General features: G+C 39.7%; 4 protein-coding genes across 4 annotated transcripts; all 4 read left to right on the top strand.

The window, feature by feature from the left end:
- Positions 1-8121: 8121 nt before the first annotated feature.
- LOC124290801 lies at positions 8122-11007 on the top strand. Its single transcript, XM_046727626.1, has 3 exons — positions 8122-8134; positions 8474-8579; positions 9928-11007. The coding sequence occupies exons 1-3, from the start codon at positions 8122-8124 to the stop codon at positions 10490-10492; spliced, it is 684 nt and encodes a 227-aa protein (XP_046583582.1). The 3' UTR covers positions 10493-11007.
- Positions 11008-41328: 30321 nt separating this feature from the next.
- Positions 41329-48676, top strand: LOC124290800. Its single transcript, XM_046727625.1, has 7 exons — positions 41329-41429; positions 43394-43582; positions 44703-44842; positions 45414-45543; positions 47358-47483; positions 47605-47830; positions 48658-48676. The coding sequence occupies exons 1-7, from the start codon at positions 41363-41365 to the stop codon at positions 48674-48676; spliced, it is 897 nt and encodes a 298-aa protein (XP_046583581.1). The 5' UTR covers positions 41329-41362.
- On the top strand, positions 48664-54069 carry LOC124290809. The gene is made up of 4 exons (XM_046727636.1): positions 48664-48810; positions 49227-49268; positions 49915-49987; positions 52762-54069. The coding sequence occupies exons 1-4, from the start codon at positions 48756-48758 to the stop codon at positions 53426-53428; spliced, it is 837 nt and encodes a 278-aa protein (XP_046583592.1). The 5' UTR covers positions 48664-48755; the 3' UTR covers positions 53429-54069.
- Positions 54070-56366: 2297 nt separating this feature from the next.
- LOC124290826 (acetylcholine receptor subunit beta-type lev-1-like) lies at positions 56367-64544 on the top strand (the record flags this gene model as incomplete). Its single annotated transcript, XM_046727655.1, has 2 exons — positions 56367-56787; positions 63559-64544. Coding segments are annotated over exons 1-2 (1407 nt in total), but the record flags the coding sequence as incomplete, so codon positions are not given.
- Between the last annotated feature and the right edge of the window lie 7545 nt (positions 64545-72089).

The following is a 72089-nucleotide window of genomic DNA, read 5'->3' as shown; positions in this document are numbered from 1 at the left end:
TGAAAATGCGTGTTATACATTTTCAAACTACATCATTTTCATCCAAATCTTAATGGTATTTCGTTGCATTAATCGGGTAATCAGGTTGTTCATTCACCAGTATTCCAAAGTATCCTTATATGGTTGTAAGATTTGTACCAGACATATTCGTTGTCCAAATTCAAATAGAAATATAAAATAGAATAAAATAAAATATTTAATAATATATACGTAACCTTTTCCCTACTGTTTATGCGGGCACATATCTATCCAACCATATATACGTTATGACATAATTACACACATGTTAAATTCTACATTGTTCCTTGTTGAGAGGACCCGTTCCGATTGATCTTCAGTAACCCATACTTGTCGTAAGAGGCGGCTAACAGGATCGGATGGTCAGGCCCCTGACTTGGTTGACACATGTCATAGTATCCCAATTAATGTGTTGATCGATGGATTGTCTGGTGTTGATCATTGGATTGTCTCCATTAAATCGACAGACCAATTCTGATCATTTGTCTCAATAATTATCTCACCTTCTCAAGGATCGGAATTTTGTTTTACAAATCGATCGTTTGACTTCATTTGAGACCGATTTGTCACTTACACAAATCTAATAATTTGTTTGCACGATGGGGGCCATCATTTGTCTGGCAGAACAGATCGTTATTTTGTTGTCAACCAGTTACGATGTGTGGTAGAAGCCAGGTTTCAACCAGCGTGTGTAGTGAACTCACACGTGCAAATCGCACACCTGGCTGTTCTTCCAACAAGTGGTCCTCCCTCGTAATAAACACATAAAAGTGACAACAAAATAATAATCGTTTGTTAAACAACTTTTTTATTCGGGTGTCAAAAATTATGAGTCAAGCCATTAAAGCCCATTACTGGTGTCTCCTTCTATGACACTGATGGAATGTTGTTAAAAGCGGAATAAAACTAAATACACCTCGCTGCCTGTACACCCTTGGCCTGCCATCTTAGCTGTCGAGATAATATTCAGGATCGTCAGTGAAAAAACAACATCCCAATCTTGTCTCCTGTACCGTAGACGTGCCTGTTGGTGACGTTGGAGCAAACCTGGACGTTTTGCAGGCGGTTGGGACTGGATGTTGTGCTCCCTCAGTCGTTTTCCATTTTGGTCTCCAGCATACCCCCGCGGTAGAGACCCTGACTTTCTGTAAGCCGTGGCATAGCGTAGGCGCAGTTTAGGTTGAACGTGCAGAGGCTAGCGAATAATCAACCGTTCTTCAAATTTTTATATCAGGTGTGTGAAGTGTTCAAATAACGTGAGTATTTATTGTATGAAATTTTATGTCATGCACGTATTTACGTCATTTGTTGTTAAATAACATTTTATAAATTTTATGTCATGTTCGAGTTTTCTCGTGTCCAATCGATTTCAGAATTACGTTGCACCGTCACGTTTACCTGTTTTATAGAATATTATACTCTTCAAAACAGACCGCCTCTGTGGTCTAGTGGTTAGAGCGTCCGCCCGGAGAGCGGAAGGTCGCGGGTTCGATCCCCGACCGCGTCATACCAAAACACGTTAAAATATGGTACTTGTTGGTCCCTGCCTGGCGCTCGGCATTAATGGGTACAACAAGGACTGGTCGGCTCGGAGTCAGTATAATGTGTCTGAGTGGGGTATTGATGCTTCACTGCGGCGTGGTATCTCAGTGGGCTAGCACTATAAATCCAGCTTAAGTCTGGGCTAGTACAAGCAGCCGCACATACACATACACACGCATGCACGTCGTCCTATGAGCGAAATATTCTATCACGACGTTAATCCCAATACCTGACCTCACCTTCTCACCTCACCTCACCTCTTCAAAACAACCTCACCTCACCTCACCTCACCTCAGGGGAACTTCATTTTTAATTTACGACTGAAAAACTAGGGAGATATATGGGAGTTATTCAATGTTGATATGATGATAATGAATGTTTTGAGAGTGCATCACTACTTGCACTTCCTTATGACCTTAGGTGTTTGTACAGTAATCGCTCTTGAAAGATCATTGGTGTATGACGAGCTATTTGCATGTGTACGATTTCGATTTTCAAACAAAATAAAAGGCTTGAAACAAACACTAACAACTGTGTGAAGCAAGAGGATTGTAAAAATTAATGGTCTACAGAGATTTATCGACCTTCTTGAAAACCGTCAAAATCAAGAATGACACCCCATGCACGTGTATGGGGTTACTGCTTTGTGCACGTGCATCCCATGAGTTGTGTTTAGGGGTGGTTATAAAGAGACATGGCTGTGGGTTTATAAGATGTCAGTCTTTGAAAAGTTTGTAAACGCTTATATTTCCCTTTCCAGATTGAATGTTCAGGTTCCCCTAATTTGTTTAAGAATATAATTGAGGAAAACCTTGAACGTCTTCTTCTGTCATTACTTAGCCTTTGTGGTTGACCATATTAATGAACTAAACCATAATTGACGGCATCAGGACATTTGTTTGTTTGTTTGTTTGTTGTTTGACACCGCACTGAGCAATATTCCTACAATATGTAATTCATCGAGTATAGGCACCCGTGAAGAGCCACCTCCTCGTGGTGGGTGCTGGGTAACGCTAAGAGCTCTTCAAATCCCCGTGTAGACCCGGGGGTATATTTGGTCCACCAACCTGTTTGCTGTGGGTTCGCCCCTGTGTCGGTGGAGGACGGGAGTGTGGTGGTTGAGGGCACTGGTTCCAGAAACAGTTTTCCTTTGCCCAACACATCATTTCGCCCCTTACTTCACCTAGACGGGTGGTTGAATGGGCCCGGTTCAATCAATCGGCTGGTCATGCCAAGCCCTGTGCATGATTTTGTATTTGCACAAATTCTGTTCTAAATTGACTGTTTACTCTAGGTCTTGGCCCAGTTTGTATATCAAACTGTTCTTGTTTTGGACATATGCTTATTATATATTTGCATATTGTCTCAATATGCCCATAAGGTGATGGCTCATGGGCCAGTCTTGTAGTACATTATATTCAATGTTACTGCTTGAGTCTACCCTCTTGGTATCTTTGGTGATTCCTATCGGAGGCCCACAGGAAGTTGGCATCGTCCTTGCTGACACTCCTTGGTGGGTGGGGAGCCAGGAGGGTGAACCACTAACTATACAATCATGGCTTCACAAAAAACAAAAACAAACAAACCCGTTAACGGGCAGATGATACTGATGATGAGGAAGATACAATTACCAGACTATGCTATTCGGAAATGAAACATGGCCCCGATTCATAGTTGCAGAGTTTAGTGAGTGAGTGAGTGAGTTAAAATTTAAAGTCACATCGGCAATATTTCAGCCATATCGTGACTAAAACTAGTTCTAAATTCATAATACATACATATAATATATAAAACCCTGTCAACGAAGGACAGTAAAATTACTAGATTATGTGGAGTTAAAACTAGCTAGCATATATCTTTAAAAGTAGAAAAAATATTTTTGGACAATACAATGTAAAAATGGGCTATACATCGCCAACAACTGAAGGTAGATCACCATACTAGGGACCATGGGGACTTACAGTGCCTTTGTTACCTGCATGGACCCTATCTGGATTTACACCATCCCTTCAGCCATTGGCGTTTATGCTGAGATTTAGCCATACATTACAATGACAAAAATACTACGATTAAAAACCTGGTAGACTTAATTTACTTGAAATGTTTTGGGACTTACGTACCATCTCAGGAGGACAAACTTTTTAGGCTACGTCAACCCCCTTTGAAGGTACAGCCACTCACAAATTCAGTTTCTCATTTAAATCACCAATACTAAAAATGCATGTATGTACAAAACAGATGAATCAATATTCATTTCTATTTCTTTTCAAAATTCGATAATAAAATGATAATTGACATTAATCAAAAGATACTTAACAGTTTTCACTTTGAAATATTTATCCCTTATGATGGAAAAAGAGTCTAGTGAGAAAAAGTTCTAGTTCTCCTTTTCTGTTAGAAAAAGCAATTCAAGGTATTGCTGAAACTGTTAAAAATGTAACCTAATTAGATCTGGTTCAATTCTAATAGAAAGTGTCAAGAGAGAACAAGCAGCAAATCTCATGGAAACAAAATCCTTTGCAAACATTCCTGTAAAATATTATCCACACAAGTCTCTGAACTTCAGAAAGGGATTATCCGAGACAGAGATAGGAGTATAGCTGATCCCTCCACGGATGAAATCGTAAGTCAATTAAGAATGCAGGATGTAGTTGAGGCGAAGCGTTTCACATTCAAGAAAGACTGTGTCTATTCGCCTTCCAATACTTATCTACTTACACTTGATGTTCAAAGTTGCCACAATCTCCTAAGGTCGAATGCTTCTCTATGAAAATATTCCTAATCCTCTCAGACGCTTTCACTGCCAGAAATTCGGCCATGGACAAACCAAATGTAAAAATCATGCTGCTTGTTTTCGTTGCAGTGACAAAGATCACGATAGTGGTACATGTACGTCAGAACCCAAATGTGTGAACTGTTGCAGTATTCGGATGCCTGAGTGCAGTATTCTATTGCTTGTGTGCAGTAGTCTGTTGCTTGCGTGCAGTATTCAGATGCCTGTGTGCAGTATTCGGTTGCTTGTGTGCAGTATTCGGTTGCTTGCGTGCAGTATCCGGATGCTTGATGTATTCGGTTGTGTGCAGTATTCGGTTGCCTGTGTGCAGTATTCGGATGTCTGTGTGCAGTATTCGGATGTCTGTGTGCAGTATTCGGTTGCTTGTGTGCAGTATTCGGATGTCTGAGTGCAGTATTCGGTTGTTTGTGTGCTTTATTCGGTTGCTTGTGTGCAGTATTCGGTTGCTTGTGTGCAGTATTCGGTTGCTTGTGTGCAGTATTCGGTTGCTTGTGTGCAGTATTCGGATGCCTGTGTGCAGTATTCGGATGTCTGTGTGCAGTATTCGGTTGCTTGCGTGCAGTATTCGGTTGCCTGTGTGCAGTATTCGGATGCCTGTGTGCAGTATTCGGATGCCTGTGTGCAGTAATCGGATGCCTGTGTGCAGTCTTTGTATCCTTGTCTACGTGTTTGGTTCTCTGTGTCAGTATTCCGCTGATTCCAGCGTTACTGGACAAAACACATGATCGGTTCATGCTTTGCCGGCATTTGCTCACTGCACTATTGTTTGTGAATTATACTTCCTTGTAGGCGACAGAGTCCTGTATGCAGTCACTCCATTTACTTAGATAGGATATGTTGTTTACATGGCTGTTGGTGTGTTGGGGAGCTCTCTGGTGTCAGGGCAAAGGTAAGTTTGGTAATATGTTTTCAGTCTTGTCACGCGTATTTTCACGTACACGTCCACAGTCCATTTAGTCGCTTCTTACGACAAGCATGGGTTACTGAAGATCAATGTTCTAACACGGACCTTGACGGGTTCACTGTTTAATGTGTACATTTATATATATTTAATGTGTCGCAAGATCAATCACTAATCATTTTACAGATTCATGCTGAATAAAAGAGACAGATACACATGAAAAGTTCATATGTTGTACAAAATATGTTTTCACTCTTGTGACGTGAATGTCACGCGTGTTTTCCTTACCATGTGTTTATCTCATACAATGTAGTCATGAGCCATCAGCCGCCCCCAGGAACATATGTATTTCTAGGTGCCCTTAAGTAAAGCCACTTCTCCAGCGTTACAATTATATATCTCCGTAGGTATGAATACAGACAACTGTTTTATGTAAGTATGGCGTCATGAATGTGATAGTATACTGAGCTTCAGAAAACAATATTTGTCCCGGGTGGTTTCACATTTCATAATGGGGACAGTCCCTAGTATGGTGATCTCCTTTCAGTTGTTGGCGATCTCTAGCCACTTTTTTATATTGTATTGTCCAAAGAGTGCTATTTGTTTTAACTTTCTATGCTAGTTTTACTTCAAATTGTGATATTCTAGTTGTTTTACTGTCCTTCGTCGGCAGGTTTTTATAATATCTATACATATTCTATTTCCATGTCAAATGTTCTCGTCACGATATGGCTGCAATATTGCCGATGTGACGTTAAATAGTAACTCACTCACTCACTCATAATGGGGACATTACTGACTAAATCTAGATATGATTGATTATTTATTCATTTGGAAACACAGAACAGCCTAATCAGCTGCTGAAGTGGGTTTGTAGAAACTTCCCAGATACACATTATCGATGAACGACGCAATTGGTGGGAGGCTCAAAGCCTGTGTAAAGTCAACGGAAGCAAGTTGTACACACCTGGCACTGACATCCCAGCATGGCTGTGGAAAAGTCTACAGATCCACACCTTCTACTGGATAGATGCCATGGACTACGCAGCCTGGCTACGGTCAGGTACAGTGAGAGCAGCATTATGTCTACTGGCCACACTTCATACTTTGAAAAATAGTTTAACCGTTTAAAGTCAATCATTAACTTTCCTGGTCAATTTCTTTCTTACTCTACTTTAAAAACATAATCGTTTCACATGGAATACAATACGTAGATATCGTTTTTTGAAATAAGTTACATGTGACATCTGTTCACCTAAAGCTGGGGTGAAGCTATTTGCCACATTGTTACCTTCAATTGTCAAATTACAGTAGATTATTTTAATACGTTAGTCCTGGCACATGGTAATGTGTCTTCATGTCAATTAGGAACAAAGGCAAAGGGTCTCTATTGAATGGAAAATGCTGAAGTACTTGATATTTCAAGAACTTTTCGTTACAAAAGGGCACACTAACAGTACGATGCTATACATTTTCATCAGAGACACTAACTTAACAGAAAGTCAACTTTAGCTGAACGGCTATGCTTTAACATGTATGGACACCGTATTCGGTATTATTTTTCAGTGGGCAGAGCAGCTGTGACATACCACGGGTACCGCAGTGCTTCGTCTTCAGTGTGTCACAGTGCATACAAGCAGTGGAATGGGCGCACACATTTATACCGGAGGCCATGTTCAGAAAACAGCAAGTTTATTTGTGAAGATGGTACTGTTCTTTGTTCACTTCCTCACTTCAGTCATCCTGTCGCTGAAACCAGACAAGCGCATGGTAGTTTGTGGTTGTGAAACCACTTGAACTAAGAATGCCATTTAGAAAATTGGTCAAATGTAACATATGTTATATTTGGGATTACACTTTATCAGTCAAGTACAGATTCGAACCCACACCCTCAGAGGCAGGCACCTAATCGCCACCACACAAAGTCGCCTAACCCACTCAGCCACCGGGCTGCACATAAAAATGGAAGTCGGACAACTGGTAGGCCAGACCATGGACTTTGTGTACCCCTCTGATAAAGTAATAGAATATGTACTTTACTAAGAAAGTGTAAACCCAAATATAACATATGTTACAGCTGAACTAATCTGTACCACATTTTAAATCGCAATTGAAAGAAGTTCATCTTTAGACCTTTAACAACTATTCTCATAAAGCTAACAAATGTAAACCAGGTCCGACAAGTAGAGCGCTTGTGTGACCAAGTCATCTTAGGCATCACATTCGCTGAGCAGAAAAAATCTCATGATGTGATACAAGATTCACCCTGATTTGTAGACCCGGTTTGCCAAATCCATTAACGTGCCCTTTGGTTGCATCCTAACATGGACGATCCCATCTTAAGCTGATACGCATTATATTTCTGAAATAGTGATAAGAGCAACCTAAAACTCACTCACCCAACGTCAAGCGACATGCCCTTTACGTATACCGATATACGAACTGCGTCATGTATTGAATATATTTAACTAGATATTCAATGTCCAGACATTAAATACAATTCTAGAAGGAACTGTTTTTCTAACAAATTAAAACATTCATACACTACCGGCCCGTGATATCGCAATGTGTTTATGGGCTGGATAACCTTTTAAAGTAACCACGAAGTACTTGTATTTTACATCAGAGGTCAATTTTGCTCTCTAAACAATGTTCGTGACATCCAAACATGTGTATAGTAAAGGTGGATGAAATTTGGTAGACTCCAGGTCATTGAGCAAGAAGTGCATGTCGCTTTCGCTTGAACGGAGCTTGAAGCATAGGACTTAATGTACTTCCCCTCAGTAAACCAATGATATTGACATTCTTACATTCATGTTGCTGGAAACATAAACCTTACTATTAAATATTTAACTTAATTTAGCACATGGTGCATGGAGGTATATAATGATATCAGGGCTTCATTTAAATGTTCTATGTCTCAAACACGTTTCAAGTTTTGGCCAGATATAAACTGTCTAGTATTGGTTAATCAATTGGAATAATTTCTTTTTTTTTAACAATATTGAAACTCTATCATGGCGTCCGAGTTTAGATGATGCCAAAAACCGACAATACACAATTTGTGAAACACTGCATATTATTTTATGCCTCATTATCAACATTTTGAAACATCAGTTTTTATAATTATGTTTTTCATTGAAAAGGGAAATTGTAAAACTGTCATACAATTATACAGTGATGAGTTAAATATTAATTGTTCATTGTGATCACTACAGTATACATACCTACGTCGTCGTCTCCTGAAGGGAGCTTCATTGGACTCGGTGTAGGATGCTTGCTGATTGTTCTGACAGTCCTCATTGTGGTCTATCTCCTGAGAAGGTACGATGTGAGTGAGTTTAGGTTTACGCCGCACTCAGCAATATTCCAGCTATGTGGCGGAGGTCTGTACATAAGCGAGTATGCTTAATTGGTCTGAAATTTGAGGGTTTCAACGCCATTAATGTATAGAGAAACTACACCTATTAGCATGTAAAAGATTTTTAAATTTATCGCAAGCAACACCAACTTGTATTGTTTATGGAGAATGCGGTAGATATCCGATATATATAAATTCACAAATCAGATGTTTAAAATATTGGTTCCAACTTCCTTGGAATGCACGAACAAAGAATCCCCAAACTAGCTTATAACATGCTTGTACATTTAGATGATAGGGGTAAGACAACATGGGCGTCTCATATTAGAAATCTTTTATTTTCTCATGGCTTTGGATTTGTGTGGCTAAATCAAACACTTGGTAATATTAATCTATTTCTTCAGCAATTTCGAGAACAATCTGTTAGCATGTATTATCAAGAATGGCATTCCTGTCTAGACAAGATATCAGTTGTATAGATCACATAAGAGCTTAATTGAACCAGAACTATAACTATCTGTATTGACGTTCTAGAAATATCACATTTGTCATTTTTCGATTGGGCTTGTTAGTCTTATCAGTAAGTAAAGGCAGACGATTTTCAACAGAGAGAAGTTTAAGGATATGTCCATTATGTAACTTGGCTATAGAAGATGAAATTCACTTCGCTTTTGTATGCCCACATTATGCTGATTTAAGAAACAAATATATCCCAAATAATTACCTGTTAAAATATCATTCAACTGCCTTTGTTTCCATTCTATCATCCAAAAATGAAAATGTAATACATAATCTAGCGCTTTTTGTAAAACATGCTGCTATCCTTAGAACCAATATCTTATCTGAACTGTAATTTCCTTTGTGAAATGTCTGTAACATGTGCTGTATATATACATATATTAGTTGTATATGGGCCGAAGGCCTTAAGTACAATAAATATCTTTGACTTTAACCAGACAATCCAGTGATCAAAAGCATGATCATAGATCTCCGCAATTGGGATACAATGACATGTGTCAACCAAGTCAGGGAGCCTGACCACCCGATTTCGTTAGTCGCCTCTTACGACAAGCATGGGTTACTGAGGATCAATTCTAACCCCGTTCTTCACGGGTCGTAAAATATCGAGAACGAAAAAAGACCTGAAGGGAAGCTTTTTAGACTAAAAGCAATCCAAACTGCATTCATTTTAAAGTGCTTGCATGGCATCTTTGGTTCCCCTCAAATGGCTCAACTTTGTTAGTAAAGGAAACAAGAATGCCAATTGCATTTCTTCCATACTTAACTACATGTTGACACATCGGGATTCAGGCAAAAGAAATTGTGTTTTGAAGGAGGAGATGGGAATCGACCAAAACACATTGCTTCAGCCACAGATAACACAATCCATGGTTTAGCCGCCCACGCACAAAACGAAAGTGAAGCATATGCTGTCATAACAATTCCTGACGCAACAGATGGAACACCGGAGTCATCCACGGTTCTAACGGCGATAGCCCGACCCAGTGTTCACAGTGACATCATCTGCATCAACAACGCTCAGATTAATGATGAGAACGAATACAACGTGTTGTCAACATCCAACAACTCCAAGATTCCCGTTCGACATGAAAATCCTTACAACCATCTATCAGGACCTGACGGAAGAAACATGTACAAGGGAGATTACGACACAGCTAACTTTGTTCCACAGACAGAAGAAGTGACCACGGGGCTGCAGAACACTGTCACACATCCACAACTGTCGGACGAATCGAGTGGTCAGGTCTTGGAGGAAGACCAGTACAATGTGCTCGGTCAGCACGACTCTCCCAGAACAGTCGATGCTGTTGCTGGGTTGTATGACCTCGTGGCTACGGATGAGGGGGGACTATGACACTGCACAGTGGGGAAAGAATGCCAGCAAGGTTGATGATTCTTTCAGTCATATACAGAGGACAACTAAACCATGTAAAGAACATACGTATGATGTCGCAAGTGAAAGGCAGCCGGAACGATGTGCCGACGACACCTACAACGATGACGTTAAGGTTGAAGACGGTAGAAACGACACAACCGACTACTACAACACAAGGAGTGTTCTTCGAGACAATGGGAATGTTGAAGGACATGTGGAAGGTGCATCTGATAGAAGGGATCAAGAGAACGTCTATAGTCTTGCCAATGACATTTCTAATGCATGAATATAGGGCGTATATATATTGTTGCAGGATGTATACTTGTTTACTAAGAGTCAGTTCAGCCTAATTGTCTGGTGTCATCTCATCGTACAACCTGTTATGTGTAATTATGTTCCTGTTTCTTTCTGATATTTTTGTTCCTGGTTCTGCATTATGTTCTGATATTTGTTCATCCGTCATGGGATTTGAGTGAGTGAGTATGGTTTTACGCCGCTTTTAGCAGTATTCAAGCAATACCACGGCGGGGGACACCAAAAATGGGCCTCTCACATTGCACCCATGCAGAGAATTGAACCCAGGTCTTCGGCGTGACGAGCGAACGTTTTAACCATTAGGCTACCCCATCGCCCCTATGAGATTTGAGAATTAATTGATGATTTAATATGGATACACATTACATCAATTATCTTCTTTACATTTCTATTTACATTTCATTACATTCAATATATTTTATATTTGTGCATAAATAAACGTATGCTTGGTCTCAGTTTATTACATTGACAACATTCAAGGTTCACCATTTGTAAACTTATATACTAGTATTTGATTGATTTTAATATATTCTCTTCCTAACACTTGCAGGGCAAGATTCGTTTCTACATTTCGTTATATTCAATATATTACATTTTCCAAGTGTACATATAGAAGTCTTTATAAAAGGTAATAATCCCATGCTTTTGTAATGTACAGGGTAATCGATAATAATTACCCTATATAGATATCTTTACTACTTATGACGTATTTTGGGTATACTAATTCCCGCGGTATTAGTTACACTGTCCATGTAGTGTTGTTCCGTGCCAGTGCACTGCAACATATAGTTCACCGTGATCTTTAGATTACGAGAGCTCATACCGTTGGAATTAGTATGTAAAACAGATCCAAGCCTTCTCTTCACCTCGTTCCATCAGTCTACCTGATGTGGCGTAATGTATGTAGCGACTTTGGTGTTGACTTGTGCTGCCTCAGGTAAGCTACTTCTCGACATGGGCGCCGCCATGTTGTGACGTCATAGCGAGGTGTTTTAGAGTGAGTGAGTGAGTGAGTTAATATTTAACGTCACATCGGCAATATTTCAGCCATATCGTGACGAGAACATTTGATATTGAAATGAAATATATGTATATTATAAAAACCTGCCGACGGAGGACAGTAAAACAACTAGAATATCACAGATATGTATGTAAAACTAGTAATTAAATCTAAAACGTTATAACTATAGGGGAAAACAATACAGTATAAATATGGACTATAAATCGCCAATAACTGAAGGTAGATCACCAGACCAGGGACCATGGGGACTTACATTACTTTTGCTACCTGCATGGACCCTAGTTGGATTTACACCATCCCTTCAGCCATTGGCGACAGAAGAGAAATCTAGCCATAAATTAAAAGCACACATATTCTACGATTAAAACCTGGTACACTTAAATTGACTAAATGTTTTGGGACTTACGTACCCTCTCAGGAGGACAATAATTTTACAATACTTCAACCCCCTTTGAGGGTACAGCCACTAACAATCTCAGTTACTAATTTAAATTACCAATAATAAAATATTTATCTATTTACAAATCAGTTAACAAATCTAATTCTTTTAAAAATGCAATAATTAAATGAGAACTAACATTATTAAAAGATCCTTCATAGTCTTTACTTTGAAATAGTTATCCCTTGTGATGGAATATTCGATGCAGTCAAGCAAGACATGCTTGACTGTGATTCTTTCATCACAAGGGATGCAAAACGGAGGATCTTCGCCTTTAAGCAAATATTCATGGGTATACCTTGTATGGCCAATGCGACATCGCCGCATAATGACCTCTTCAAATCTGGACTGACAACCCAAGTAAGTGTAACCGATATAGGGTTTTATTGCATGTAATTTATTGATACCTACTTGGGTGTCCCATTCTTTTGCATCAGATCACGGATGTAAGATCTAATGCAAGCTTTGTAATCAGAGTATGGGAGCAGAAGTGGTGTCACAGATTTGTTGAGTGCTGCCTTAGCAGCAATATCAGCCATCGTGTTCCCAGAAATGCCAACGTGGCTGGGTAACCAACAAAGACGATGTCGCATTGGCCAGTAGCAAGCTCATTATACAATTCAATAATTTCTAATAAAAGTGGATGTTTGCAAGAAAGATTTTTAATAGCCTGAAGACACGAAAGAGAATCTGAAAAGATGATATATTGTTTATATTTACGGTGTTTATTAATATATTTAAGAGCTGTTAGTATTGCGTTTGCTTCTGCTGTGAAAATTGAACTGTCATTGGGTAATCTGGAAGAGATTGTTTTGGACCCAATGACAGTGGCACAAGCAACCGCGCCACCATCCTTGGATCCATCTGTATATAAGGATTTATAGGTATTATATTTATTTCTTAATTGACTAAATTCTTGTTTATATTGTAAATCATTAGTTTCGGATTTTTTAAATGTGGTTAATGTTAAGTCAACGTCTGGCCTCACCAATTGCCAAGGAGGAGAAGAAAAAAGATGAGAAGGAGATATATTCTCCAGCTCAATGCCGGCAGCAGAAAGGAATGGTTTAATTCTGTGCCTAAGAGGCGGAACAAGAGAAGGCTTTTTGTTATACAAATCCTCATAAAAAGGAGTGAAGATGCAGTGAAACGCAGGATTAGACTCGTTAGAATATAGCTTCGTAATATACTGTAATGATAATTTTATACGGCGTTGGGTAAGAGAAGGCTCATCGGCCTCGACGTAGAGACTGTCAACAGGAGATGTTCTGAAGGACCCAAGACAAAGTCTCAGACCTTGATGGTGGACTGAATCTAAGAGTTTTAGGTTGCTTTTGCAGGCTCCACCATAAACGATGGAGCCATAATCAAGCTTCGAGCGGACAAGTGATCTGTAAAGGTGTAGGAGCGTAGCTTGATCCCCTCCCCACCTTGAATTAGACACGACTTTCAATAAATCAAGTGCCTTCAGGCATTTAGTTTTGAGAGATTTGATATGCGGAAGAAAAGTTAAATGGGAGTCGAAAATGAGACCTAAGAACTTGGCCTCTTTTACAACCTTGATGGAAGTGCCATTCAAAAACAGTTCTGGGTCTTTATGTGGTTTATATTTATGGCAGAAGTGTATGCAATTAGTTTTTGATTTAGAAAATTTAAAGCCGTTTTCAAGACACCATTTATGTATTTTATTTAAACACAACTGTAGTTGCCGTTCAATAGTATGCATATTCTTACCGCGACAAGAAATGTTAAAATCATCCACAAAAAGTGATCCATCAATTGAATCGTTTAAAACCTTGGATAAGCTATTAATCTTAATGCTAAATAAAGTGACAGACAAAATACTTCCTTGTGGGACACCCTGATCCTGATTATAATGGTCAGACAGGGTTGAACCCACTCGGACCTGAAATTGCCTGTTGTGTAAAAACTGTGATATAAAAAGAGGTAAACGACCCCTTAAACCAAAATCATGTAAATCCTTTAAAATGCCATGCTTCCAGGTGGTATCGTACGCTTTCTCGAGATCACAGAATATCGATACTGCATGTTGTTTATTGACTATTGCATTTTTGACAAAGGATTCTAATCGTACCAAATGATCAATGGTACTACGATTTTTCCTGAAACCACATTGAATATTTGTTATAAGGTTGTTGGTTTCAAGATACCAGGTTAATCTATTGTTTACCATTCGTTCCATGGTTTTACAGACGCAACTCGTTAAAGAGATTGGTCTGTAATTTGATGGATCAGTATGATCCCGGCCAGGTTTTGGAATAGGGACAACAATGGCATTACGCCACGAAGGTGGGAAATTCCCTGAAGTCCATATTGTGTCAAAAATATTCAAAAGTGTTTCCAAACATGATTCAGGTAAATGTTGCAAGAGCTGATAGTGTATATTATCAGCTCCTGTTGCTGTATCATGAGCTTGCTCAAGGGCGGTATGTAGCTCATGTAGTGAAAACAATTCGTTATAGTCTTCACCATTATCTGATTTAAAGTTAATTCTTTTCTTCTCCTGTTGTTTCTGGTGTTTCTGAAATTCAGGAACATAATTCGATGAAGATGAATGTTTGGCGAGAGTTTCGCCAAGCTTGTTCGCAATATCGGATTTATTAGTTAATATATTGTCACCATCCTTCAGATGGTGAACAGTAGATTTGGAACCTTTGCCCTTAATTCTTTGGATCATGTTCCACACCTTTGAAATCGGTGTGCGTGAATTTATCTTAGAAACATATTTCCTCCAAGACTGACGCTTATTCTGTTTAAATGTACGTCGAGCCTTGGCATTTAAAATTTTGACTTTATTTAAGTTATGAACAGTAGGATGTCGCCGAAAATATTTTTCAGCTTTCTTCCTGTTCTTTCTGGCCTGTTTACATTCATTATCAAACCATGGCTTACGAACATGTGGAACTGCAGAGGACTTTGGTACAGTTTGGTCAGCAATGTCATTGAGCATATCTGAAAACAACTGTATGGGATCTTCACTGTTCGCAAATGCATCATGTTGTAAGTTGTCAGTACACAGTGTCCCATATAATGACCAATCAGCCCTGGCAAAGTTCCTTCTTGATAAAGGTGGATCATCACCAGGGTTGATTGTTTTGAGAATAGTGGGAAAGTGGTCACTCCCACATAGGTCATCATGGACCATCCACTCAAATTCATTATATAAATTGGGGTCAGCAAGTGAGAGATCCAGGGAAGAATATGTTCCCGTAGCTGGATGTAGATACGTGGCTGAATCGGTATTGAAAATACATAAATTATTATCAGAAATGAATTCCTCGATGACTTTACCTTTATTATTTGTGTTGGCACTTCCCCAAAGCGGGTTGTGTCCGTTGAGGTCACCCATGATGAGACATGGCTTTGGAAGTTGATCATATAGATTGTGAAGGTCCGATTGACGAATGTCAGAAGAAGGAGGGATATATAAGCTGCACAGAGTCAAGGCAAAATGCAGCGTCAGACGAACAGCTACAGTTTGCAGATTTGTGTTGAGTGATACATGGCTATGTATGATGCCCTGCCGAACTAAAATAGAAGCACCTCCAGTTGCTCTATCTCCCACAGGAGAAAAGGAATGATAATCGGTGTATTGTCTTAAGTTAAAGGTGTCTGTGTTTTTTAAATAAGTCTCTTGAAGACAAAATGCTGACGGTTGAAGATCTTGAATTAGTAATTGGATTTCACTGAAGTTATTCTTCAGTCCTCTGCAATTCCACTGAATTATGTTGGCCATTTGAGTCATGGTGGCGCCTCAATTGGCGATCGCTCTCGTGAGTGTGAGGAAGAGCTAGTCCCCCTCCTGTCCTGGGAGGACAGGGTAACTTCCATGTCAAGAAGTCCAAATGGGTTCTCTAGGGGAACCTCTGAAGGTGAAGGGACAATAATTGGTACTTTCCTATTTAATTTCTTCCCTTTCTTTTTTGACAACTGAACGGTGTCGGGTTGTTTCTGATAAGGTTGAGATGGCGGCTTAGGAGGATGTTTTGTGTGGGTACCAGGTACTGGCTGAGCTTCTGGGGAAGCTTCTGTCTGGGTGGATGTTCCCGTAGCCTCTTCAGAAATGTTATAAAGAATAGTCTGCTTTTCTGAGACCCAGGAGATGGCCGTCTGGCACTCATGGTCAACCTTCGGACGGGAAGTAGATACTGCAGCAGAGTATGTTTTTTGTTGAGAGAATTGAAAAGTGCTTGGTATCAATTTCTTTGCTTCAGCAAAAGATATATTATTTTTGTGTTTAATTTTCAGAATTTGGGCTTGTCTTTCAAAGGCTGGACATGATCTGGAGGAGGACATATGTTCACCATGACAATTTGCACACTTGATGTCATTTGTGCAGTCGGCATTGTCATGTTTTCCAGTACAGCGAGAACAAATTTGAGTGTTGTTACATGCGGTAGAACCGTGTCCAAACTGCTGACACTTAAAACACCGAAGAGGATTCGGGATGTAGACTTCCACCCCGATGTTAAAATATCCGGCTTTAATTGTTGTTGGTATGGTTGAAAGACAAAATGTAAAAAGATATGTGTTGGTTTTGAGAATCTTCTCCCCATCTTTTCTTGTGAATCTTTTCACAGAGGTGACACCTTGTGACTGAAGTTCTGATGCAATGTCGACTTCTGTCATATCAGACAGACATTGTGCTCTATCGCGGACAATGCCTCGACAAGAATTCAATGTTATATGTGGCGAGACATCAATCCTGGTATTTGCAAAGTGACGTGCTTTGAGCAAATTGAGTGACTGTTGCTTCCTGGCACACTCCACCAGCAAGGCACCTGTTCTGAGACGAGTAACGTTTTTGACATCGCCACATATTCCAGCAATAGCTTTAGATATTGCAAAAGGGTTGAGCTTAAGTGGTTGTCCTTCAATTCCCTGTACAACCAGGAAACGGGGCCAAGAATCCAAACCAGCTGTCTCTGATTCGTCATCAGAAGATGATACAAAGTCTAAATCTATATGTTTTCTCTTTGGTTGAGAACGAGAACCAGAAGATAGTTGGGTAGCCATAATGAATAAATGTAGGTTCAACATCCCCGCTCCCCACCCACCATGGAGTGTCAACAAGGACGGTGTTGAAGTGGAAACCGACTAGAGTACACCAGGGTTACAGGGATGTTATACTCGAGCAAGACAGACACAGGAAGCTAATATTGCCAAACAGAAGAAAAGTCAGGCTGGTCCGCCTCTTGACAGTTTTCTGAAGACGATTAGAACCCGAGGTCAGTAATGCCAGATTGGCCCATGAGCCACCGCCTTCTGGCATAGGACTCTAGGCAATACAATATCATGAATAATTTAAATTTAGAGTAGCCAAGACCAAAATAATATATGAAATATGTGCAATAATACTCACTATGCACAGGGCCTGGCGTGACCAGCCGATTGATAGAACCGGGCCAGTTCTACCACCCGTCTAGGTGAAGTAAGGGTCAAAGTGGTGTGTTGGGCAACAGGAACACGGTTCCAGGCTCCTATTGCCCTCAACCACCAGAATCCCGTCCTCCACCGACACAGGGGCGCAACCCACGGCAAACAGGTTGGTGGACCTAATATCCCCCCGGGTCCACAACGGGGGGTTGAAGGGCTCTTAGTGTTACCCAGCACCCACCACGAGGAGGTGGCCCTTCATGGGTGCCAGGTGTTTTAGAAGGTTTCGTATCTAGGATTTTACGTCACAATAGAAATAACGGAGATGAGAGATTCTTCGATTAACGGTTGAGGGAGACAGACGAATCACCGAGAGTCGGATGGTTGCATCTCCATCGTAGGGAAGAAAACCATGAATAACCTGTAAGTTTACACCCGGCTTGCCGGAGGCACTCTACTCGATGAAGCGCATGTAAAATCTTTCTACTGTTGTAACTATATATAATTCTACTGTACCTTATAACTTGTAGAGTAACGCTTTGGGCGGCGTGATTGCATATTGTCTTTACTGTTAGAAGTTTGCTATTGTTTATAATAAAATTTTGCTGTTGGTAACTTTTATGACTTGTGAAATCATTTACTAGTTAAAACTGTTGTGTTGCCGTGGCTGGAAGAGAGTGATCCACACACCCACATTGTCGTAGTAAATACCTCTCCAGCCACCCCGTCGACCGTTACAGTTTTATGGTGGCAGCGGTGGGATCCATTTTGGATCACCTAGTAAATTGTGACTAGTAAATTAATTTATTATAAATGTCAAGTAATATAGTGAGTAATTTGCAGTTTTATTAAATCATTTGTATAGCACTGAATATATTTGTCATGGCAAGTCCTTTGAGTAGTGCTGATCCTTTGGATGGTCCTGCTGGAAACTTACGTTCTCGTCGGATGCAAATCAATCCAGAGTTGAACTCTGAGTTAAAGGACAAGGTATGAGAAGGGTGGTTTTTGGCCCACATATAGAATTGGCTGAACACATGTTATTTGTTTAGAGACAAGATGGCTTTGCATAAAAAAGCTATTTTTTAAATGATCTGAGGCCATAATTTCAATGCAGAGGGGCCAAAAATGGGTTTTATCAGTTCCCATGAAAAAATAACAAGAAATCTGAAATATCAGTGTGCCATAATGACTTATATACAACTATCAGTTTATTTACATACAAACAGTATCAGTTTTGCAACAGGTATTCATGATGAAGAAACATGTCAACATCAATCACAAGGTTTTAACTTCAAGGGGCCCAATTAGGGTTGCAATACATTGTGGACAGTAATTCAATTACTTGCCAATTGATTACAAAAAGCACATTATTCACAACTTTCTTTGCAAACATAAACTATAGGTCAATTTTACAACATGTACTTATGATAACCAATCATGTCCCAAGAAAAATCACAGGGGGCCCATTTTAGGTCTAATTACATTTTGGGCACAGCTTGATTTTAACAAGTAAGTGTTAAAAGTCAGTATTCACAACCGGTTTTAGCAAATATACAGTAAACATCTTATTCACAACATGTTATTACAATAACCAATCATGTTGCACTAAAAATCACAGGTCTTGACCTCAAAGGGGCCTATTTCAGGTGAAATTACATTCTTGGCACAGCTTGATTTAACACCATGTAAGTGTTAAAAGTCAGTATTTACAACCGGTTTTAGCAAATATACAGTAAACATCTCATTCACAACATGTTATTACAATAACCAACCATGCTTCCCTAAATATCACAGGTCTTGACCTCAAAGGGGCCTATTTCAGGTGAAATTACATTCTTGGCACAGCTTGATTTTGACACCAAGTAAGTGTTAAAAGTCAGTATTCAAAAATCTTCAAAAAGTAATTATTCACAGCTCATTCACTGCAAATATATATAAAACATCCACTTTCACTCTTCATCCACATGGTCATCAATCTCTGAATCAGTTTCTGAATCACTGTCAAGAGTTGCTGGAAACAGGCATATTGTCTTGGTGTCTGCCATACCCAGATCTTCTCTCAACTGAAAAACAGATGACTTTATATCAAAAGAAAATCCTGTTTTAAACTTTGATATTTTAAATCTATTCAAGGGTAACATTACTTATTTATTTTCAAATGTCAGTATTCTGGCCTTGAAGGCTTATGCAGATTTAATCACCACTGAGACATCTGTATTTCTGAAATTCTGTCACATTAAATAAGAAAATTGAAGATAAAAATATTGGTTATTTTTTAGCACTCACATTATTCTTACCTTCCACCTCAAGTTTCAACTTGTCATCTTCATGAAATGACACTCCTGAAATCAGTCCAAGCAAATTTCTCTTATCTGAAAACAAATATTTGAAATCATAAAAGAATTATCATTATGTTCAAGAAATTGGTGCTTTGTAATTTTTCTAATGCTAAACATGTCAATAGGATAGTTATATAGGGAAGGGAATTGACCTCCGAAAGCATAATCAATTGTTGAGGCCACTTTTTGATCAATTATAGATATAAGATAAAAACAACTGTTAGAGCACATGAAAACAAAGGTAATCAGTCCTCAGTTTTAATATGATAATTGAAACCAATAGTCATTGATTCTGTAAACATATTTTTAAGAAGAAATAGTGAACGCTTTAATTGATTATGTGATTTGATTATCGGTAATTGACTGGCAGCCCACAAAATATCCATAAACTAATTATTTGTTTGATCAGTGCACCACTAATTAACAGCTCTGGACAGTTTGTAAATATTTACTTAAAGAAATTACCATACTAACATTTTGAAACAATGCTTACCTTCTACAGGTTCTTTATTGTGTGGGAACAAAGTGGAAAAGTCAGTGTCTTCAGGCTTAAACAAGATTTACATGATGTTAATTCAAGTTTGTTTGAACAGTGTAACTTACATTACCAAACTTAAGAATTTTTTTACAAAATTTGTATTTCATGTGCACAAGTTTTGTCAGCCAATTTACAATGTTTAACTTAACTTTTGAAGAAAAAAAAAGAAGAAAAGAAAAAAACAATTAGGATTTGAACCTGAATGTCTGATAACAGAAAAAAATTGAGAAGCCATCACTGTAACCACTAGGCTACAGATTCTACTATTACTATTTGTCACTTTAAGCGTATATATTACACTTTGCAACAATGTGTCACTTGATGTCTGCTTGCTTTTCATAATCTGCTAGACCTTGATACAATGTTCTTATTCTAACAATATTGAAGGTAGCCTGATATATCCTAGAAAACATCAAGGTACATTATTTTTGGTAAAATGTGTATGTTTATACACTGTTACATCCAGTGGAATGCCAGTGTTATTTGACAGTGACAGGTGACACAGAGGGGTTTGCTAAACAGATGATAGAACAAATATGATAAAATTCTAGCATAATTACAAAGATTCTCACCTTTAGAATGCTGCCTGATCATATTTTGAAAAATCTTCTGATGTCTTCTTATTTTTCCAGCAGTGATCAACAGGGTCTCCAAAAAACTACCCTTGTTTACCTCAAAGTAATCAGCCTTGAGAGTCCCTTACGATATTGAAATTTTTAATAAACATGTTTGATAAGTTCATTTTAGTGCTCTAAAACATTCAAAATAGTAATGAATCATGGTTGAGTTGTGTAAATGTGACGGATTGTTTTCAGAGATATTACTTTACGCCAATGTTTATTTTTGAGATGTTGTATGGGGCAATTTCATACAACAGAAAAATGTACTTTTTAAACATTTTGATATGAGCAAAAGCGTGACCCACCACAATTTTTAGGAGTGCATTCTAATTTACTCTCTTCATGTGTGGTGAAAAAAAATTGGGATGGGTCAAGCTTTTTGCTCACACTATATCACTCTGAAAATCTGAAAATGCAGGTTTTTCGAAGATATTGTAAAATAGGTTAACTTTGAGGTCTTCAAAGAGGGAAAAAACAGCACTAAAACATATAAATAAAACATATGGAGGTAATTTCAACAATTCATTTAGCATTTTTTATGCTAAAATTATTATGTTGTAGAACTTTGAATATCATGAAATTTTGTGGGCCAATAAGGGCCTTTATCATACCTTGTCCTTTGGGAACATTCTCCCCAGGTTACATGAACAATTCTCCTGTTCATAGACAATCTTTTGTTGAACCTGTACCACCACCAAACACACCACCTGCCATGGTGAGCTCAGATTCAAACTTATTGGGTCTTGTGTCACAGCTGTCAAGCTGCATGATAAGTCTATCACAGAGAATTGATTCTCTAGATCGCTCTGCTAAGAATAATTCTGTGGGAAGAATTTCGCTTCAGCTGCCAAAATTTAATGGTACCGGTGATTACCGTGTGTTTGACTCACAGTTCTCAAACCTTGCAGCCCAGTCCGACTGGAGTAATGCTCAAGCCGCCCAGATGATGGGTTGCGCTCTGGAGGGTGTAGCTCAGAAATTCTATTCTGGCTTACCTGAGAGACAAAGATGTGATTTTTTGTGGCTCTCTCAATGTTTGAGAAGAAGATATGCTAGCTCTCTTCCGGATGTGAGGCAAGAAGAATTGCTCACCCGTGTTCGCCAGCCAGGAGAACGAATTGATGATTTGCGTGATGAAATCTGGTGTCTTGCTCAAGGTGCTTACCCGGATTTGTCGTACGAACTACAAGAAAGGTTTGCTTTTGATGCGTTCAAGAGGGCTGTAGGGAAGGAATTACGACTTCGATTCATGGACCGTGGGGTCAGTACACTTCAAGAGGCAGTTGATGTTGCTGAGATGTACGAGTCCATCGTAGGGAAGCCCGGTCAGAACAAACCGGTGAGAGCTCTCAGTCCTCATCCTTCTTCTGGGAGAAGAGCTCACTTCAAGGCGGAGGAGGATTCAGAGGACCAGCGCTTTAAGATGTTGACTGATCAATTGTCGGAGCTTCAGAAGACAGTTGAACGATTGGCCTCTGTACAGCAGCAGCAGTCGTATTCAAGACGTCACCAATCTCAGTCTAGAGGCCGCCCAGGTCACCAAAGATCTGGAGATAAGAATAAACATGTCAATGGTTCAGAATAAACATGTCAATGGTTCAGAGCATCATCCCGAGAGAGAAAAAGATCAGGGGAACGAGGCACTCCTCTCTCTCGTTCACCGAGTACAGGCAGACACTCCAGTACCTGTTATAAATGCAGTGGGACTGGACACTGGGCATCCGAATGTCCAAGTACATGCCACATTACCGAGCAATCGGGAAACGATCACCCACCTTCCCGGGTTTAGGTCGGGATTTGGTGGAGTCTGATAAAAATGGAGCCGCAAATCCTAAAATAACAAAAACAAGAGGTCATATGGAGGGAGAGATTTGTTTGGTTTCTGATCAAGGGGGGACAACTCCTTCCACACTCACTCCATCTGACCCGATTCCTGTCAAGGCCAATTTCCGAGCCTGTCAATCTTAACTTGTCAATCTTAAGATTGGAAAGGCTTACTTCAGCCTGCTAGTGGATACCGGTAGCCAGGTATCTCTAGTGTCCCCTGCCGCGAGTAAACGATTGTCTTCATCTGTAGCTGTCAGTTCTGTGGACTTCATGCTTGAAGCTGTAAATGGAAGTCTGTTTAAAGCCAATGGTCTTTTTCAAGCACCTGTTCATGTGAGTGATGATATTTACCCCACTGTGGAGGAATTCCTGATTGCAGAGGTGGATAATTCCCATGAATGTGATGGTATTCTTGGAGTAGATGTGTTGGAGAGACTTGAGGGTCTGATTGACGTCGCTGGGTCGAGAATCCGGTTGCTTGGCAGTTGGTTGCCAATGGTTGGATCAGAAACCACTGTCAGCATTGCTGATGACGTTCACCTACCACCTCACTCCGTTTCCTACGTCCAAGTTTCCTTGCCGGGAGTTAATCAAAAACAGTCCTCAGTCCTTGTTGAACCCTGTAAAGACATACTTTTTACACAAGGTTTAATGATGAGTAACTCCATAGTTCATAATGAAACTAAAGCAGCCACAGTTAAAGTCATTAATGTTTTAGACAGCGAATACACTTTAACTAAGGGGAGAATTATAGGCCAATGTTATAGGACTAAAGTCATAGAACCTAACATAATCCCAAAGAGAGTTTCTAAGGTTAGGGTTGCAAATCCCGAGGTTCCCGAACACTTAGTAGATTTGTTCGAGAGAAGCCAAGATAATCTTACCCTGAAACAACAGGAAAAACTCAGAGATCTCCTGTATACTTACAGAGATATTTTTGCTAAGAACGATGATGACCTAGGTCGTCCAGGTCAGGTGAAACACCGTATCGATACTGGGGATGCTAGACCCATCAAGCAAGCTCCACGTCGCCAAACTCTTGCTAAGCAAGAAGCAGAGGAGAAAGAGGTTGCCCGAATGTTAGAGCAAGGCGTTATTCGTCAATCGAATAGTCCTTGGTCTTCCCCAACGGTATTAGTGCAACACGCTGATGGTCGTTGGAGATATTGCTGTGATTTTAGGATGCTCAATGGTGTTTCTCGTAAGGACAGCTATCCCCTTCCTCGAATAGACGATTGTATTGACTGTCTAGGAGGGGCAACCATGTTCTGCACGATGGACCTTCAAGCAGGCTACTGGCAAGTGGAGATGGACCCTCGAGATCGAGAGAAAACAGCTTTTGTCACTCGTTCAGGACTCTACGAGTGGAATGTCCTCCCATTCGGACTTTGTAATGCTCCGAGTGTTTGTGAGAGACTAATGAAAACAGTCCTGAGAGGCTTACAGTGGAGTGAATGTCTCTGTTTTCTTGACGATATAATTGTCTTTGCAAATTCCTTTGATGAGGCACTTTTACGACTAAAATCTGTTTGGGACAGGCTGACTGTAGCAGGTTTAAAGTTAAAGCCTAAAAAGTGTCATCTCTTCAGAGAGAAAGTCAACTTTCTCGGCCATGTAATTTCCGCTGACGGAGTTCACACCCAGCCAGAGAAAATAAACTCTGTTAGATTGTGGCCTACTCCTAGATCTTGCAAAGAGATTTTACGATTTTTCGGGCTTGCAAACTATTATCGGAGATTTATCAAAGACTTCTCCAGAATTGCAAGACCCCTTACCTTGCTTACCAGTCCCTCAGTTGATTTTGAGTGGACTGAGTGTACTGACCGAGCATTCATGAATCTGAAAGAGGCTCTCACCTCAGCACCCATACTTGGTTTTCCTGCCCAGGAAGGTGCCATGACCTTGGACACAGATGCCTCCAGTGAGGGAATTGGAGCAGTCCTGTCCCAAGATCAGAATGGCAGGGAAGTGGTTTTAGGTTACTACAGCAAGTGTCTCACCCCGGCAGAGAAAAACTACTGTGTTACACGCCGGGAGCTCCTAGCTGTGGTTACAGCATGTCGGTACTGGCATCCCTATGTCTTTAGTGACTGTGAGAACAGACAACTCTGCGGTAGTCTGGGCCAAGCGAATAAAGCGACCAGTGAACCAAATGGCTCGTTGGCTTCAAGAACTTGGAAATTATGATTTGACCGAGGTTCACCGACCTGGCAGGAAACATTGGAATGCTGATGCCTTGAGCCGTCGTCCCTGTGAGCAATGCCCACAATGCAGGAGAGTGGACGGACCATGCAGTGTAGAGGTTCCTGACATCAAGGCTTTCTGTTCTGCTATCACCAGATCCCAATCTGCAAAACAAAAGGATATGGGTTTCAGTTGTGAAGAGATGAGAGAGTTGCAGCTCCAAGACCCAGATATCAGCCCAATTTTGAAACCTAGACAACAAAACAAGCGCCCCGAGTGGGAGGCAGTTTCTGCACTGTCTGAAGCATGCAAAGCCCTATGGGGTCAGTTCCACCGTTTGTCAGTTAGGCAAGGTGTGTTGCATAGGAGATGGGAGAGCAACGATGGAAAGGAGTGGCGATGGCAAATAGTTATACCATCCATCAGACGTAGAGCAATCCTTGAAGCTTGTCATAACTCACCTTTAGGAGGGCATCTTGGCGTCCTGAAGACATTCGCCAAAGCTGAGCAGTCCTACTACTGGGTAGGGATGAAGATGGCTGTCCGAGATCACTGCCTTCAGTGTGACAAGTGTGTCTCCAGGAAGAGTCCAAGGAAACAAAAAGCTCCTATGAAGGAGTATACCACCGGATCCCCAATGGAGAGACTAACCACTGACATCATGGGTCCAATGGACCGCACATCAGCTGGCAACAAGTATATACTTGTTGTTACTGACTCGTTCACTAAGTGGACAGAATCCTTTGCCATCCCAAATATTGAGGCAAAGACAGTGGCCAAGAAAATTGTTGAGGAGTGGGTGTGTCGTTATGGTACCCCTAAATTCATACATAGTGATCAGGGTAGGCAGTATGAAGCCAATTTGTTCCAGGAACTATGCAAATTGTTGGGAGTGGTGAAAACAAGAACCACTTCTCTCCGACCTCAGGCAAATGGCCAGGTCGAGCGTTTCAATCGTACCCTAGCTGCCATGTTGAGCATTTACACAGACGAGAAACCACGATATTGGGACAAACATCTTCCCTTTGTGATGGCGGCATACAGAAGCTCAAAGCATGAGTCAACTGGCCAAACCCCAAACAAACTCATGTTAGGTAAGCAAGTGCGCATGCCCTTCCACCTGGTTACTGGTGATCCTAATGACCAGCAGCTCACCAGGGATGAGTATGTAGATGAGGTCAAGCAGCAGTTGGAAAAAGCTTTCGAATCGGCACGGAAAGCACTTAAGCGCTCTTCAGAGGTTCGAAAGAAGCGTTATGATGTTGGAACAAGAGAGTCACGACTTAAAGTTGGTCAACCAGTGTGGTTGTATAACCCCCACAGAAGTACCAAGTTAAGTTATAAACTGACTCCAAAATGGTCGAAAGGTTGGGTTGTCACCAAGGTGATTGATGACATCACCTACCGCATTCAAAACGACATCAACAATCCTCCCCACCAAACTGGTTCCATTCCAAGCAGAATGCTTGAGTTCACAGCCTCTATGGTCCATTGTCCTGAAACACTGAGAGATAAAAACATTATACCCATTTGATAATAGTGGGGTGTAAACTTAAGAGAAGATATGAATTGCTGACGTCATGAATGAATTCTGTATATTCAGTTATCTAGATATCTATCAAGATTTAAAATTTAGGCGTGTTGGACGCTGTCTGATAGAAATTAGTTAATTGAGGAAATAGAATGACTGGTTCATAGGCTTAATAGCGAGACTAAATTGTAGATGATGGATCAACCAATAGTACCCTAAAAGCCTAAAAGACATGTTGTTGTTGGAATAACATGGGGAATGGATCTCTCTCTCTTGTTGCCCCGTTCATAACAAACATTTTTTATATTATATCATCCTACCTACTATGTAATATGTAAATTCCAATCTTCAGGACCGAAAAATCTGTCACCTCACCCTCCCCAGGGGAGGAGGTGCTCATCCTGGATGAGAACACAAACATCGACACAAACATGGACCTTCCGGCAGAAGCAGAGCAGGATATACATTTCCAGTCTGGAATGGATTGCCCGGCATGTCCGGAGAGAAGCATATTCACACACTTTCCGGCATTTCAGCGCCACTGGACAATGAGACATAGGCCCCAGTTGACCATCTTCCATTGTCCTGTCCTGGATTGCCGAGCGACCTACCATATATTCCCGGACTTGACCCGGCACTACATGAGGCATCACACCAGCAAGCGGGCCAACCCAAAGAACATGATACAGGCTTGCAGGAAAGCTAGGACAACTGTGGCAACGAACAAGGGGTTCATGGACCCAGGAAAATGGACCTTCCCGGCTCGGAAGTCAAAGAAGGCAGCCAAAGTTACACCGGCACCTTCCCAATCAACACAGAAGGAGTTACCAGCAGAACCAGTAGATGTCCAGTCCGCTCCTGAGCCGACTGAGAAAGAGAGTAGACCAGTTTCCGTTGGGGAGGTTATTCCGAACCAGTGGGAACTGGCCTATGATCGGGCCCAGCTTGAGATACAGGCGCTGAAATGTCAGGTTTCCCAGCTGGAGAGACAGATAGCCAGGTCAGTTCCGAGCTGGCCTACCACCTTCGACATTCCTCTGACCAGACCGACACTGGATGATTTCATCCGGTCTGGCAGAGAAGCTATGGCTGTCCTTCACGAGGCAGAGGATAGACGGTTCAACGAGCAGTTAACTTTGCGCAGACAAGCTGATGCCTACATCCGAATAATGACCAAGTAAGCTGTCGTTATACTTCGCAACTCTGGAACTATCTCCTGATCTCTGGATCTCTCTGGAACTATCTGTTGATCTCTCTGGAGCTATCTCTGGATATCTCTGGAACTATCTGTGGATCTGCTTAACTGGGTGGACCTTACTATTTTGAACTGTATTTAGTCTGGAACTGTGGAAGATATATGTATATTTGTGATGATTGTGAACAATTCTTTGGAATGGTAAGTAGGTAAGTTTTCTTGATTGTATGCTATATGAATTCCACATTATGCCAGTATTATTATCTGTATGAATGAACTGTATATATCATAATTACCATACCTTTGTATATATGTATATCCTCTTATGTCAGTAAATCGAGACGATTTAAGAATAAAAGAGGGGATATTGTAATGTACAGGGTAATCGATAATAATTACCCTATATAGATATCTTTACTACTTATGACGTATTTTGGGTATACTAATTTCCGCGGTATCAGTTACACTGTCCATGTAGTGTTGTTCCGTGCCAGTGCACTGCAACATATAGTTTACCGTGATCTTTAGATTACGAGAGCTCATACCGTTGGAATTAGTATGTAAAACAGATCAAAGCCTTCTCTTCACCTCGTTCCATTAGTCTACCTGATGTGGCGTAATGTATGTAGCGACTTTGGTGTTGACTTGTGCTGCCTCAGGTAAGCTACTTCTCGACATGGGCGCCGCCATGTTGTGACGTCATGTTGTGACGTCATAACGAGGTGTTTTAGAAGGTTTCGTATCTAGGATTTTACGTCACAATAGAAATAACGGAGATGAGAGATTCTTCGATTAACGGTTGAGGGAGACAGACGAATCACCGAGAGTCGGATGGTTGCATCTCCATCGTAGGGAAGAAAACCATGAATAACCTGTAAGTTTACACCCGGCTTGCCGGAGGCACTCTACTCGATGAAGCGCATGTAAAATCTTTCTACTGTTGTAACTATATATAATTCCACTGTACCTTATAACTTGTAGAGTAAAGCTTTGGGCGGCGTGATTGCATATTCTACCATGACATCAGTAAACACTGGATTGTGATTGGTTAATTAAAGTCATTCAGAGGTATATAATCACGTTATACAGGTCTCTGTTTTCCGTGCGCAATCATACATGGTTTACGGTAATGCACTATTTCTGTCTGCCCACTAACATGGCGGACACCAAACAACCTACCGATGCATCGATAGATTACGGCGATTTTACTGTCGGAAATTACACATATGTCTATAAGATGGATTTAGCGATGACGGGCTCAACTCACTACTTGCGTAAATCACAGCAATAGGTGTTTATACATACAAAAGTACTTCGAAAGCATGGAAACAAATATTCAGTCGAACAAGATCAAAACATCGTCTGCTTTCCGAATAAAAATTCAGCAAAAACAAATATGTTTACGTTGATTCTATGTTATGTCAGAATAGATCCAGCAATAGACTGCTACATAATTTCCCATGTTAAATTTATTATCAGCTTTCGTCAACGATATCGCCACTGATCTTGATCCGGTAACGGAGGATGCATTAACATCGAACGCCGAAGAAATTTCAATGCCTTCCGTCGACATAAATAAACAGTTGGGTCATCAATTCAAACAAAATGATAATTTTGAAATTTGTACTGTTTCAAATTTAGCGGTAGTAAAACACAATTACAGTATCTGCAAACCGTTCTGTTTAGCCCAACATATTTTTTTCTAAAAGTATAATATCGTTGAAAAAGTTATTTAGCTTAGTCATGATCCCTCTTATCCATTACGGCACCCATGAAGGGCCACCTCCTCGTGGTGGGTGCTGGGTCACGCTAAGCGCCCTTCAACCCCCCGTTGTGGACCCGGGGGGATATTTGGTCCACCGACCCGTTTGCCGTGGGTTGCGCCCCTGTGTCGGTGGAGGAAGGGAGTCTGGTGGTTGAGGGCACTGGTTCCAGGAACAGTGTTCCTTTGCCCAACACACCACTTCGACCCTTACTTCACCTAGACGGGTGGTTGAATATGCCCAATTCAATCAATCGGCTGGTCACGCCATGCCCTGTGCATAGAAATTTTTGGCACACTTCTATTATTGGGTATTGGTAATTTTGGTAATTTCTAGTTTACAACTTGTTCATAAATTTACTTGCCTTGAGTCCTATGCCAGAAGGCGGTGGCTCATGGGCCAATCTGGTTATATAGACCTCTGAATTCCGTGTTCTTTAGAAATGTGTCACAGGCAGAACCAGCTTGCCACATCTTCTTAAAGACCTCATGGCTTTTCAAGTCTGTATTTTCTGGAGTATAACAACCCTGTAGCTCTGGTACTGCAGTATGGTTTCCACTGCAATACCGTCCTTGTTGACACTCGATGGCGGGTGGAGGGCAGGGTTGCTGAATAACATTTATCTACCATGGCTACACACACTCAATCTGGTTCCATCAAAACAAGCAAACGTCGACATCTGTCTTCTTCGTCCGATGAAGAAATATCTCCTTTCACCAAAGATTCCTGGCCAAGGTTCTTGGTGATAGACAGTGCTGATGGGAGTACTTTAAACATCAACCCTTTGCCGTCTCCAAGGGCATCCAAGGTGTCTGCGGGGAGGTTAAAAATGTCACACGTCTCCGGAATGGTTCTCTCTTGATAGAATGTTTACGGAGGCAGCAATCTGTCAATCTGCTGGGACTACAGCAGTTTGTAAACAATCAGGTTGTTGTCTCGGTACATAAAACCCTGAACTCTTGCAGAGGTATTGTTAGAGACAGAGCCCGCTGTCTCTCAGATATGGCTGAAGAAGAAATTGTGGCTGAATTGAAAGAACAAGGAGTTACTTCCGTAAAACGTTTTATCAGGAAACAGGAATCAAACGTTATCAAAACTAACACATATCTTTTTACTTTTGGTCTGACAACTCTTCCAAAATTCATTAAAGCCGGTTACTGTAATATCGGAGTGGACGTATATGTACCAAATCCACTCCGGTGTTACAAATGCCAGAAGTTTGGACATGGTGCAAGGTCCTGCACTGGCAAGTCAGTGTGCTCACGCTGTAGTGGTATTCATGAGAGTACTGATTGTACCAATGCCATAAAGTGTGCCAATTGCAGTGGTGAGCATCTGGCGTCCTCTAAGTCCTGCCCAAAATTCGAGTATGAAAGCAAAATCCTCAAACTGAAATGTACAAATAATATTTCATACTTTGAAGCCAAAAAAATTAGTTCCTGTTCCTACAAGACCAACTACCAGTCTAACGTATTCGGCCACAGTTTCTTCTTCTGCGGCAACTTCTGTTGTAAAAACTTCTTCTGCTTCTTGTCAGACTGTGATATCTTGGGTCAGTGAAGCTCAGATATCGTTCGATGACACAACTCAGACACTACAAACTTGTCAGCGCTCGTCAGCATCCCAGACTGAGGGGACACAGTCAGATAAAATACCTGACACTGAGTCAACTCAAGCTACTCAGAGTGTTGCTCAATTAACGAGTAAAGAAAAGAAAAAGTTGAAGAAAAAAGACCAGGTCTCTTCAACATTTGGAAGAGCCTTCTTCTTTGGCAAATCCAGTGGTGGTTCAAAATGCATTTGAACCACTTGCCATGGAGATCACTCCTTCACACACAGGGTGTAGGGGTAGCGCTTCCACGCGCTCACTTTCAACTGTTCCACCATCAAATACAATGTTATGAACTTAATACAATGGAATTGCAGAGGTCTTAGGAACAATTTTAATGAACTTCAATTACTATCACAAGATTTCAAACCATCGGCTTTTTCTTTACAAGAGACATATCTTAAAGATGAGGATAGATTGGATATCCGTCAGTACAACTCATATCACTCGTTTTCACCTCCGGGACATAGAGCTACGGGTGGTGCTTCTATTTTGGTGAGACAGGGTGTCATCCATAGCCCTGTGCCTCTGAAATGCAACCTTCAAGCTGTGGCAGTTCGTCTTTCCTTACACATAACTTTCACTCTTTGCTCCTTATACATCTCTCCATCTTCTCCCTTGCAACAGTCCGATCTTCAGAATCTGTTTGACCAACTCCCAAAACCCTGTATCATCATGGGTGATCTAAATGGGCATAATCCTCTATGGGGAAGTATCACTGTCAATGCTAGGGGGAAAATCCTTGAAGACTTTGTTGCAGATAATAATTTATGCATATTTAATGATGGATCAGCCACATATTTACATCCTGGTACAGGAACGTATTCTGAACTTGATTTGTCACTGTCGGATCCAAATATTTATCATGAGTTTGAATGGTCGGTTCATGCTGACCTTTGTGGTAGTGACCATTTCCCCACAATTCTCTCTGCTATAAATCCGACTGACAACCCACCGGCAACGAGGTGGAATTTTACAAAGGCTAACTGGCCATTATTTCAGTCACTTTGTACTGACAAATTGAACTCTGATCTATTTATTGATGTCTCAGATCCTATTCAGTTGTTTTCTGATATCCTTAATGACATTGCTGACACATCAATCCCGAAGTCCTCTGCAATTCCACATATTCGTAAACCATGGTTCACTATCGAATGTAAACAGGCCAGAAAGAGTAGGAAGAAAGCTGAAAAGTATTATCGACGACATCCTACCGTACATAATTTGGATAAAGTAAAAATTTTAAATGCCAAGGCTCGACGTGCATTTAAGCAGAATAAGCGTCAGTCTTGGCGAAATTATGTTTCCAAGATAAATTCCCGCACACCGATGTCAAAAGTGTGGAACATGATCCAAAGAATAAAGGGCAAAGGTTCCAAATCTACTGTCCAGCATCTGAAGGATGGTGACAATTTATTGACAGATAAGGCTGACATTGCCAATAAGCTTGGTGACACTCTCGCCAAGCATTCGTCATCATCGAATTTCGTCCCTGAGTTTCAGAAATACCAGAAACAACAGGAGAAGAAAAAAATAAATTTCAACTCGGACAATGGTGAAGACTATAACGAATTATTTTCGTTACATGAGCTCCATACTGCCCTTGAGCAAGCTCATGATACTGCAACGGGGGCTGATAATATACACTATCAGCTCTTGAAGCATTTACCGGAAACATGTTTGGAAACGCTTCTAAATATTTTTGATACGATATGGACTTCAGGGAATTTTCCAACTTCTTGGCGTCATGCCATTGTAGTCCCCATTCCAAAACCTGGCCGGGATCATACTGATCCGTCTAATTACAGACCAATCTCTTTAACGAGTTGCGTCTGTAAAACCATGGAACGAATAGTAAATAATCGATTAACATGGTATCTTGAAACCAATAATCTCATAACAAATATTCAATGTGGTTTCAGGAAAAATCGTAGTACCATTGATCATTTGGTACGCTTTAGAATCCTTTGTGAAAAATGCAATAGTCAATAAACAACATGCAGTATCGCTATTCTTTGATCTCGAGAAAGCGTACGATACCACCTGGAAGCATGGCATTTTAAAGGATTTACATGATTTTGGTTTAAGGGGTCGTTTACCTCTTTTTATATCACAGTTTTTAAAAGACAGGCAATTTCAAGTCCGAGTGGGTTCAACCCTGTCTGACCATTACAATCAGGATCAGGGTGTCCCACAAGGCAGTATTTTGTCTGTCACTTTATTTAGCATTAAGATCAACAGTTTATCCAAGGTTTTAAACGATTCCATTGATGGATCACTTTTTGTGGATGATTTTAACATTTCTTGTCGCGGTAAGAATATGCATACTATTGAACGGCAACTGCAGTTGTGTTTAAATAAAATAAATAAATGGTGTCTTGAAAACGGCTTTAAATTTTCTAAATCAAAAAACAAATTGTCTACACTTCTGTAGAAAATATAAGCCTCATAAAGACCCAGAACTGTTCTTAAATGGCACTCCCATCAAGGTTGTAAAAGAGGTCAAATTCTTGGGTCTCATTTTCGACTCTCATTTAACCTTTCTTCCGCATATTAAATCCCTGAAAACTAAATGCCTGAAGGCACTCGATTTATTGAAAGTCGTGTCTAATTCAAGGTGGGGAGGGGATCAAGCTATGCTCCTACACCTTTACAGATCACTTGTCTGCTCGAAGCTTGATTACGGCTCTATCGTATATGGTGGGGCCTGTAAAAGCAACCTCAAACTACTTGATTCTATCCATCACCAGGGTCTAAGACTTTGTCTTGGGTCTTTCAGAACCTCTCCCATTGACAGTCTCTACGTTGAGGCCGATGAGCCATCTTTAAAACTTCGCCGTATCAAATTGTCCCTACAATATATTACAAAATTATATTCAAACGAGTCTAACCCTGCATTTCACTGTGTCTTTAATCCTCTTTATGAGGATTTGTATAACAAAAAAATCTTCTCTTGTTCCTCCTCTTGGGCTCAGAATTAAGCCATTAATTGCTGCTGCCGGCATTGAGCTGGAAAATATAGCTTCTTCCCGTCTTCTTTCTTCTCCTCCTTGGCAATTGGTTAGGCCACAAGTCGACCTAACACTTACTAAATTTAAAAAATCAGAAACTAATGACTTACTATATAAACAAGAATATAATCAATTAAAAAGTACATATAATACATATAAATCCTTATTTACAGATGGGTCCAAGGATGGTGGCGCGGTTGCTTGTGCCACTGTCATTGGGTCCAAAACAATCTCTTCCAGATTACCCAATGACAGTTCAATTTTCACAGCAGAAGCAAACGCAATACTAACAGCTCTTAAATATATAAATAGACACCCTAAATATAAACAATATATCATATTTTCAGACTCTCTTTCTTGCCTTCAGGCCATTAAAAATATTTCTTGTAAACATCCACTTTTATTAGAAATTATTGAATTATATAATGATCTTGCAACTGGCCAATACGACATCGTCCTCTGTTGGTTACCCAGCCACGTTGGCATTTCTGGGAATACAATGGCTGATTTTGCTGCTAAGGCAGCACTCAACAAATCTGTGACACCACTTCTGATCCCATACTCTGATTATAAAGCCAGCATTAGAACATACATCCGCGATCTGATGCAAAAGAAGTGGGATGCCCAAGTAGGTATCAATAAATTACATGCAATCAAACCAACTATCGGTTACACCTACTTGGGTTGTCAGTCCAGATTTGAAGAGGTCATCATACGACGATGTCGTATTGGCCACACAAGATATACTCATGAATACCTATTGAAAGGTGAGGATCCTCCGTTTTGTATCCCTTGTGATGAAAGAATCACGGTCAAGCATGTCCTGCTTGACTGTGTTGAATATTCCATCACAAGGGATAAGTATTTTAATGTCAAAACATTGAAGGATCTTTTTTATAATGTTAATTATCATTTAATAGTTGAATTTTTAAAAGAATTAGATTTGTTAACTGATTTGTAAATAGCTAAATATTTTATTATTGGTAATTTAAATTAGTCACTGAGATTGTTAGTGGCTGTACCCTCAAAGGGGGTTGACGTAGCGTAAAATTATTGTCCTCCTGAGAGGGTACGTAAGTCCCAAAACTTTCAAAGTAAAATATAAATTATCACATTTTAAACGTAGTATTTTTGTTATTTTAACTGTTGGCTAATTTTTCCTACAATCGCCAGCGGCTGAAGGGATGGTGTAAATCCAGCTAGGATCCATGCAGGTAGCAAAAGTAATGTAAGTCCCCATGGGTCCTAGCATGGTGATCTACCTTCAGCTGGTGGCGATCTATAGCCCATTTTTATATTGTGTTGTCCCCTATAGTTAAAATGTTTTAGATTCAATTACTAGTTTTACATGTATATCTGTGATACTCTAGTTGTTTTACTGTCCTTCGTCGGCAGGTGTTTTATAATATACATATATTTTATTTCAAATATCAAATGTTCTCGTCACGATATGGCTGAAATATTGCCGATGTGACGTTAAATAATAACTCACTCACTCACTCTTATCCATTACACTGCTTGATCTAAAGTAGTCTATTAAAGTATAATTAATTACCTTACCGTGTTTATGCCAGAGGTACACCCTCATGTCCTGATCCATCCTTTCGGAAATATCACCACAAATCTGTCTCTTTGTCAACAGACTCGCGAACATGCCAGCGAATCCGATTCAATTTGAATTCACTACACTTTGAAGCCACTAGGTCACAAAACACTTTCCAAAGTGTAGAAAATAATATCCGTAGAATCGAATTTGAGCACAAAGTACACACATGAGTGTGTAAGAGTCATCACAGCTGTCGCACGCAGACGTAGAGGTGCGTGAAATCGTCAAGTTGACAGGGCACAAAATTCAACAGTATCTAAATTCGGTACAACACGGACTCCTCGTTACAGCAAAAGCGCCTCTACTCTTAAATTTTGTACCAGTACCAGTAATTAGATATCAACGACTATCTCAGTCATGCCATCAGGTTAACCTTGCGCAAACTGTCAGAGGCTCTCCTGTCGCATCTTTCCAAATTTGCACGTAAATGTAAACAATGACTTCCGAGAAAAGGTCAAGGCCATGAGGTTGCTGCCATTATTCTGGTGGGGTAAGGGTCTACTGTGGAATTTTCAAATGTGAACCAAGCTTTTTATACTTATTTGATATATGTTTTCCAACTTATCAGTTAATGATTGATGATTGATGCATTGAAAAAACAAAACGTGATTTGTTACTACTGAATCTGGAGTTTGTTAGTCATTGACGCTTTGCCACCAATCATCCCGTTTCGGGCGATGCCATTTGAGATTGGAATGCGAGGCCGCTTCACGTATTGACTCGTAACCAAAAAAAGAGCTCCACCTGAAATTGTTCATAAAATTGTCATGGTAGAATGGAGATAAACCTACTGTGTTGGAAAATCAGAGGTATATAACGAAGTTATAATAGCTCTAAATTTCATTTAAAACCGAACGCGTAGCGTGAGGTTTTAAATGAACAATTTAGAGCTATTATAATTTCGTTATATACCTCTGATTTTCCCACACAGTAGGTTTATCTCCTAATTGTCTTTACTGTTAGAAGTTTGCTATTGTTTATAATAAATTTTGCTGTTGGTAACTTTTATGACTTGTGAAATCATTTACTAGTTAAAACTGTTGTGTTGCCGTGGCTGGAAGAGAGTGATCCACATACCCACATTGTCGTAGTAAATACCTCTCCAGCCACCCCGTCGACCGTTACACTTTGTTTCTCTTTATTGTTAGAAAACAATGTGTTCAGGGTGATTTTATGAATATCATAATGGATTTCTAACACAGTCAGGAACTACTGGACATCTTTGCACGTTGAAAGTTTACCTCAGAAGGTGTTGTGGCTAAGTATCCTTGAAGTATGTGGAAAGCCATGGTTTGGTTGGTTTTATAGTTTTAGGGCGACGTGGGCCAATAAGAGGCCTATTTGCGCCCATCACATTGACTTGATTTAATAAACAATCATATGTAATTTCATCGCCAAAAGGAATCGTTTAGCTAAGATAAAAGATACGACAACATTATTAATTTGGATAGATGTATACATATATGGAATAACCTCTGCTTCGTGTTACGGATTAAAAACCTTAAGTAATCACTTCCATTTCACATGAAATACTCATTCAATAAAAAAGCAGTAGGTTCAGATGACAGAGTGTTAAAATGATTTAAAACCACAGAACTAAATCTGTCTAAGCCATTCGAGAGCCTGTCTAGATTACATCATATTTTCCAGATGACGAGACAAAATCTAAAACTGCCCGTTGCACAGACCCATACATGATATTGGGGCCCAAAACTGTTTCTAATGAGAATACATCATCAACCTCAAGTACAGCACTTCTGAGATTTTGTCTTATGTTGTTATGCCCAGGGCATGTAATTAGATAATGTTCGATGTTTTCAGGCGTCTCCAAATTGCAATGGCCACATTTAGAAGAGACCGTCTTATCTATAATACTCCTGTAGGCATTTAGCCCACAGTGTCCAAGTCTTAGACGTGAAAGAATAACCTCATCACGCCTTTTACGACGAAGAATTTTATGACCAGATTTTAGTGATGGTCTAAGTTTGTACATATGTCGGCCGGTAGTACCTGTATTCCACAACTCCTTGTAACAGATTTCGATAAAACATTTTCATAATCTTTAGGGATTGGTTGAAATTTAGATAAATCAACTTCAGGAAACTGTAACCCGGATTTGGCCAAATTATCTGCAATCTCATTCCCATGTATTCCAACATGTGCTGGGACCCACACAATGTCGCATGCAATATACTTCATGTTTAACGATGTATCCAACTTTAATATCTCATGCACAATGTCATCTCTAGATCCATTTGCACCAGCTTCTATAGCTTTGATTGCTGCCATAGAATCTGTAAAGATAATTGCTTCATGGTCATGTTCATCTACCCATCTCAATGGCCATACCCTACACACAGTTATCTGACTTGGTGGCGGTGCAGGGGAAACTGGCAGCAGATTCGTTTCATCGTGACACCGTGATCAAAAACTGATGATCTGTTGACTTCCTTCATGACTGTTTGTGGTGATGTTTTGTATGTTATGTTGAAACAAATCCCTGCAACCATAGTCATCAGGGAACTAGTCAAAAGGGCCGAAGGACAAAAGGGCCGAGAAGTGCCTAGTCAAAAGGGCCGATGGAAAAAGTCAAAAGGGCCGAGGTGAAAGTCAAAAGGGCCGTGACAAAAAGTCAAAAGGGCCGAGGTGAAAGTCAAATGGGCCGAATAGAAAAAGTTTAGAAAGGTTTTACATTATTTATTGACACATATAGCATAATATCAGCATAACATTACTAAAGCATGTAGCCAAGTTTTCATGTAATGGCAATACATATATTTAATCAACACAAGGTCACATAATTAACAAAAATGACATTATGGCAATTTACACAAGTTCATTCGTTCATAATTTACACAATTTCATAATTGGTGCGGACTGACTGGTTGAATACAGACCAACTGACCACTGTGAAGATGGAGTGACTCATCCACTGTCGCTCCATGTAGTCACAGAGACCAACCAGCTTCTGTGACGACGCTCTCAAGACAAGAATAGGAACAGAAGATGACTTTGAAACATGTGGCTATATGAATATTATGCTTATACGAATGAATGAATGTGTTCCTGGCAATGTCGCCAGATGGCTTGAAAACAGCCGCGTAGATTGACATCGGGGAGGAGTCGATCAAATACCTTCCATGTGGCAGCTTCGAAATCCATCATAATGCATCGGACTTGGGGTGGACGGGGTAGGACGAGCAGCATCTTCGTATGACTTTCAAATTCCAATTCCAAATCTTTCGGATTCTTTGGCCGAAGTTTTTCTCTACACCTGTTGGCGATACGAGCCAAATATTCAGGGTTGTCTCTGCTCCCGGATGGCAGTATTGTATCTACCTTATCGCTGGTGATATCCTCAGCTATTGACCTGGCAGACTTAAACAGGTCTTGCGTTGCAGTCCTCTTCACCTATAACAACAAGGTTGATTGATCCAATTACGAATCAATTCAATTCGTTAATATCTACCAATTAACAATTAAGGATGTTCAATTGACAATTTAACTAATCCTAATTAGGAATCAATCAATAGAAAGTACTACTCACCTGAGCTCTTACTTGGACTGAAACAATTTTGCCTGCCTCTGCTGTGTGGCTAGTTTCATGGTCTAATTCTTACCTCTCGCAGCCATTTCTGATTGTTTGGCCCGATACCCTCCTCGAACCAGACACATGTCCCGCTGTCTCTTTGGCACTAGCATGTCGATAGCGCAGATGAAAGATCCGGATGAGGTGATTGTGATTCTTGGTCTACCACTTCTCGGGAGATCTTGTTGAATTGTTGCATACATACTGTTCCTATAAACGAGATATGGTGATGGTGGTGGTGTTGAAATGGCCTGCAGCTGCAGAGTGGGGTTTTCCAGCTTCAAGACGTCCTTTTGTAGTATTTAGATGTGCAGTATTCAGTCGCGACAGTTTCAAACAAACAACACACGGAATCCAAAATGTTGACCCCTTTTGTAGTCATTGTCACTGCACATGATTGTCACAACTTGCAAAAATCCGTGAAGATCCGGGGTAGAATTGATCTTCAGCAACCCATGCCTGTCGTAAGAGGCGACTAACGGGATCGGGTGGCCAGGCTCGCGGACTTGCTTGACACATGTCATCGTTTCCCAATGGCGTCGATCGATGCTCATGCTTTTGATCACTGTATTGTCTGGCCCAGACTCAATTATTTACAGACCGCCGCTATATAGCTGGAATATTGCTGAGTGCGGCGTAAAACTAAACTCACTCACAACTTGCAAATGCAGTCAGCTCTAAATTTAATTGACATTTTCGCCGAATAAATTGCAAGAAAAAATACAAAAGATACCTAACATTTGACTCGCAACGTCACTACGAAAATTATTCCAGTCGTATGTTTTATGAATATACAAAACCAATATTTTCAATATTTACTATACCTTTCTTTCAAGCGTTTTATGTTTAATTTCTACTTTCATATTATTATTCAGCCTTGTTTGTAACACTTAGTATTGAATACTATCATAAAAACACATTGGCGTGATTTAGCCAGCAGTTTCAGTTACCGGATGAAGACCACTTACATTAAAAATACATTAAATATACTTTATTTCCTTGTTGCCGAGTCCCTCACTTAGCAACGTACTCTTCTCTTTCAATACACTGGTGGCTACTTAAATGCGTGACTAATATCATAAGTAATGATCCATGGGGTTGAGGTGTGATTCCAGTCTATCCTTTAGATCAGCCGATCCATTATAATATGTGCCAGTATGTAAGAGGGGCGGTGGGGCAGCCAAGAGGTAAAAGCGTTCGCTCGTCACGCCGAAGACCCGGGTTCGATTCCCCGCATAGGTACAATGTGTGAAGCATATTTCTGGTGTGCCCGGCCGTGATATTGCTGGAATATTTCTAAAAGCGGTGTAAAATCCAACTCACTCACTCCCTCAGTATGTAAGGAGTCGACTTGTACTTGATAATAATGGATCATATTGGTAAGAGTGAATGAGTAACAAAAATGGGCTTTACACAGTGTACCCATGTGGGGACTCGAACCCAGATTATCAGCTTTACGAGTGAATACTTTAACCTAAAGGCTAATCCCACCCTCTTATACACTCACATACCAAATACAAAATAGGGATTTAGAACATATAAACACACTTGAAAGTACATGTAAAATCATTCTGCATTTATTATAATCATTTCTGCATATGTCTCTCCTTTCGTGGTCAGTGTTCGGGAGGAGTCGACATTGATTTTTGTATGCATCCAACCATTGTACATGATATACATTCCACGAAGTGACACCCTACGAGGATGATATATGTGACCAGACCTTTGTCCTAAGCACTTCAACTATACTCCAACTACTGTAACAGTGAGTTACTCCAACCCTGTCCGTGTCCTGTTTCCACTTCCTGGTTAGGGTTAAGGTGGTGAGCAGTGAAGATGGAAGGCCAGACAGAGCTGGAAGTATGAGGCTAGTGACATGGCTTGTTGTTCATTGCGTGCAGCTGATTCACGTAGACAGCGAACAGATAGGTAAGTTGACGTTTATGGTACTTCAACACTTAAAGGGGCACTATGTTCAGGAAACTGACAGGCCCGTCAATTTTCATTTGTTGTCTTTGAAATACTACTGTGTCGTCTCATGGCTCACTTTATAAGACGTGAATCATTCGTACAGTAAGCGATAATTCCTCGTAAGTCAGTATCTATGGTTTATACAAGAAACTGATAAAGGTCCATATGAAATAGGTCTACCGCTGGGGTTTATAACCACTTGCCAGCGGACGAAGGGTATTATTACACTGTACAGTAGAGGGGAAATGTCGGGGAAGTGGATGAATCTTACAGTCAAATTCCGAACGCTGACTCACATGTATGATTGGGCTTTATCTGACAGTAAATAATTGCTCCACACAAATACTATTTCTCCTTTACATACAGATTAAAACGTCAAGGGCTATATTTACAGATTAAAACGTCAAGGGCTATATTTACAGATTGAAAACGTCAAGGGCTATATTTACAGATTAAAACGTCAAGGGCTATATTTACAGATTAAAACGTCAAGGGCTATATTTACAGATTAAAACGTCAAGGGCTATATTTACAGATTAAAACGTCAAGGGCTATATTTACAGATTAAAACGTCAAGGGCTATATTTACAGATTAAAACGTCAAGGGCTATATTTACAGATTAAAACGTCAAGGGCTATATTTACAGATTAAAACGTCAAGGGCTATATTTACAGATTAAAACGTCAAGGGCTATATTTACAGATTAAAACGTCAAGGGCTATATTTACAGATTAAAACGTCAAGGGCTATATTTACAGATTAAAACGTCAAGGGCTATATTTACAGATTAAAACGTCAAGGGCTATATTTACAGATTAAAACGTCAAGGGCTATATTTACAGATTAAAACGTCAAGGGCTATATTTACAGATTAAAACGTCAAGGGCTATATTTACAGATTAAAACGTCAAGGGCTATATTTACAGATTGAAACGTCAAGGGCTATATTTACAGATTAAAACGTCAAGGGCTATATTTACAGATTAAAACGCCAAGGGCTATATTTAAAAAGCGCACCACAATGTGGAGCATAGAACCACTTTTAAATACTTGCTGAGTGATTACTTATATGTTTATGATGTTTCATGATTTTGTCTGCCTTTCACGGTTTCTTTAATTAACACGAATACATATGCAGCTCGATTATTTAAAAACTGATTATTGACGGACAACCGAAGGTGCGGGATACGGCCATCTTTTGGCGAACACCTGGTATAACCACTGTTTGATAGTAATCCATAATATTCATGATATAGTTTTTTGGTGTCTTTTTCAGCAGAGATTCAATATGATATACTCTTCAAAAATAGTAGGGGAACCTGAATTTACAAACTTAGGAAGGCACCAAATTACTCTTTATCACCACCCCTAAAACCAACGCATGGGATGCACGTGCACAATGCAGTAGCAACATACATGTGCATGGGGTGTCATTCCTGACTTTGACGGATTTCAAAACGATCGATAAAATACTGTAGACAATTATCATTTTGCATCACACTGTTGTTACTGTTTGTTTCTGGCCGGTTTTTTTCCTTTTTTTGTGTTTTGTTTTTGTTGTTTGTTGTTTTTGGGGTTTTGGGGTTTTTTTTTTTTATTCTGTTCTGTTTTTTGTTTTTCTGGGTTGTTGTTGTTGGGGGTGGGGGCGCGGCGGGTGGGGGGGGTTTAATGTAAATCGTACACCATGCAAATTTTACGACATGCACCAATCATCTGTCACTCACTATTACTGTACAAACAACTATATATGGCCATGGTCATAAGGAATTGCAAGTGCTGATGTACTCTCAAAACATTCATTATTACCATATCAACATCGATTGACTCCGATATATCTCCCACTTTTTCAATCGTAAATTAAAAATGAAGTTCCCCTACTTTTTAAGAGTATATTTGAAATTGTTTGGTTTCTTATACTTAGCACAAACGCATGAGGCAATCAGAGTCGTCAACGATAAAACAACTTGGTGGGAATCTCGGAGAAGATGTCGTGACGAATTTCAAGCGGATTTATTTCAATCAGGACTCATTCCTGACGCAGCTGACAGCCTAAATCTTTCAACCTATTACTGGATCGGAGCAATCACGTATGGCACATGGAAATGGACAAGTATGTTTCCTATATATATCGTCAAATAAATCTGATGATCATACATTTACAACAGTATTGTTCATCAACCTTATACAGGAAAATCCCATTTATAAACTAAGAGAGGGTTTTTCCTGCACTTGATATTAAACATATCTAATAATGGTGTCATTTAAAGTCAGCAAGTAGCAGTCTTCACAAGCGTTATATATGTGTATTAACTCTCTTGTCTTAGACTAATGAGGAGTTTCTTCCTGAGAGGGTACATAAATCCCCAAACCTTCAAAGTGAGTGAGTGAGTTAATATTTAACGTCACATCGGCAACATCTCAGCCATATTGTGACGAAAACAATTTATACAATAAAAAGTGAAAACACTTTGAAGATTAAAATCTGTCGACGATGGACAGTAAAAATACTAGAGAATCACAGCTATGAATATAAAACTAGCGAGCAAAGCTAAAACATTCCAATTAAAGAAGACAATACAGTATAAAAGACGGGATATAGATCGCCAACAACTGAAGGTAGATCACCATACTAAGAACCATGGGGACTTACATTACTTTTGCTACCTGCATGGACCCTAGCTGGATTTACACCATCCCTTCAGCTGCTGGCGATTGTACGAAAATTTAGCCGGCAGTTGAAAAAAACTTTCAAAGTAAATTTAAATCTTCTACTAGTTTAAATCGTAGTTTTATGTCATTTTAATTTATGGCTAGCTTGTCAAATATTACTAACAGCTGAAGGGATGGTGTAAATCCAGCTAGGGTCCATGCAGGAAGCAAATGTACTGAAAGTCCCTAGTATGGTGATCTATCTACCTTCAGTTGTAGCAATCTATAGCCTGTTTTACTATTGCCTTTTCATCTACAGTTAAACTGTGTTATATTTAATTACTAATTTAAAATTTATATCTGTGATAAACTAGTTGTTTTACTGTCCATCGTTGACATGGTTAAACAATTTAGCTTTAATTATTATAAATCTATAACTTGATTCAGTCACGATATGTCTGAAATAATGTGACTTAAAATCTTAACTCACTCACTCACTAGACTAATGAGGCAATATGATACCCTTGTACTACAACTCGTCACATGTCTGAACTAATCTGAACTACACATACTTGCACCAGCTGACAACACAGCCCTATATCAGTACGCTGGCTACCGGAAGCTACCAGCTGCACCGACAAGGAATGGGACCTTTGTTGACATCTCGGCGTTCCGGTGCAACCTGCACTGTAAGGAGGGCTACCCCGTGATTGGCCTCAGTGTATGTATGCATTTTAATTTGTGATAGTATGACAATAAAGAGACGAACATACGCGCGGAAGTGCAAGACAATATACTAAGTAGATACTAAAAAAATAAGTAAATATAAACTTACCAGATTATCAAAACGTAGCATTTTTGTAATTTAAAATCCTGGCGAATTTTGCCGACAATCGCCAATTGCTGAAGGATGCAGTAAATCCAGTTAGGATTCATGCAGCTAGCAAAAGTACTGTAAGTCCCCATGGTCCCTAGTATGGTGATCTACCTTCAGTTGGGGGCGATCTATAGCCCATATTTATGTTCTAATGTCTGAATAGTATGTAATTTTAGGTTACATGCTAGTTTTAAAACTCAAGCTGTGATATAATAGGCGACAGATTTTATCAAATTGAATTATCAAGTATTTACTGTTTTAGTCACGATATGGCTGAAATATTGCCAAAATGACTTTAAATTTTAACTCTTATCTTATCTATATCTCAGGTTAGCATTCAGTTAGTGGTGTTTATAATGGCAATATTGTATTCTGGATGTACTAGACTTACATTATTTTATTTCTTTGTTGCTAGGGAAACACGTGCTATTGTTTTAAAAAAGTCCCCGAGGATAAATGGAAGATACTTGGTACCGAAGCCCCGTGTGCTGGTAACTTGGATGAACGGTGTGGCAAGGTGGATGGAATGTCAGTTTATCACCTGGGTATGTAATAAGATCATTTCATGTTTTGTTAGTTTGTTGTTTAACGCCGCACTCATCAATATTCAAGCTATATGATGTTTTCGTCACGATATGGCTGCGATATTGCCGATGTGACGTTAAATATTAACTCACTCACTCACTCAAGCTATATGACGGCTGTCGACACTAAACCCGACAATCCAGTGATTGACATCATGAGCATCTATCTACGAAACTGGGATACAATAACATGAAGCAAGCCTGACCGCCTTATCCCTGACCCATTATTCCCCTCTTAAGACAAGCATGGGTTGCTGAAGATCCATCCAGGCCGTCACGGGTGTAATAACATAAGCTGGCAGCAGCTAGGAATTTCAAACATACGGACGCGAATTGTAGGAATGAGCACATAATGTGATACTTTAGCCAAGTAACATTGAGTCACATTTGCAAAACCTACACAAAGACTTCAGAACAAGTGATTCTCCTATTTCCTAATTTCACTCGGAATTTCATTTATCATACAATGGGTGGCGGTCTCGGCAGGATAAAGCCAGGGTCATATACGGATATCGGTGCAAAATAGAGAGGTCATATGCAAAGGACTACTTCCACAGTGTAAACAAACATGGCGTCACGCCCATCTATCGGTGATCGTGTCCTGATTGACGGCCGTGGTTACGGTACGGTCAGTGCTTTGATCCAAGAAAAATCATATCTGGTAATGATAGATGGAGTGGATTACGAAGCGAAGATAGAAATTCATAGGCTTACGAAGATACCAACACCAGTTCCCCGACCGACTGTAAGTGTTAGCGAGCAGAACATGCATGTGTTACATAATGAGATTATATATTTAGTCACTTTGTGAATATTTTACGAGCCTTACAGTAAACATAATATGAATACGTTTGATTAGCAGGTTAAGTAATATTTCTGTTGGAAAGACTTTCTGCTTTATGTAAAAATAGACCCTCATTATTCTATTTTTAATGTAATCTAACATCATTATATTTTGTTATGTCTACATCAGTCAGCAGACAACCAGTGTCACAATAATAATTAGTCTCATTTTTGTTTAGAAATAGTTTCTGTAAGTGCAGGAAATGATGACGTAATGAGATGATGTGTAAAATGATGGCAGTCGAAATAAACTCGGACCAAGATCAAAGAATATATGTGTTTTTGTTTTGAAAAAAGAAGTGTGAAAGGATCCCAGTAGCCACGTAAAGTTGCACTACGTGTATAGTTTCCCAATACATGTCACGCGAACAACAAAGTGTATTTGTTGTTCAAAAGGTTAATTGACGGTTTCTGAAGTTCCACACGAGTCTATTGTTATTTTTCAAACGTAAGCTAAGAATTGTTGACATCAATACGTGCTTTAACATAAAAACTTCTCTGTTAACTAGATGACCTAACGCAGTCAATTGAGCGATCAGTAAAATATTGTGTCACCGAGCTTGTGACGTAACGTATTACCACGCACATTTTTGTGACGTCATAGATAGCTTTGCACATTCCACGAAGTTTAGTTTCATGTGGCGCTTGAAATTGTATTTTTTCAATTATATAGTAAGAATGACATTGTATGATAGATAAGATATCACACTCGTGTGTTTTGGAATGGTTAATATCTTGCATTAGGAATAAACACTATGTGTTAATCTCGCCAAGGCTCGCTTAATAGAATGTTTATTCCTAATGCAGGATATTAACCATCCCAAAACACTCTCGCGTGATGACCCATATTTCCTTGCCTCGACATTTTAGATGTCTAAATGCATAAATGTTTTAATCTTATATTGGACCTGGCTATATTGCTGTTCTTTCAGGAGAAACACCGTTCATCCCTAAAACGACCGGGAAATGTGCCTACGTTTATAAAAACTATGCAGGAGAAATTTACATGACGACAACATCATGTTCAGACTCAAACACATTTCTATGCACATTTACAAGTAAGTGAACAAAACAACACCTTTATGTATTTCCACATATTTTTATTACAATCGCTAATACGCGTGTTTCTTGATGTAGTTCAGATTGCTTTTGATTAATATTTTATATTCTTTGTTTTAGATGGATCATTCAGCAACACGTGTCTTACTAATGTCACCCTTTCAAACAGAAGTCTACCTTGGTCACAGTCGAATGGTAGCTGCAATCTGCTCACATTAACAACAAGGACATGTGCAAACCTTGCACGACTGTTATCAAAACCATTGAACTATTGGATTGGTTTGTACATGGAAACGTCGATGAGATGGCTAAATGGCAAGTCTTCATTCGCAACGTGTCTGTTAAAGTACTGTAACATTATTGTCCTCCTGAGAGGATACGTAAGTCCACAAACATTCAAAGTAAATTGAAAACTATGGCTAGATTTGTCTATGGCTAGATTTGTCTATGTTGCTTACGGCTGAGGGGATGGTGTAAATCCAGCTAGGGCCCATGCAGGAAGCAAATGTACTGTAAGTCCCCATGGTCCCTAGTATGGTGATCTACCTTCAGTCGTTGCATTGGCAATCTATAGCCTGTTTTTATATTGTATTGTCATTTATAGTTCCAATATTTTAGATTTAATTGCTAGTTTTACATGGATATCTGTGATACACTGGTAGTTTTACTGTTCTTCGCCAACAGGTTTTTTAATTTCTAACTTTATTGATCTTTACTATAATTATAAAATGTTCTCGTCACGATATGGCTGAAATATTGCCCATGTGACGATAAATCTTAACTCACTCACACTCGAAACGTGTCTGTATTTATACCTTACCATAATGTTTGTGTTAAAGGATGAAATATTGTCAATTCTCGAAACAAACTTTAGTCTGGGTTTTGACTTAAGTTAACGTTTTTTACTCAAATTTGAAAAACAACGCAGACAAATGCATTTCCCAGAATTAACTGAAATCAACATTTAACTCAAACATAGTAGACAATTTACGTTTAGTAGATAGGTTACTTGAGTTGTTTTGGATTTTTTTATTTTAGAAATTCAATTGAGTTGGAAATTCAGCTGTTTCAAATTGTCAAACTCATTTTGAAATTTGAGTAAAAAGATAAGTTTGTTTCAAGAAATCAGGTCCTGAGTTATTTAGTCTATGTTTGCTTTGTGTCTTCCTTCAGGGAAAGATGTAGTCAGTGACACACATACAGATGAAACTGAATCCTCCAGCGACCTGCCAACATGTCTTGCGGTTATAAAAGACGGGTTATCTAATACCATGAGATACGAGTGGATATCGTGCCAGACACCCCAAGGATTCATTTGCAGTGTTGGTAAGAGTTCTGTTGACCAAACCTAGCAGTTAGCTTAGCTTCTTTAAAAACCGGGGCGGTTGGGTAACCTTGTGGTTAAAGCGTTCGCTCGTCACGCTGAAGATCCTGGGTACAATGTGTGAAGCCCATTTCTGGTGTCCCCCGCCGCGATATTGCTGCAATATTGCTGCAATATTGCTAAAAGCGGCGTAATACCATACTCACTCACGCATTTATAAACTCAAAACGCAAACAAAAAAACATCTGCTTCGATTCACAAATGGAAAGCTTAATGTAAGAAATTGAATGAGGGTAGTAATTCTGGTCGCCATCCCTCGTGCTTGTGCCTTTATTTTGAATTCTATGGATAATTTTTTAAAATGTGATAAATAGCGGTTTCACATCACGAATAATGTATGGTCTATTTTCTATTTAAGGTTTGACGGAAAACATCGGAATCACGGGTATCAGTTGGACTGGTGCGTATTTTCTAAATCGGTTCTCTCTTACCAGTATGAAGTTTGAAGTAAACTTCGGTGACTGAAATAAAGCATGCAATATGACTATATCAGTTCAGATAGGAGCAGTAACTGTTGCTTTATCACATAACCTAGATGTGGAGATTGTGACTTAGGAAAGAATATGGCAGTTTCAATACCACCATTCAATACCATCAGGCGGTTTCATCCTTCAGGGGGGCGGTGGGGTAGCCTAATGGTTAAAGCGTTCGCTCGTCACGCCGAAGACCCGAGTTCGATTCCCAACATGGGTACAATGTGTGAAGCCCATTTCTGGTGTCCCCCGCCGTTATATTGCTGGAATATTGCTAAAAGCGGCGTAAAACTAAACTCACTTACTCATCCTTCAGGATTATGTGTGTTCTCACGTTTGCTTCACTGATGTAAAATAAAGGTAAATGCATAGTAAGCTCCGGTTATAACGAACACAGTGAGTGACTGGGACAAAACTACAGTTCGATATATCCGTCAGTTCGACATAAGCATGTTCTTTATATACGTAGTTTCTGTATATTCCTCCTTCCATATAACTGATAAGTTCACATATTACTCCCACTGACATATTATCATGAACACATGTATTTTAACTCACTCACTCTCTTTGTAGGAATGTACATTGGTATAGGTATTGGGTGTGCGTTAATTGTGACTGCCATCTGCGTTCCAATCCTCATGAAAAGGTGAGATATTTGGATATTAAACACTGATTGATTGATTGATTGCCGCCCTCAGCAATATTTCAGCTATATGGCGGCGGTCTGTAAATAATCAAGTCTGGACCAGACAGTCCAGTGATCAACAGCATGAGCATCGAACTACGCAATTGGGATACGATGACATGTGTCAACCAAGTCAGCGAGCCTGACCACCCGATCCCCGTTAGTCGCCTCTTGCGACAATCATGGGCTGCTTAAACAATATATATCAAACAAGTGTATATCACCATGCAATGTGTTACATCGTTATCCCCCTGACAATGGTGTTGTAACTAAGTGTATATCACCATGCTATGTGTTACATCGTTATCCCCCTGACACTGGTGTTGTAACTAAGTGTATATCACCATGCTATGTGTTACATCGTTATCCCCCTGACAATGGTGTTGTAACTAAGTGTATATCACCATGCTATGTGTTACATCGTTATCCCCCTGACAGTGGTGTTGTAACTAAGTGTATATCACCATGCTATGTGTTACATCGTTATCCCCCTGACAATGGTGTTGTAACTAAGTGTATATCACCATGCTATGTGTTACATCGTTATCCCCTGACAGTGATGTTGTAACTAAGTGTATCACCATGCTATGTGTTATCGTTATCCCCCTGACAGTGGTGTTGTAACTAAGTGTATATCACCATGCTATGTGTTACATCGTTATCCCCCTGACAATGTGGTGTTGTAACTAAGTGTATATCACCATGCTATGTGTTACATCGTTATCCCCCTGACAGTGGTGTTGTAACTAGGTGTATATCACCATGCTATGTGTTACATCGTTATCCCCCTGACAGTGGTGTTGTAACTAAGTGTATATCACCATGCTATGTGTTACACCGTTATCCCCCTGACAATGGTGTTGTAACTAAGTGTATATCACCATGCTATGTGTTACATCGTTATCCCCCTAACTAAGGATACGTACACTGACATGATATTGAGGATTCACTTTTGTTGTACTTCCTCTTGTTGTAGTTCCTCTTGTTGTAGTTCCTCTATATCCTCTTGTATTCCTCTCTATCTGTAGCTGTATGAACTGTATGAACTGTATGAAGCTGCGAACACAGTATTTGTGGATTTTCACTTCAAAACATTCCTGTGATGTTGACAAGAGACGACATTAAAACAGAGAAACTTGCAGTGTCAACATAGTGTCAAACATAACATGCTTTTTTTTCTTTTTTCATGTTTTTATTCCCAGAGTTATGTTTACAGACTTTACCTCAGTAGTACAGTACACAGACTTTACCTCAGTAGTACAGTAAACAGACTTTACCTCAGTAGTACAGTACAGTACAGGTAGCTTCATAGTATGCAAGTACAGTGTTTCCTTGATCATATTGTCAAATATCCTGCTGTTCACAAATATGTAAAACGGTCAAAACTAAGACTGTATATGAAGTGTTACATGTTTACAGATTTTACCTCAGTAGTACACAGTACGGTACAAATAGCTTCATTGTACACAAGTACAGTGTTTCCTTTGTCGCTCACTCTAACATCATGCTGTTCACAAATATGCAAAATGGTCAAACTAAGCATGTACATGAAATATTACATGTTTACAGACTTTACCTCAGTAGTACAGTACAGTACAGTACAGTACAGTACAGTAGGTAGCCTCATAGTACACAAGTACAGTGTTTCCTTGATCATATTGTCAAATATCATGCTGTTCACAAATATGCAAAATGGTCAAACTAAGCATGTACATGAAGTATTACATGTTTGCAGACATAACATCCTGTTACGTTAATAAATATGAGGGGAGTTGATGAGGTATCTAACTTTTAAATAGCTTTCACTCGTCACGCCATGGCCAGGGTTCGATTCCCACGTGAAATCCCATTTATGGCGCACCCATAATACTGGGAATACTGCCAAAAGCGGTGTAAAATATACTCACTATTAGAGATACCGACATTCTTCCGTCTGTATTCAGTTAGGAGGTACTGACACCAAAGTCGTCTAAGAGCCGCGAGTCACTGTGAAATGTGTTACTTTGGCATGATAAACCTAGGATCATACCCTACCTATGTTTGTTTGCCGTGCTCTCTCACTCACTCACTCACACTCATTCACTCACTCACTCACTGTATTACGCTACAGTAATCATAACAATTAAACAATACATATGAATATGTATTTACTCGCTCATTTTGTATCAATCTCAGCATCAACGCCAATGGCTGAAGGGATGGTGTAAATCCAGCTAGGGTCCATGCAGGTAGCAAAAGTAATGTAAGTCCCCATGGGCCTTAGTATGATGATCTTACTTCAGTTGTTGGCGATCTATAGCCCGTATTTTATATTGTATTGTCTTCTTAAATGGAATATTTTGACTTTGCGCTAGTTTTATATTTATAACTGTGATTCTCTAGTCTTTTTACTGTCCATCGTCGACAGGTTTTAATCCTCAAAATGTTTCTACTTTTTATTGTATGGCTTGTTTTCGTCACGATATGGCTGCAATATTGCCGATGTGACGTTAAATATTAACTCACTCATTTTGTATCATATACTGAATGAAACAAATAAGGGAACACCACATCATCGCAGTGCCGCTCTATTTATTCTCAGATTCTCACACACATTGCGATACAACGCTTGTGAAGAAACCTAAAAGAAAATTAAGGCATACTTGTGCTTTCATGTGTTCCCTTATTTGTTTCCCTCAGTATATGAATAATATATATAAATACTATTACATTAATATCTCGGGTATATATTTCAGACAGAAAGTCATGTGTTTCAAGCGTAAAGAGGGGGATCAGCAAGTGCAATTCCACTCAGGAAGAACGCCAAACGGTGTGGATATTCACAGTACGCCTGAAAGCTCAGAATATTGTGTCATAGATCAACATGAACAAAGGCTCACATCATCTGTGTCACCAGAAGTTTATAACGTCCTGTCAGGAACAACAAAACAGAAGAGTAAGAGGACCTGTATAAAGCCCTACAGTCACATTTCCGGACCTGGGAAACACACGAAGTACACAGGAGACTATGACACGACAGAGTCTGTGCTGCACAGAGGAGACTGGTGTCGTGGAGCTACTGGAGGGTACAGCGCTACGCCTTCCAGTGTAGAGCAGCAAGATGAACACAGTCATCTCCTGGACGTACAGGAGTCTGAGGAGGATCAGTACAACGTCCACGGCAAGCAGGTCTCTTCACGAGATGGTTCTAGTCACGCTGGTATCTACAACCGCATAGGCACAGAGAAGGGACATTATGACCTAACGTTAAATTTGCACGTAAAGAAAGCCATAAGAACTGACTCGTACAGTCACATTAGTAGGCCTAACATGTGTTCGGAGGGTGGACAATACGATGCTGTTAGCACAACAGAAAATGAGAACGCACAAGGTGATACCTATAACCATATTGGTTTGGATTAAAACAACTTAAAGTAGACGTATGTTTACTATTAAAATATATATTTATGGCGTCGACTTTGACCTTGGTTATAATTAGGAGATAAACGTACTGTGTTTGGAAATTAGATGAATGTTAGACCGAATTGATAGTCTCTAAATTTCATTTGAAGCCGAACGCGTAGCGTGTGTATGTTAATTGCGCCAAACGGCCAATCCAAAGTCATGAAATCTTTGGAAATGTCCATGTAGCGTCGTTTGCCTTTATTGATTAAAACATGTGCAGGTTGTGTGCGTATTATGTAAATTTTACAAACGATTCAAAGCAAAAAGGATCAATGGTACATCTGTTTTTATTGCAAACGTAGCTCGTTAGGGAAATCGGTCAATAACGTTTAAGGATCTGTTTGATTAATCCAGGTTTAGGTATTGGGGCTACTATACCATCACGGTGTGAGTGTGAGACATACTAATTTAGATAGATCAGATAGTGTGGTTCTGTTTCAAGTTATCATCAATGCTTAAAGATTCAAATTAAAATGGGATGTATGGCAGGAATGTTACCGTTCAATTCCAAACTCACATTCCATACATAAGTCTTCAACTTCAAGCGACCTCAACAATTTTTGCCAGATTAAAATAACACAGCTGTTACAACGATTCGACGCGTGTGTTCTCTAGTCTCATTATCTCAGTTGCGCATTAGTCCATCACATTTGATGCCTACTGCATGGGAACCGCCTCCGTGGTGCAGTGGTTAGAGCGTCCGCCCGACCGCGTCATACCAAAAGACGTTAAAATATGGTACTTGTTGGTCCCTGCCTGGCGCTCGGCATTAATGGGTACAACAAGGACTGGTCGGCTCGGAGTCAGTATAATGTGTCTGAGTGGGGTATTCATGCTTCACTGCGGCTTGGTATCTCAGTGGGCTAGCACTATAAAACCAGCTTAAGCCTGGGCTAGTACAAGCAGCCGCACATACACATACACACGCATGCAGGTCGTCATATGAGCGAAATATTCTCAACGTTAAACCCAATTTCACCTCACCTGACCTCACCTACACACACGCACACACACAAAGTGGTACTTGTTGGTCCCTGCCTGGCGCTCGGCATTAATGGGTACAGCAAGGACTGGTCGGCTCGGAGTCAGTATACTGTGTCTAAGTGGGGTATTCATGCTTAACTGCGGCATGGTATCTCAGTGGGCTAGCACTGTAAAACCAGCATAAGTCTGGGCTAGTACAAGCTGCCGCACATACACATACACATACACATACACATACACATACACATGCACGTGGTCATATGACACATACACACGCATGCACGTGGTCATATGAGCGACGTTGAACCCAATTTCACCTCACCTCACAGACAGACAGACAGAGAACTGACAGACAGACAGACATCGCTCGTTACGCCGAAAACCCGGATTCGATTCCCCACATGGGCACATTCGTCATTTTAATTTTTTTCTGCATTTTATTTTCAGGCACTGAAAATTCAATTATACACCACTAATTGCTTCTGACAATTCCGCCTGTCCCTGCTGTAATGACACATGCAGTTTTATATACCAAATATAAATCTCAGTCGTGATATGTACATTCCACTGGCAGTTGTTTACACCACTGGCTCATTACACTAATTAAAGTTTCACTTGTGGATATATTCCTTCAAAATCCGAAAATCATAAACATTGACACAGCTCTTCTTCCAACCAAATAAAGACTGTAGTATTGGACTGACGCCCACTAATGACTGCACATAGAATAGATGGCTGTCGATTCAGTTGGGCATAGGCAATTAACCAATACTTAAGGATCATGGGTGTACCAAATAAATAATTACATTTCACTTATGGGCTGACTTCACAATTTATTGTGTATGTATCTGCTGTGTTGATTAGACACTACTTGGCACTACTTAAGCTGTTTTAATGAGCATATTCTGATGATCTAAAGGTAAATCTATGAGAATAGTCAATAGACGTGCATCCTCCCGTCAATTCGTCTTAGAAACCTAGGACTGCATCAATATATGTTCTTGTTGACAAGACTAATACCACCATAACAACGGTGTTTGGTTAATGTTGTCATTATTACCCAAGAGGTATGGTGTTGATATTTCAACAGATAGATGTTACGTCATGCACCATTGGAACTGAAGGTATAAATATCAGGTGCCAAAGCATTCTTGCCTTTGATGAGTATTACCAAATGGGACAGCTTATGTTGAAGAGGATGTATTTCAGGAAATGTTTTGTGATGTTCTTATCAACCTGTATTAACAACGTATTGACTGACACCAAGGAGAGTCTAAAACGACTGAGATCTGATCTTGACTCCCGTTTAAATCCCGACGTGCCTCCCAACGATCAATTCACTAATGTCATTGACGTGGATATGACCATCGGGCCAGTGCAAGTTCATGACCTAGTTGATGCCACCCAAATACTTAAATTCAGAACGTTTGTGATCATGACTTGGAAGGACACCTCACTTGCTTGGAATGCCTCGGACTACCCCAACGTTTCAAACATAGAAATCGCTCCACATAAAATCTGGTCTCCTAAAGTGATGCTGTTAAATGCAGCAGTTGGTAATGGTCCACTATCGACAACTATGCCTATAACAGTTAACCAAGATGGGTTTCTGCTTTGGCAGAACGTAATGACGATGTCTACAACATGTAAGACTGATCTCTCTGGTTATCCCTTCGATAACCAGACGTGTGAATTAAAATTCGCACAAGGAATAGGATATCCTGTCATTCTCCATCCATCCGTCAGTTCAGATACTTACAATCTGAATATAGAAGCTAACGGAGAGTGGGAAGCTGTTGCTATAACAACGTCGATTATTAACCGTAACACTGAGGAATCTGTCCAGGCTGCGGTCTTTTACATCCACCTATCCCGAAAATATCTGTTTCACATTTTTAATCTCATTTTCCCAATGTGCCTTCTCTCCTTCCTCAACAGCTTCGTGTTCCTGCTACCGGCTAGCTCTGGAGAAAAGATGGGCTACCTTATGTCTGTCTTTGTGTCGAATGCTCTCTTCCTCAGCCTCATCCATGATACCATGCCATCAACCTCTGATTCTGTTCCGAAACTCTCTCTCTACCTCACCGGTATCCAAATACAAGGCTTCCTCGCTATTGCTGCCACCATCTTGGTACAGAACATTTACCACAAACATCAGAACGCTTTGGAGAAAGGTGCCAATTCACGTTTAAACCAAGTCGTGCCTCTTGGTTCAGCTGACAACGCAGGATCTAGCACACCAGCATCCCTTCCCAAACATGGAGACAGTCAACCTTCAAATGGGCAGTGCATGATGAGGAAGCATGGTGTACCACTTGACAGACTTCTGGATGGTATTTTCTTTATTTGTTCTATTATTTTGTCAGTTATATGCTTTCTGATTCTCGTCCTGGATTAGAGATTGTGCTATGAAAGAGCAACATGATCCATTTCTGGATGTGTTTGCTTGTTGTTCAGCAATTTCCCAGCTATATGACGGTGGTATACGTAGATATTGGAGTCTTGCGCAAACAATCCATATTTCTTTTTTTCTTGTCAAAATATCAAACATATCGCTGCAACAAATGTTTTATCTGTTATATGACTTTCTCGGTGGCTGAGTGGGTTACTAGAATTTGTACTTTATTGATTGGTTGCTTGCTTTGTTGTTTAACGCCGCACTCAGCTACTAGTATGTGACGGCGGTCTGTAAATAATCGAGTCTGGACCAGACAATTCTGTGACCAACAGCATGAGCATCGACCTACGCAATTGGGATACGATGACTTGTGTCAACCTGACCACCCGATCCCTCTTACGACAGTATGGGTTGCTGAAGACCACTTCTAACCAGGATATTTACGGGTTGTACAAAGTGTAATCCCAAATCTACGCATCGGACGTTCAAAATATGACAAGGCGTGGGACAAGGGCGTGTCTTATCCGCATGGATGTTCCTTGTGTATATGAGTATATGAATGAGCTTATATGTCGCCTTGATCATTCAGACAAGGCCACTATCCAGTAGTCCTACTCGCGGATGACACGACACTCATAAGCCCAACAGGTAGTGGCCTACGTATGTCCTTGGAAACTATTCATCAATATGCTTGCAAATGTAAGCTGACATATAGTGCAAGCAAACGTTGTATCTTAGTGTTTAAGGGTGGGAACAAAATTGACCGGTCATGCCCTTTCAGCCTGGGTAATCACATACTGTCCTTGAAGTCGAGCACAATATACAGGTTCCTTTTGGAATCCAAAGTTTTGTGTGTGTGTGTGTGTGTGTGTGTGTGTGCGTGCGTGTGTGTGTGGTGGTGGAGGTGGAATATGACTGGTCAATAGGAGCGACAGTTTGGGGGCATAACTAATAATACATACTGCTAGTACAATGAGTTTGCCACGAAACCCCTTCCTAATGCGTGGAATATTATAAGGGGCGTCACGAGAATCAAATGAACGGAGGAGTGGTTTCGTAACTAAAATTTTAGTCAAATCGAAACCCCTCAAAGCTAGAAACACAAAATGTACATTTAAACTATGCTTTTACCATTAACAATGTTATTATGGAAGGTAATGTGCATGTGAAATCAGATATGAAAATAGGGAGTACCCACTTCTTTCCCCTGGATGCAGATTTTAGTAAGTTAACTCTTGCCTCTGGAAGATGTGTTCCTGATTGACAGAAATATACAAATAAGGCTTTACAACATCGCTTTCTACAGCCATTTCTTATTGCAATATATTGAGTGTTATCACTTTCATTCTGATGCTGTGGTAATTGTTTAATTTTCATTGTACTGTTGACATTGTTTCCATATTCGTGTAAACATGACATTATTTTAATGTCATAGATTCTAAATGTCCTCACGTTTGAAGTACTCGTTTATTGTTGGAATTTGCATTCCAGTTCATCTTATAAATGTGACAAAATGAACAATGGGTATTCTCTGCGAACAAGATAGGAAATTAGTTGATTCATTGAATATATTGGTTTAAAATTGCAACATCAATGGTGTATTTGACGGATATCCGGATAATAATTGTTCCCCAAATTTTTAAAAATGCATTAGTATGAGGTAATTAAATTGCTGTGGAAGTCGACTGAAGCAAAATATATATTAGCATGTTAGTATCAGTTTATATTAAGCCTTCAGGTGCCGATGATCTATAGCCCATTGTTACGTTGTATTGTCCAATAATAGTTTTTTACTTTTAAAGATATATGCTAGCTAGTTTTAACTCATTTGTGCTAATCTAGTAATTTTGCCGTCCTTCGTTGACATAGAGTTATATATTATATGTATGTATTATGAATTTAGAACTAGTTTTAGTCACGATATGGCTGAAATATTGCCGATGTGACTTTAAATTTTAACCTACTCACTCAGTTTATATTAAATTGACTGCATACAGACGATACGTTTACCTGATATTCTCGTAGTGGGAGTGCTGTTTGATATAATGTATGACGTCGTATCTGTTGATAAGGTCATTAATCTGTTGATAATATTAACCTTTCAGTGATATTTGTTGGGTACTTCTAAAATCGGCGTAAAACCATATTTCTTTTCTCACTCCTGAACATAGATGGAAGGAAAAGGAAATTGTATTTTTTCTTCTTCAGATAATAATGTCAAATGCCATTTTATTATTGATTTCAAAAAGAAATGGACTTAATTGAAAAATTATGATTGATATATTAATATGTAGATAGATGTATTTTTTTATTATTGGTGGTTTACATTAGAAACTGAGATTTTTAGTGGCTGCATCCTGAAAGTTAAAGTATAAAGTCCCGAAACCTTCAAAAGTAAATTTAAGCCTACCACGTTTTTAATCGTATATTTCGTATTTTGAGTAATGGCTGAACCTCAGTACGATTGCCAACAGCTGAAGGGAGATGTAAATCCAGCTAGGGTCCATGCAGGTAGCAAAAGTATTGTAAGTCCCCATGGTTTTCTAGTGAGTGGGTGAGTTTGGTTTTACGCCACGTTTAGCAATGTTCCAGCAATATCACTGCAGAGGAGACCAGAAATGGGCTTCACGATGTACCCATGTGTACCCATGTGGTGAATCGGACCCGAGGACGAGGGAACGCTTTAACAGTTGTTGGTGATCAATAGCCTAGTTTTATATTGTATTGTCCTAAAAAGTGTTCTAATTTTATTGTTATATATCGGCTATTTCTAATTCTATGCGTGATATTCCAGTTGCTGTACTGTTCTTTGCCGACAGATTTTATAATGAAACTTATTTCTTACAAATTAATAACTTGTTTTAGTCACAAAATGGCTGAAATATTGCCGGTGTGACTACAAATCTTAACTCACTCACTTTGTATGCCCTAAGTTACTACGAATGGGTTCAACCTACATGGTGTCCATGGGGTGTTCCGTAAGTTCCGTATATATTTCATCAACCGAACTGCTCATCCACCACGGAGTTGCTAAAAACAAGTTGGTTTCCAAATTGCATCACCAAAGATACTCAGATGATATACTCCAGCGGAAAGACGAAAATATTAATTCTTACCCTTCCGGCCCATGAGCCACTGCCTTCTGGGTTAACAACCCTAGGCAAAAACTTTAATCATATATTATTTATTCAAATTTCCGAGTTCAAAATCATTAACGATTGCTGAAAAAAAATCATGTCATGTTTTTATTAAATTTTGTGCAACATCACATGGTTGGTTTGTTGTCTAACGCCGCACTCAGCAATATTCCAGCAATATGGCGGCGGTCTGTAAATAGTCGAGTCTGGACCAGACAATCCAGTGATCAACAGCATGAGCACCGATCTACACAGTTGGGATACAATGACATGTATCAACCAAGTCAGCGTGTCTGACCACCCGATCCAGCTAGTCCCCTCTTACGACCCGGATTCTTCAGGGGTAGGAACACAGGCCTTGTGTGACTAAAAATATTAACTCACTCACTCTTATTCAGAAGGATCGTCTCTTTCGTGATAGATCAAAACTAATGTAAAATGTCGTTTCATTCCACTAGTGTTATCGACACATATTATACATATAGTTATCCCCGTATTATTTTGGACTCCGTCCGTCCTTTCAATATTACGTCACCAAACTTTACACATAAATAGGTCTGGCTGTGAACTGGTGCCTTTTGGCAGTTTTGGATTTCTGAATAAATATTTGTTCGTTTCCATGGCAACAGGTTTGACTTCGACTGAAATTGGTGTTTGCGCTCTTTTCCGGTGTAGAACTTTAAAACCGTTGTGTTTCTTGCACATAGATGGGTCTGGTGGTAAAGTGGTGCTATTTTGATAGTTTTAGATCTCTGAATAAAATATTTTTTCATTTCCATGGCAATTACTTTGACTGATAGTGCTCCTTTCCGGGAGCATAACTTTAAAACCTGTCAATACTCTCCTTAAAGTTTGTGGGATACAAGAACCTAATGACATAAATCAACAGTACCACTCTGTTTCCAGTATCAACATTACTGAAGTACATCAAATCGTGGAAGCACTCAGGCAGTCCGTTGTTGATACAAGCATACAAGTATATGAATAGTTTCCATATATATGTTCGTCATATCAACGTGAGGAACAATGTTACATTTGACATAGTCACAACTACTTGATGTATATATCTGTGAAGTTGGTATAGTAATGTGTTGGCAACAGTATTCATGATTAGTTGTGTGTGTATGTGTGTGTTTCTATATATATATATAGAAGAAGAAGAAGTTTCTGAAATAATCACACGACACGGATCTTCTCCAACATGTTTCACTTTTATCTTCAGGGAGAAGTGATTACAGTTAAACGGATTATGTCATGACGTCACAATGCAACTGTTTACAAATGTTGTGACGCGGCGTTGCCATGACGTCACATTGGCGGCTTAAATTGACAGTACTAGTAGCACAATGAAAACAAGTATAATTCAGACACATTGCCTTACCTGTTTAACGATGGACACAATTCTTTAATGAAAGAGTTTTCTTTAGCTTTACGCTGCATGGCGTCAGCAGTATTCATTTTATAGAAAGGGAATATTTTAAATTTGATTTCCTTTCCTGCTGCGCATTTGTCGATGTGTGAAGGCGATGCACCTTGTTTTGGGGTCCTTAATCTGTTGTTTATGGACGCGCATTTTGTCCCTCAAGCACTCCGTTTGTCCAATGTATTCTTCGTGACACCCTGGGCATATAATAACATAAATAATATGTTTTGCGGAGCAGTCCATGTTAGAGTGTACATGAATTAATTGTTTCAGGCTCGTATCTTTCTTTATTGCATCCATTGTAATAAACATCCATTGCCTCACACCCCAATGGCTTTGTGGTTCTTGACAGAGAGAAGTAACCCCATCCTAACGCTACTACACATATTCATGAAGAGTATCTTACCATTACGGGGAACCTTGCTGACTTTGTCTTCTTGATGTATTATGATCGCCTGAGGTTTGGTTTACGATATTTGTGATAAGCTGGTTCCCGGCTCCCTTTGCGCGCGCCAACTTGCGCGAAAGCTAGGAGCCGGTATGTAGGCTGCCATTTAAAACGCTCTGCTTGTTTGTTTGACGTCACATCCGGATTAAATATTAATTTATTACCTTAGGAAGCCGGTTTTCCCTTCACAAGTCTATATACCAAACATAATTTCAAAACAAATAATTAGAGAATATTTCAGCATATTAATTAAGGGAGGATTTAGATTCTTTAAAATCACTACGCACGAGTTTCATACACCTTTCATCATAACTATTCCCTGATAAATGCACTTATTTGGGTAGATTACATATGGCAACTTACTGATTTATCCTGTACCAATAGCGTGCTATTCGTTGATCAAGGGACCCGTGAAGGTCCGGGTTGAAATGAGCCTTCAGTAACCCATGCTTGTCGTAAGAGGCGACTAACGGGATCGGGTGGTCAGTCTCGCTGACTTGGTTGACACAAGTCATCGGTTCCAATTGCACAGATCGATACTCGTGCTGTTGATCACTGAATTGTCTGGTCCAGACTCGATTATTTACAGACGTCGCTATATAGTTGGAAGATTGCTGAGTGCGGCATAAAACTAAATTCACTCACTCACTCGTTGATCAAGGGTCGATTAGGTATTACTAACCTGTGCTATGTTGATTGTGGTAAGCGTATATCTACCTAACAAGTCACATATAGCTCATGGTTATGTTACATATTCCTTACATTTCATTTGACACCAAATCCTCATGTAGCATAAGGTTAGAATTATGCATGTCTTACATATTGATTGCTAAGGTAGAAAGTATTTAAACTGTTTACAAAATTACAATTCGAAATCTAATGGAACAATACATAAAAATCAAAAGAGGTCATTCGAGACTCGTGATAAGTGAATAGTTTGCTCTCTGTCACATCCTATAACCGCGAAGACGTTTGGAAGAAATGTTATAATGAAATTTACTTAATACGCCAATGTATTATGTATTTGCAATTATGCAGTTTGTCTGTAATATTTTTAATGCGTGTTTTCAAAGAAACACGCTAAAGTCATTATGGAAGTTCCCCAAACAGACATACATTTTACCTGCTTTTATGACCTGTTGTAGACTAATTGACGTGATCGAGAAGCAGAAAAACAATTACTGAGCACTGAGTGCAGCATACAGCTGCAAAGTACCTTTCGATCAATCCGGGACGTATTTAGACAAAATAAAGAGATGTCAAAGTAGCTTTTACTCAATTTAATGCTTAGCGTATCACTATGAAAATATCATAGTGATACGCTAAGCATTAAATTCCCTCATGACCATCCTGTGTGCGTTATTTTTAACATTATTGAGATTGTAGCCCCTACAACGTACATTTAAGCTCATCACGTGCCGTTGATGTTGAGAAAGTTTTATGTTATTTTAGGAGGCACTTACGTTGATGTTGTATAAATAATCAAACAACGATATATCGTAATGAAAATGGAGATTGTAATGCATTGCAGTGTCACTAGTGACGATTGTACTAAACACACCACTTATCACCCTCAGTTTACAAATTGAGTAGGTATATAAATACGGTGTGCCAATATACCATCGGCTATCTGACCACTGATGATGATGAAGATGAACTTTCTGGAGTTGTGTGTTGTGGTTGCATGGTTATCACCAGTCTGTGTTGACAGTGTGGCTGACTCGAGAGAGAGTGTCAAACAACTGAGATCGTATCTTGAAACCCGCTTCAACCCAGAAATTCCACCCATCGACCCAAACACAAATGTCATCAACGTTGATGTCACGATTGGCCCTCTACAGGTTCAGGATCTAGTTGATGCTACCCAAGTCCTTAAATTCAGAGTGTTTGTGATGATGAGTTGGAAGGACTCATCACTTGCTTGGAATGCCTCGGACTACCCAAACGTTTTAGAAATAGAAGTCGCGCCACATAAAGTTTGGCGTCCTAACGTGTTCTTGGTTAATGCTGCTGCCGGCGATGGTCCTTTATCGACAATGATGCCAATGACGCTGTTCATGAATGGATCTCTCTACTGGCAGAACATAATGATGGTCTCCACAATTTGCAAAACCGACCTATCTCGATATCCATTTGACAACCAGACATGTGACCTGATATTTTCAACGGCTTTTGGATATCCCACATTTCTACATCCATTTGTGAATTCAAATTCATATGGTTTAAAACTTAACACCAATGGAGAGTGGCAAACTGTCGACATAACTCCCTCGGACTCTTCACCTCATGAAGACCTGCCGTACCAAGCTGCTATATTTAACATCCATCTGTCCAGAAAGCCATTCTTCTACATCCTGAACTTCATTTGTCCGATGTGCCTTGTCTCCTTCCTCAACAGTTTCGTGTTCCTGCTTCCAGCAAGCTCTGGAGAAAAAGTGGGCTACCTTATGGCTGTCTTTGTGTCGAATGCTCTCTTCCTTAGTCTCGTCCACGAGATTATGCCCTCAACTTCTGACACTATTTCACACCTATCCCTCTACCTTGTTGGGATTCAAGTCCAAGGATTCCTCGGAATTATTGCCACCATTGTAGTACAGAATGTGTACTCTCAAAAGAAGAACACCAAGGAAGATGAAGATCATGAAAAGTCAAACCAAGCACACGCAGGATTGAAGCTGACTCAGGTAATGCCTGTTGACTCATCGAACAAAGAAGAGCATCTCAAAGATCAGACCGCAAAAGTGCATATGAGAACGAAGGCTTTCAGATGGATCCGTAATCTCTCACTGGACAGACTTTTGGATGGTATTTTCTTTATATTCTCATTTGGCTTTGGATTATCAAGCTTAGTCTATGTACTGTCGTAAGAAGTTTCCTGGATGGTGAAACGAACTGTGACCGTTCCCAATGTCGTCAGTCTTTTAGGTTCTGGTTTTCGGCAATAGAAAACCTCTCAATAGCGTCAGTTGAGAAATTGTTCAGCACTGTTCGATGTAGTGAAAGGACGTGAATGTTTTTCCTTTTATCGAATATTCATTATATATGTATGGTGATCTACCTTCTGTTGTTGGCGATCTATAGCCTGTTTTTATATTGTATTGTCCCAATAGTGCTATTAGTTTTAATCTTTCCATGCTAGTTTTAATTCTAATTGTGATATTCTAGTTGTTTTACTGTTCTTCGTCGACAGGTTTTTATAATATACATATATTCCACTTCAAAATCAAATATGTTCTCGTCACGATATGGCTGCAATATTGCCGATGTGATGTTAAATAATAACTCACTCACTCACTCATTATATATGTGATATCAAAATGATAAAGGAGGATAATATCCCATTACACAGCTTCAATGATCAAACCCATATGGTTACTTCTGTTATAGTCCGTTTGGCTCATCAGCTGACCGATGAATTTCAATCTAACTCGGAAACTACTAAACATATAATACTCAATGAAACACTGATCATAATCAAAACATCAGACCAACTCTGTGATTCTATCGCAGAATTTATGTCCTAAAAATAAACAAGTTGTTTACCAAACTATCATTAAAATGTTGACACACTTCACTATTTGTTACGAGGGAGGGTGCAAAGAGAGGAACAACCAGGTGTACGCGAAGCACGTGCCGACAAAGTTATTGAATCATTTACTTGTGCTGTGCTGTCTCCATCCTGTCTCGCACACCTGGCTGTTCCTCTCTTTGCCCCCTCCATCGTAACAAATAGTGAAGGGTGTCAAAATTTTAATGATAGTTTGGTAAACAACTTGTTTATTTTTAGGACATAAATTCTGCAAAAAATCACAGAGTTGGTCTGATGTGATTATGATCAGGGTTTCATCAAATATTATATGTTTAGTAGTTTTCGAGTTATATTTCAATTCATCGGTCCGATTTTGAGCCAAATGGACCAAAATAATTTTGGCAGCATATATTTCATTAATTATGGCTTTTGAGCTTTTTCGCCATTGTACAATGTTGGGTTACATGTTGTTACGGATACCTTCTCTTATTTACATCCTTTGATCTATACGTAATAGCAGTCTATCATGAGTGGGTGTGACTGAATTTTCGCTCATTGGCCTTACATATATTCGTCCATACCAATATGAGCCCGTGGTTATTCAAAATAATCATGACAGCAGCGACAAAAGGAGGAACTGTCAAGTGAAGACGACCATTCTGATGTCAACATTGAAACTAGTGAACACAGATTGGTAAGTTTTCTAATTTGACAGTGTATAGAATTAATTCATTTAGATGTCGGGAGAAATAAATGTTGTTTACATCATTGAAGTAGTGGTGTAAAAATGTGAGATTGTGAGTAATACTGACTTCTATTAGATTACTTCCAACTGTAATTAACGTCGATAAAAAATCATGGTACGGAAAGTATTATTCAGACAGCTATGTTGTATATTTAGGTGTGGCTGTGGGGCCTGTGTACCTATGTCTACAGGTTTAGAGTGAGTGAGTTGTTATTTAACGTCACATCGGCAATATTTCAGCCATATCGTGACAAGAACATATGTGACATTGAAATGGAATAGATGTATATTATAAAAAGCTGTCGACGAAGGACCTACTTGTTTAGAGTGAGTGAGTGAGTGAGTGAGTTAATATTTAACGTCACTACAGGTTTAGAAAGTAAATGCTTTAAGGAAATACAACAAATAGAGCATATGTGTGACGAAGCTGAAATTCAGTGTATCGCGGAACACGTACGAACACTTCATCGATAACTGCCGTCAGAGGAGTATATAATTTCTTAAAATTAAGAGTGTTTTGATGAAAATGAACTTATCAAACGCTATTCACATGTTTCTGAATACAGTGACTATTCGTCTTGCAATCAGAGTTCATTTCATGAGTCACCCATAAAGATCCTGGTTAGAATATTGATTTTCAGTAACCCATGCTTGTCGTAAGAGGCGACTAACGGGATCGGGTGGTCAGGCTCACTGACTTGGTTGACACATGTGATCGGTTCCCAATTGCGCAGATCTATGCTTATACTGTTGATCACTGGATTGTCTGGTCCAGACTCGATTATGTACAGACCGCCACCATATAGCTGGCATATTGCTGAGTGCGGCCTTATTCCTAAACTCGATCACTCACTCATTTCATGAGTTAGTGTTTCTTTTGTAGAATGTGCCAGGTGTAGACAGTTGGAGATTCCATAGTCAAAACATGGTTGCCTGTGCTGTCTTCACGCCAAACAATCAGCTTTGAGTTCAAAGTTAAATACAATGGAGTGCAACGTATTAATTGAATTGTGCAGTAATGGTTAGTTTAGTACATTAAACAGTTGTCATAGTATGTATTTCACTGGTTAACAGCAGGAGTGAGTGAGTGAGTGAGTTTAGTGTTAGTTTAAGCGGTTAAGATGGTCGTCTAGTTTATCACACTGTGTCATGGAGTTTCTTATATTATATTATAAATAATATATTCATTTGCTGCAAAAAGATTAGTTGGCATTCTATTAGATCTTTTCATTGAGGGCCTTTTTTTCCTACCCATTGAGGCTGTTTGTCATGGGGGCATTTAGCCTAGGGGGTGTTTTGTCTGGGGGCTTTTTGTCTGAGTGGGCCTATTATCCTACCACCGGTTGTCAGAATCTAGTTATATGAATATTTAAACGAGGAATTTCAGGGTTTACAGATACTGTGGAATTAAATCGTCTCTATGCAATAAACAGGAAGTTGTCAGCCATAAAGTTGTATGTTTCATTTTTGACTCATCAACTTCTAAAATGCCGATCAAACAATTAGATATAAGCACCGTAAATAAAGGAAAATGACCGTTGTCTCGCATCTATGACGTCACAGTCCGACTTCGCCCGAAGCTTGGATTACAATATGCATACGCACTGACTATCGGATTTGGGCAGTTGCTTGTTATTTTTTAGAATACAATGAAAGCACATGTGACTTTTTGCGTGTGCGGATGTATACTTTGTTTCTTCCTTTATAACATATTTCAAAAAAGCTGCCTTCAGCATATCTCCTTCAAAGTGGCATTTAGAAGTTGGTTTGATGATGAGGAACAGGTTATACTCATTTTTGCAACGGATGCGACGTTTCGGTGTAGATGCTAACACCGTTATCAAGAAAGCGATATTCTGAGTCACTTGTATGCTAACGGTGCTAGTATCTACACCGAATCGTCACATCTATTGCAATAAAGAGTTGCCAATCCATATAACTTGTGTTTCTCCTTGACATAAATTATTGTAGTAGAGTTGGACTTCCTTATGCCAAGTGCATTCGTTTATTTCATAATCGACTAAAGAAGTTGCACATATTCGTCAGACTCTTCCTTTTTACAGCAGTCGACCTCCGCCTTGGCAAGTGTTTGGTCGCACTTCTTTTCCACTAGACCCGTGAAGATCCGGATTAGAACTGATCTTCAGTAACCCATGCTTGTCGTAAGAGGCGACTGAAGGGATCGGGTGGTCAGGCTCGCTAACATGGTTGACATATGTCATTGTATCCAAATTGCGTCGATCGATGCTCATGATGTTGATCACTGGATTGTCTGGTCCAGACTCGATTATTTACAGAGCGCCGCCATTTAGCTGGAATATTGCTGAGTGCGGCGTAAAACTGAACTCACTCACTCAGTCACTCTTTTCTATTACTGCAAGCTCTTTCAACCCAACCAGTTGATGAACACCTTCGAACTCCATATAAAATAACTGTCTAAACCTTTGCATACAAGCCACAAAATAGATTTTGTTAAATGAACCTTGAGAAATACCTGTTCAATCCTACTTCTCATTTTATCAACTCTTGCACAGAAATGTTAAAGGATTCAACCATTATCTTACCCAAATAGAGTTATGCATTGCACTACCTGTTTTATAATAATATGAAAACATTTAGACATACTTAAGCACAATTTTGGTGATTTTCCAATGAACGTTTACTTGTGCAAGAAAGGATTGTTCATGTTGGAAAGTACTAATGCACTATTAGGAGTTACTTGTGCATGCATTTCTAGCATGCAAATCTATACCTACATATGAGTGAGTGAGTGAGTGAGTTAATATTTAACGTCACATCGGCAATATTTCAGCCATATCGTGACGAGAACATTTGACATTTAAATAGAATATATATACAGATATTATAAAAACCTGCCGACGAAGGACAGTAAAACAACTAGAATATCACAGATATACATGTAAAACTAGTAATTAAATTAAACATCCTGGCAAGTTTAAATTGACTTTGAAAGTTTTGGGACTTACGTACCCTCTCAGGAGGACAATAATTTTACGCTACGTCAACCCCCTTTAAGGGTACAGCCACTAACAATCTCAGTTACTAATAGAAACTACCAACAATAAAATATTTAACTATTTACAGATCAGTCCACAAATCTAATTCTTTTAAAAATTCAACTATAAAATGATAATTAACATTATAAAAAAGATCCTTCAATGTCTTGACATTAAAATACTTATCCCTTGTGATGGAATATTCAACACAGTCAAGCAGGACATGCTTGACTGTGATTCTTACATCACAAGGGATGCAAAACGGAGGATCTTCGCCTTTCAGTAAATATTGGTGAGTATATCTAGTGTGGCCAATGACCTACATATGATGATGGTGATATAGGGAAGTTTAAAACTTAATATTTTATGTATTTTAGGTTAATGATAACCCACACTTAACTACTCATTCAGTACACATCTGGCATCGGGTTTGCATCATTATTTGTAAAGGATGTCAAGTACAATGTGCGATATCATACTTAAACAATAAAGCATTATCAGGCTGAAAAAACCCCTGCCATTAAGATAAGTCAATAAATATATAAACATTCACCCATCAGTGCTGAGTTGGTAAGCAGAATCCATTTTTGTATCATCAGGGGCATTAGCATGCATCGTGTTCTTGTAGCTGAATAAATAAAACGGTTGTGTCCAACATTTTGTGTTTTCTGAATTCGCAAAAATAATTTAATATGACTAACATAACCTGGAGCTTGCGTGGATTCATGCAGTAGAGATCCACCTTACTGCTCCGCGGTTCACTAGTACAGGGTAGGCCTACGACCTTATGCCAGAAGGTTTCAAGATAGAATTCCATCATGGGAATCGCATATTTTATGGCCGTTACATTGATTTGTTATATTTGAGCCAAATAAGTCTCAGTACCAAACCGTGTGTCCTGGGACTAAGTTTCTGTTGACAGGGGAGTGTGTGGAAGGATGTGGGTTTATCAAATAGAGTACATCCTTACTTCGTCACTAGAAGAAGTTAACCTTCCTGGTCATACTACAGTGAATTTGAAAGACTGGATAATGAAGGGGCAATCGAAGCTCTTCGATCAAAGGGCCCTTGTGCGAAAATCGCATTATATTGGAAAACGCATGTAAAATCTCCGAATCACCATCATCATCATCATCAGCAGCAGCAGCAGCAGCAGCATCCATGCGACTTTAATTTTATGGAATTTTCGAAGGTATGAGTAGGGATATGTTGTCAGTTCTAACTATTTGGACCTATATCGACACTTATGTTGAATGCTCCTATTGTATCATAGGCACTACAGTCAGAGTGGTATATTGTACTAATGTTTCCGAAGCTGTGCTTGGTTAAGAGTCATCACACAAATCTGCGCGATGAGATCACTGAGAGCAGTAATGTTCTGATGTGATCCTTAGCGTAAATTGCCGTCTTTTCTTCTTCTGCGGTGAATACTACCCTTCAGTTGAAGCTCACAAAATATGCAGATGGACTCGAGTTATATAGAAGAGCAACTTACATGAACGTCTTTGGTGAGTACACTGATGTCTCTTCCAAAATGGTATGGAAAAGATATAAAGTCAGCTGTAACGTCTAAAAACCGAACCATTTGATTTGCACAGTGGATTACAGAGGTTAGAGTGGCTCACTGTTGATTTGATTTCCATAATGTGGCTTGTTTTATCTTTCAGTAGTGAGTGAGTAATTTAACGTCACATCGGTGAGGTGTGAGGTGAGGTGAGGTGAAATTGATTTTTTTTTTCGTCGTGCTTGAGAATATTTCGCTCATATGACGACGTGCTTGCATGTGTATGTGTATGTGCGGCTGCTTGTACTACCCCAGACTTTAGCTGGTTTTGTAGTGCTAGCCCACTGAGATACCATGCCGCAGTGAAGCATGAATACCCAACTCAGACACATTATACTGACTCCGAGCCGACCAGTCCTTGTTGTACCCATTAATGCCGAGCGCCAGGCAGCGACCAACAAGTACCATATTTTAACGTCTTTTTGGTATAACGCGGTCGGGGATCGAACCCGCGACCTTCCGCTCTCCGGGCGGACGCTCTAACCACTACACCACGGAGGCGGTCAACGTCACATCGGAAATATTTCAGTTATATCGTGACGAGAGCAAATTTGACACTGATAAGAAATACTTATACAATACAGAGCCAGTATATAGCACAGGACATCTCAAATCTAACAAAGAGGTAATATGGGTGTTATACTCTAGGGAATATGACACAGGTGCATTTATCTACCAACTCAATATTAGACCCAAGGCTAATATCATACAATAACTTTATATTAGTTATGTATGGCCAAAACTAAATGTTGCACATCCGACAATGAATAAAAATAACTTACTCAGCAGATTGATAGTACAGGTTTAGGGTCGACGTGTGATGGGCAAAGGAACGCTGTTCCTGGAACCAGTACCCTCAAAAATCAGAATCCAGTCCTCCAACTATTACTAGCCACATAAAGAAACTGTGCACACAGAAAATTCCTTCAGAATTGGAATACAACACAGAAAAGACGACATGATGTAGACACTTTATAAGCTGAAGTATCGGGCCTCAACAACATGTCAAAGGAACATGAACAGCATCCGTAACGATGACGTCAGAAGTTCAAAATTGAGTAGGGGGCCACACGTCGAAGTCACAAAGTCAATAACGGGTACGACCATCATGCGCGTGAAAAACAGCAGTGCATCGACGACGCATAGAGGCTACCAAATGAGCATTGAAGGCCTGGGGGAATGCTTGGGACGTGGTCACTGCTGTCTGGAACCTGTGTCTGAGATGAGTCACCCGAATCCATCTGTCCTGTCTTGGCGTCGTTACTCGGGGAAGCCCAGATCGTGGGTGGTCGGCAAATCATTACTGTTTCCATAACGCCTGACCAATGCAGATATCGTGTTACGAAGACATTGGAAATGTGCTGCCACCTGTTG

The sequence above is a fragment of the Haliotis rubra genome, unplaced genomic scaffold, assembly GCF_003918875.1.
Source record: "Haliotis rubra isolate DU_JTF1 unplaced genomic scaffold, ASM391887v1 Scf475, whole genome shotgun sequence".
In the NCBI taxonomy this organism is placed as follows: Eukaryota; Metazoa; Mollusca; class Gastropoda; order Lepetellida; family Haliotidae; genus Haliotis; species Haliotis rubra.
Note: the sequence above shows the minus strand (reverse complement) of the source record. Positions and strands in the feature narration are given on the sequence as shown.

Coding starts and splice junctions, on each gene's coding strand:
- LOC124290800 (XM_046727625.1), top strand. CDS start 41,363: ATGAGGCTAGTGACATGGCTTGTTGTTCATTGCGTGCAGCTGATTCAC. Junction 41,430..43,393: donor CGTAGACAGCGAACAGATAG/GTAAGTTGACGT, acceptor TCTTATACTTAG/CACAAACGCATGAGGCAATC. Junction 44,843..45,413: donor ACCCCGTGATTGGCCTCAGT/GTATGTATGCAT, acceptor CTTTGTTGCTAG/GGAAACACGTGCTATTGTTT.
- LOC124290809 (XM_046727636.1), top strand. CDS start 48,756: ATGAGATACGAGTGGATATCGTGCCAGACACCCCAAGGATTCATTTGC. Junction 48,811..49,226: donor AGGATTCATTTGCAGTGTTG/GTAAGAGTTCTG, acceptor TTTCTATTTAAG/GTTTGACGGAAAACATCGGA. Junction 49,269..49,914: donor CACGGGTATCAGTTGGACTG/GTGCGTATTTTC, acceptor CTCTCTTTGTAG/GAATGTACATTGGTATAGGT.
- LOC124290801 (XM_046727626.1), top strand. Junction 8,580..9,927: donor GTGGTCTATCTCCTGAGAAG/GTACGATGTGAG, acceptor ATCGGGATTCAG/GCAAAAGAAATTGTGTTTTG.